The following is a 72,089-nucleotide window of genomic DNA, read 5'->3' as shown; positions in this document are numbered from 1 at the left end:
AGGGTGGTCGAAAGCAATATCAATGATTTATTATCACATCCCATTCCAGGTAGCAATAATATGACCAAAGATGAAAGAGCAGCACTACACAATTTAGAGAATAATAACAATTTAACAATCAAGCCAGGAGATAAGGGCGGCAGTATTGTTCTTATGCAAACTGATGACTACGAGAATAGGATGATGCTTCTTTTAAATAATACCGAACACTACTGTCGCTCCAGCAGACATGAGTGGAATGATCTGATCCTTACAGTAAATAACTTATTAAATCATGCAAGAGAAGACAATATAATTTGTCCAGACGAGTATAAATTTCTAAAAAACGAGTCACCAATAATTCCAGCTCTTTACGGGCTGCCTAAAGTTCACAAGAACTTAGCAGACCCCCCCATGCGCCCAATCGTGTCAAGTATCAATTCTATAACAGAGCCACTTAGTAAATATATAGATAAATTTCTACAACCATTAGTGGTGACCCAAAAAGCATATATTAAAGATACCACGAGCATGAAAGAAAAAATCGAGGGCCTTCCATATGATCAGAACAACCAATGGTTAGTGACCCTCGATATAGAGGCCCTCTACACTAACATCCCGCAGGACGACACTATTAGAATGTTAGAGGGCCTCTTACAAATAGGACATGAGGATCTGACCACCCATGCAACTTTCATTTGTGACTGTGCAAAAATAATTTTAAAAAACAATATTTTTCTTTTTAAAAAAGAATTTTTTAAACAAATAAAAGGGACCAGCATGGGGGCCACCTGTGCCCCAAGCTTGGCCTGCTTATACGTAGCGGCTTTCGAAGATAAGCACGTATTCAATGAGTTAGCGCCATTTAGTGAAAACATATCACACTGGTCGAGGTACATCGACGATATTTTCTTTATTTGGACAGGAAATCTTGAAACCTTAAATGATTTTATTTTATGGCTTAACTGTGGCGATAGAAATCTCAGATTTACAAAAAATTATAATAAGACATCTATCGAATTCCTAGACATCAAAATCCGAGTAGAAAATGCGATCCTTGGTGTAGATCTTTACACCAAGCCTACCGATAGGAATACGCTTCTACATTATAAAAGCAATCACCCGAGGAGCCAAAAAGATAACATACCCTTTGGCCAATACCTAAGAATAAGACGCAATTGCTCCAACATACACGATTTTAATAGACATGCAGATGCCTTATCTAGGAAACTAAGAAACCGGGGTTATCCCAAAAATCTGATCAGAAAGGCATACAAGCGTGCCAAATATTACGACAGACGAGCACTGTTTGATAAAGACAGCCAGAACAAGGATAATACGAAGGATAAATTAATCTTTGTAACCAACTTTAGTACAGACAGTAATCAAATTAAAAATATAATTAATCGTAACTGGCCACTACTGAATGATAGACAGAATGTCAGTATACCAAAACCAATGTTCAGCTTCCGCAGAAACAAGACAATAAGAAACTGTCTTGTCCACACTTTTAAAGAAACTAACCAAATCTCCCAGGGAACCATAGATAGCAATCCTCTACCTACAGGGAATTTTCCGTGCAATATGTGCTGTAATTGTACTTCGCAAATTAAGGGCAATACAATCACCTACAATGGAGTTTAGCATAGGATCAAAAGCTTTATTAATTGCAGAACAAAAAATTTGATTTATATCATTAAATGCCCGTGCAACAAAGCATATATAGGTGAGACAGGACGCGAAATTAAAACTAGGATTACAGAGCACAAATCTGCCATTAGAACAAACAAAATGACAGCTCCCCTAGTAGATCATTGGATCACGCATAATCATAAAATAGAGGATTTGAAATGGGGTGGTGTGGAATGCATCACCCACAGCATTAGAGGAGGTAATGACACTGCAAAAAGAAAGAAGAGGGAGCAGTTCTATATGTCCCTTTTTAATACCTTCAGAACTGGGCTTAACAACAGGGAAGAGTGGGAACGATTATTTCTGTGAAGTCTCCTTTTCACTCCCCATAGATGGAATGCCCTTAGGTTAGTATAGTTATACTGAGAGTTGAGTCTTAGAACTACGCAGCCATAATAGGGTTTATGAGACAAATGTGAAGACAACCATGAGAACGGTAGCATGATCAATAGACCGAGAACCATGTACAAATTATGTCAATTGTTTGTTGGGTAGGTGTCGGTTTAATACTGTTTACTGTATCATAGAAACTGTACTATAATACACAGTGTTTTGTATAATCAAATGTGAAGGTAACCATAAGAACGGTATCCATTATATTGTATTCATTTTGTGATGTGTGCTTTTCATCAAAGAGTTCGCCAATTGTATGTGTGTAGATGTCGATTTAATATTATATAGATAACTAGCAAATTATGACCATGTGGTAAATACCATATTACCCTGATGTATAAAATGTGGTTGATGTAATAGCGGAATAATAATAATAAATATATACCGTATTAAATTGCTAGTTATTAAAATCTAGAGTTAACGATTTTAACCACCAGAAAACCAAATGTGCATAGAGTGAAGCGAGTACGTACGATATGACAGGAATGTTGTTTGTAATAATAATTAATGCTACACTCTCGATTGATTGAGCGAGTACTCGATGTTTATACACAGTTTCCCATTTGATATTTGCACAATAAACACGTACTAAGAAACCACGAATATGCAATAGGTGGTTAGGGTCAACACGACTGTGGACGAGAGCGTCCCAATCCAAGATGGCCGCCACTTAAATAAAGACGCGATTAAATTGCAACAAAGTGTATAAACAGAATTATGCTAGGTTTCGGAACTCCTAATAATTAGAGATCGCCAACTAACTGACCCTCGTTATCCATTATTCCGTGATCAATCAATTGAATAACTGTAAAAACGTATGAAAGGCAGTGTCAATAACTTCCGGGTCCCGGGGGCACTGGGCCACACCAATAACACAAAACCCGGCAATTATGCTGAATAGGCGATACGGATCAGACTAGATGTTCCACGAGAGATAGACGTAATATAAAATAGGAATATTATTTATTATTAATACAGCCTGGGACGACTATCGGAAAATGATCAACTTCCGGGTCACGCTAGTCAGTGTCAGCATAAAAACGCGACCCCGTTCTCCATTCATTCCACTTCGAATGGAAAAGGAGGACGAAGCACGGAGAAACAGGGAGGCCGAACTGAGGAATTAAGGTATGGAAAACGAAGGGCTCGGTCGGGAGGCTTGACAGTGAGAGTAGACACTATGTGATGGGCTCTCTAGTAATTTGCAACCCTGTAAAATCTTTGTAAACCATGTAGTCTATCAGTAATTCTGGTAACATTTGGAGACAAGGGACTTGTACAGGATCTCTCTAAGTATAGATTAAACCAGACTAAAAGAAGAAGGCAATGAGTGACAAAGTAGAATATAATATATATTAGGAGCCACATAATGAGCGTCCTTTATTCCATTCCACAGACCTCTTATATACTGAAAGTTGAGCCTAAACCAGGACAACAGGAGAATTCGGTCCTATCTACATTATATACCGAACAAATTAAGAACACTCACGAATGAGCTGGTGAGTAACTAGTAGCAACTGACGCAGCAAGATGAGATCTGTAGAGTTAGGAGGCTGCAACAGTATTAAGTCCTATTCTAGACTAAAGATGATTCCTTTTTTCATGCATACTTAGATCACCACAGCCTGTTGATACTATTGACAATGATCCCAAAACGGTGGTTTCTCCGTGCAAATTGAATAAGAATAAACTCCATCATTGAAGGTAACTAGCGCCAGATGCTGGGTTTGCACTGATTTATCGTGTTGAATATAGATAAAACATAGGCTAAAGATGTAATTATTTATGTTTTCTTTAGTTGTACGGTGCGTAGTAGAACTCCTGACCCATAGATATTCGAGAGTATCGCCAGAGAAAGTACGCTAAATGGACAGCAATTGAAAAGCTTCCTCAACCGTAATTTTCAGGTATATTAACCAGAATTGCATTAACAATAAGATACTGATTGGGAGATACTCAGTCTATGCATATCAAAGTGGAGAGCATAAACATGTTGTCCTGAGGCAAAATAGTTAAAAAGTCTCTGGGAACCAGGGGAGTGACCATTAGAGTGTGTGTAATTTGGTGGCAGTAATAACACGTCTAAATGATTGTACTCAAAGGTATGATAATCAGTACACTAAAAGATTGTTATTTATCCTTAGATACAAAGTCAAAAGTCTTAAATGTCCTGATGAAGGTGCCGAGATAAAGTGACACCGAAACGCCGCGTCGACCTTTTGTTAAGACCTTTTTTATTGAAATCTTGTTTTAATTGTAGATTTTTCATATGTGGTACTATCCGGAATGGTATTGTAAGAAAGTTTTAAACTTTGTAATAGATTGTAACCCAAATGGGAGGTATATATGAATAAACTTTTTCATATTTTTATAAATTTCTGCATCATCATTTGATTTAGTCACAGTGTACTGCATACCCTTGAGTTTGATACTGATGCTTGTTGAGTTAGTAGTTATAGGTCAAAATTATTCACCCTGAGTTTCAGCCACAGCAATCCTTGCCTGCTACCCCTTACAGGGACTCTCTTTTTCTGTGTGAATTCCCCCTCCCTGTTATACAGTGCATTGGGGAACCTCCACTTATGTTGATGGTTCAATACCTCTTTGAAATTTTGAGCTCTTTTATATGCGAACAAAGGTTTGTCCGTGAACAGTGTACCAAAATAATTCTCAGTTTGAAGAATTTCCCATCTCTTCAGTATGATCCTTTTTATGTCTCTAGAAGATGTTGAAAATTTAGACACGAAAGCCATTCTTTGATTGGTCTTTTTAGATTTCTTCTGCAGGAGATCTTTTCTTGGGATTGACTTAATCTTTCCTAAATGTGCTTCAAGCAATTTTCTGGGATATCCCCTATCCAGGTACCTATGTTTTTGTTCATCAAGACTTTTTTCGCATTGCACCTCGTCCGTTGATATTCGTTTTATCCTCATGAACTGTGAGATTGGGAGATTGTTGATCAGAGAAGCCGGGTGGAAACTACTGTAAAGCAAAGCTGTATTCTTATCCGTAGTTTTTTTGTACAAGCTTGTTTGGATAGAGCCTTCTGTTATTTGTACCATTACATCCAAAAATGGCAATGCTGTTTTACTGATGCTGTGGGTGAATTGAATCCTCGGATTTGCTAAATTTAGGGTTTTGATGTTTTCCTGTAGTTCTGATGTTGACCGATTCCAAATCAAGAAAACGTCATCTATGTAACGTTTATAGTATACCAGCCCGTCTTGCCAGGTCCTGTCTTCAAGAATGTAGTCAAGTTCAAATTTCGCCATAAATACATTGGCGTAGATACATGCCCCTGGAAATCCCATAGCTGTTCCCGACAATTGGATGAAATAGTCATCAAACCATGTGAAATAGCTGTTTATTAAACAGAATTCAAGAAGTTGCATGATCATCAATTTCGTCTCGACAGGCTTATCGATTCTCAATAGTGCCCACTCCATGGCTTCTAGACCTTGCTTATGCGGGATTGAAGTGTATAATGACGTAACGTCAATTGTACACAGTGTCCATTCCATGCAGTTGTCTGTTGAGATTGTTGAAAGGCTTCTGAGGAAGTCAGAAGTGTCTTCCAGATATGTCGGCCACTCACGAATGAAGGGCTGCATCTGAGCATCAATGAATATACCTGGGTTTTCAAAAATTGACGAGCAACCAGACACTATCGGTCGAAAAGGGGGGTTTTCCAGGCTTTTATGTACTTTCGGGAGAAAGTAAATTCTGGGTCTTCTTGGATACATTTGTTTAAGAAAGCGTCTAGTCGTGTTGTTAATCCATTCTTGTTCTTCTGCTTTCTCCAAGATCATATCCAGTGTCTTAACAATTTCCAAAGTCGGGTCTTGTTCAAGTTTCGCATATGTATTCATGTCTAATACATGTTCATTGCCCCGTTGTGTATAATAATCCGAGTCCATTATCACCAGACCTCCTCCTTTGGCTGCCTTTTGGATCTTGATGGTGCTGTTTTTTGCCAATGCATAAAGTGCGCTACGCTCTGCTCTTGTTAAGTTGTTAGATTTCCTTTTGTAGTGTATTTTGCTCAGGTCAGCTTTAACCAAAGTCTCAAATGTGTCCAATGTTTTGTGCGAGACAGGTGCCAGAAAATTACTCTTTGGTTTAAATTGAGTTGCTGAGGTTTCCATGGTTTCAATCGGATTAAGGATTGTGAAGAAATGTTTGAGACGCAAGATTCTCATAAATTTGAAAAGTGCTACTTCAGTTTCAAGTTCATTTGTATGGTACGTACTCACAAATGACATGCCTTTATTTAACAGTTTTTCTTCAAACTCAGAGAGGGCGTACTTCAAAATATTTATTACGAGGCTTTGGTTTGGCTCCTTAATCCTGTCTTTTCTGATGATTCTTTCTCTTTGTCCTTTTCCCTTTCCTCTTCGCGTCTTTTTTCGTTCATTTGCATTGACGGTGGATCCGGTGGCTTGGTTCACAAATATCTACTGCACCTGATCAAGCATCTGGATCTGATGCTTTTTTAGAAGCTGGCCAGTCAACAACCAAGCCACCGGATCCACCGTCAATGCAAATGAACGAAAAAAGACGCGAAGAGGAAAGGGAAAAGGACAAAGAGAAAGAATCATCGAAAAAGACAGGATTAAGGAGCCAAACCAAAGCCTCGTAATAAATATCTCGAAGTACGCCCTCTCTGAGTTTGAAGAAAAACTGTTAAATAAAGGCATGTCATTTGTGAGTACGTACCATACAAATGAACTTGAAACTGAAGTAGCACTTTTCAAATTTATGAGAATCTTGCGTCTCAAACATTTCTTCACAATCCTTAATCCGATTGAAACCATGGAAACCTCAGCAACTCAATTTAAACCAAAGAGTAATTTTCTGGCACCTGTCTCGCACAAAACATTGGACACATTTGAGACTTTGGTTAAAGCTGACCTGAGCAAAATACACTACAAAAGGAAATCTAACAACTTAACAAGAGCAGAGCGTAGCGCACTTTATGCATTGGCAAAAAACAGCATCATCAAGATCCAAAAGGCAGACAAAGGAGGAGGTCTGGTGATAATGGACTCGGATTATTATACACAACGGGGCAATGAACATGTATTAGACATGAATACATATGCGAAACTTGAACAAGACCCGACTTTGGAAATTGTTAAGACACTGGATATGATCTTGGAGAAAGCAGAAGAACAAGAATGGATTAACAACACGACTAGACGCTTTCTTAAACAAATGTATCCAAGAAGACCCAGAATTTACTTTCTCCCGAAAGTACATAAAAGCCTGGAAAACCCCCCTTTTCGACCGATAGTGTCTGGTTGCTCGTCAATTTTTGAAAACCCAGGTATATTCATTGATGCTCAGATGCAGCCCTTCATTCGTGAGTGGCCGACATATCTGGAAGACACTTCTGACTTCCTCAGAAGCCTTTCAACAATCTCAACAGACAACTGCATGGAATGGACACTGTGTACAATTGACGTTACGTCATTATACACTTCAATCCCGCATAAGCAAGGTCTAGAAGCCATGGAGTGGGCACTATTGAGAATCGATAAGCCTGTCGAGACGAAATTGATGATCATGCAACTTCTTGGATTCTGTTTAATAAACAGCTATTTCACATGGTTTGATGACTATTTCATCCAATTGTCGGGAACAGCTATGGGATTTCCAGGGGCATGTATCTACGCCAATGTATTTATGGCGAAATTTGAACTTGACTACATTCTTGAAGACAGGACCTGGCAAGACGGGCTGGTATACTATAAACGTTACATAGATGACGTTTTCTTGATTTGGAATCGGTCAACATCAGAACTACAGGAAAACATCAAAACCCTAAATTTAGCAAATCCGAGGATTCAATTCACCCACAGCATCAGTAAAACAGCATTGCCATTTTTGGATGTAATGGTACAAATAACAGAAGGCTCTATCCAAACAAGCTTGTACAAAAAAACTACGGATAAGAATACAGCTTTGCTTTACAGTAGTTTCCACCCGGCTTCTCTGATCAACAATCTCCCAATCTCACAGTTCATGAGGATAAAACGAATATCAACGGACGAGGTGCAATGCGAAAAAAGTCTTGATGAACAAAAACATAGGTACCTGGATAGGGGATATCCCAGAAAATTGCTTGAAGCACATTTAGGAAAGATTAAGTCAATCCCAAGAAAAGATCTCCTGCAGAAGAAATCTAAAAAGACCAATCAAAGAATGGTTTTCGTGTCTAAATTTTCAACATCTTCTAGAGACATAAAAAGGATCATACTGAAGAGATGGGAAATTCTTCAAACAGAGAATGATTTTGGTACACTGTTCACGGACAAACCTTTGTTCGCATATAAAAGAGCTCAAAATTTCAAAGAGGTATTGAATGAATCATTGAACAATGGGAGACAGCAAAATGAAACATACAAAGGCACGACAAAGTGCTTCAATTGCAAAAACTGCAATAATGCCATACTTGGGAACACCCTATTGCACCCTCAAACTGGTGAGAAAATACCATTGAGACACACGACAAACTGCAACTCGGAACATGTGGTCTATTCGATCAAATGTCCATGTGGTCTTCTGTACGTCGGGAAGACGGACAGAAAACAAAAAATTCGACTATCAGAGCACAAAAGCCGGATACGGAACAAAAACCTCACATCTCCTTTGGCAAAGCACTGGATTGACGCAAGGCACACGCTTGCCCAATTAAGATTTCAAATAATCGAACTGATCCCACAGCGTTTGGGTCATGACAATGCCAGGATCCTCCTCCAGAGGGAGGCCTTTTGGATTCGAAAATTGCGAACAATGTCCCCAGGTGGGCTCAACGACAAAATGGAAATGGTTTGCTTTCTATGAACATCGTAAACCAGGACCCCTCATGATCTCAATTCCACGGTGCTACTAATACTACTAATATTACCCATACACTCATCCCCAATAATACTTATCTACATAATCAATCATGATGATCCATCTAAACTTCATAAGATTGTAAATAGGCAGGACATTTGCACTAAGGATCCTCTAGTAAATGGGCTGCGCAGCATCAGATTGTAAATAGGCAGTTAATGTAAATATTTTGCATTTATTATTTAGTGTCTGTTTCACACTACTTTCCATCTTCTTTCTTTTATCAGCAGGATACACGCTATTTTGTATAGGCCCCCTAAAACAGCATATGTAACTCCAATCCTTTGCATATACTAATTATAGAGTATGACCGAAGGCATTTAACAATGGCGCTTCCCTTCAGGACGTAATAGTCCGTTTTCTATCTCGTCGGCTCTCAAATCTCACGAGCTACAAACAGGGTAAAGGGACTAGTTGTGTCCACGCAAGCACGGGTGTGGAGGTCATTTCTGACTAGCCGGTCGAGTTTTGCGGTGAGTTCCGCCTTCCCATATCAGCTGATCATGTTTACAACTGCCGAGTTCGTTGTTTTGCAAACCCAAACTGCTTCCGTTTTTCTAAGTCCCAAACCGCTTACTGTTTCCACAGAACGCGGTGACTGCTCGTCAAACTGCTTGTTAAACTGCCGCCTTATAACGAACGTCGAACTCTATCAGGTAAACGCAAGTCCCTGCACTGCTGAGGGATATTTCTTCGTGAGCATGCACTGTCATAATGCTTATCAGCCTCCTTTCTTTAAATTTCGCAGATTAAAACGCTTTACTTCTTATCCTGCAGGTGAGCTCAGTATTATTTTTTCAGTTACCTCATACGTTGACTGTTTAATTTTAGATCGGTTTATTCCTATCCTAAAACGTGATACACTCTGCCTGTCCATTTACTTTCAGTTACCTCAACCACCAGCATTCAGGTAACAAGCACTACTGTGCGTTTCTTTTAAACACATTTGTGGTTCACAGAATATTGAGTTCTCTTACAACACTTACTCATTTCTTAGATTACACGCAGCTACGCGCCACGCTATTCATCGAATCCAAGAGTGGGTTCGTCTGTTCATAGTTGCGGTAAGATTAATGATAAACATATTATATGTAAAAATTCGTCCTCCCAAGCACTGGAAGTAACATAGTTTTCCTTCTCTTTTTCTTTCCTTTTCTTTACACAGACCCCTGACGAAGGGGCTAAAGCCCCGAAATGCATTGGGTTTATGCAATTTATGATGTCATTTAATTTGATGTTATTGATATACTTTGCACTGGACTCTATTCATGATATTTACTTGAAATGTAATGCAATTGGTTAAATAATACAATGAATAATGATTAAATATGTGACTATAACATGAAATATATTGTTTGATTGGATAATTTGATATTGTTGGTGCACGCTGGAGTCCTGGTCACCTCTGTTACCAGGCCCCACATTTAGCTATTTAATAGTGTGCAGGCACTAATCCAATGCGCACACATACCGTACAAACAGGTTAAATCTGATTCACGAGTGCAGTCCCCACACACATTCATTGTTGATACATCCCTCAAAATGAGCACAACAGGTATTTTAAAGCCACCATTGTCGATATTTCTGCAGGATTACCTCAGCCAGGTTTGGCGGGAGTATTAACAGTTTTTGATAAAGTCAGTCCAACCTTCCCTCTGATGCAAGTTTGACTTCAAACCCTCCACAGACCATGAACGTCTGTCACAAAGATACATTCCTTTATTGGTTACCTGTAAAGAGTGCCAAACAATGATAGAATGCCACACAACTGGAAGCCTCATCATACCAACATGGATTAAAAACAAAAGATGACGTAAACAATAGTGAAGAAGAGAAGGCGGCACTGTATAGAATATTAAAATTTCTAGAAGTCCTCATTGAACAGGGGGAACTTGTATGTACTGACCCACTGGGTCAGGAACTACAGTGGTACATCCTGCCCTAGGTACCTGACCAAATGAATCCTTTGTGGCTTCTAGATCACTCTTACTCTAAGCATATGTTCCATAAAGCCTTAGATGCCCCTTGAGTCACAGAGAGTAATGTAGGGGGAACAATTCTCAGGTGCAGACCAGGACAATGGAAGATTGGCCCTCAGTCACTGACAGGCCACTGGGATAGGGAGATCCTTTCTCAGACACAGACATTGAGAGCTCAATCCTAAATCACAGATCAGGTATCTGGGACAGGAATATCTGCCTTCAGAAACAGATAGAGTAACTGGCAGGTCAACTCTCAGACACCGACAGCAACACAGGGAGATCAGTCTTCGATCATTGACATTGGGAGATCGACCCTCAGACACGGACTGAGGTACTGGTACAGGCAGATCTGTACTGAGACAGCGATGCTGAGGGTGGTATTCCACCAAAATATAATTTCAAAAATATCAATGGACATAAATATCATGTCAAATCATAATACCAAGAGTTTCGTGGGATAGAATATTGCAGGTAAGAATATCGTGTGTTTAAGCATTGTATAGCGGTTATTTACATAATGCTGTTGTTTCATTATTTTGTTGAGTTTTATTAGTTATGTTATAAGTTGTGTGACAAAGTGGATTATTAGTTGAAGTGGAAAGTAGTCCTCTTCAATTAATAATGGGACTATTCCTTACTAGGTCCAGTTACGTTTCAATATTTTAAACCCGATCCCAACCCTTGGTAGCTGTAGCGAAGAGTAGACAGGCTTAATTTAGGAGAAATTTGTAAAGCATTTATCAGTACCAAATCAAAAGTAGAAAACACAACACAATAAAACCCACTCCGAATTATGAAATAGAGAACATTTTAATGAACAAATAGAGGCCCAAAGGACAAAAATACGATATAGGAAAAAAGAGATATGATTTTTCAAAGTTTTACATGGTTCTATCTCCAAAAAATTCAAAGCGCCAATCATGGATATCTTTTCATGCTAGACCAAGTCAAAATCAAAAGTTAAGGCTGACCGCAATGAAGCATAGGTCAGATACAGGGGCCAGGTAAATCCCGGTGGAAAGTTTACCTACTGATGTCGTTGTTTTTCTGGAAAACGTTTGTGCCGACCAGTTAGTGGGTCAGGTGCTAGCTGGATCCAAAGAGGGTCTCATAAACGGCAGCTATCTGATGCACAGGACCTCAATGGAAGCCTTGGCTCCTGTGCGAAGGTCGAGCTCTTGACATCGAAGGTGGAAAACTAAAAGCAGGTGGAGTCCAAAGTTTGGGCCCAGGAAGGAGTTGTCTTCATTGGGTTGCTGCTCGTCATTGGTCCAGGTGAAGTCCTCTAAGTTTGAACTTAGAAACCTTTCTGGAAGTCTGGATCCTTTCAGTGGGGCAAAGAATCAAGTTCAGTCCAAATGGCAGTTTGACAGCAGCAGCTGCAGCTCAGTGGCGGTCTGGTGGTAGGCTCTAGTTCTTTGTGCAGAAAGTTTGGAGAATGTTTCTAAGTGACCAATCTTGCAGTTTTTGATTGGTAAAGAGTACACCCTAACACCATCCAAGAAACTAGGACATTTTGGGCACCACTTTGGGGATAGGACTCAATCTCCCAGAAGCTGTCATGCCTGCACTCGTAAACGTGGTTGGCAAAACACCATAATAGAGGGAAATGCGCATGCGCAAGACAGCATTGACAATGGTTGGCAAGATCCTGACTTCGGAAACAAAGCGCATGCGCATAAGCCAGCGCATGCGTCGGGAATGGAGAGAGAGATTTAAGCCCTCCTCTCAGTCCCGGAAGCGCTTTGCGTTCGTAGAGGTTCCTGTTCTGCGTGCGGGTCACGGTGTTGGCGGCCGAGGAGGACGGTGGAGTTTGTTCTTGTACTAAGCCTTATTCGTGATTATGGCGGTCGCGTGAGTACCGCGCTTTGTCAGAAGATCTTGCCCTGATTGTTCCTGGTATTTTAGGGACATATATCGCCTTTAGACCCGTTCCGAGGTTTGGAAGGGTTCGTCAGGAACGCGTTAAGCCTTGAATGTTGATACTGAAGATTTTGTGAGCGTTCCTGTTTGTTGCTCTAAGCGCGCTACAAGATTTGGAGAGAATTTTCTTTGTTGTTATCAGAGGTTAGGTTTCTACTTCATATCTTCACCAAAAAAGTGGGGAAACTATTCCCCTTGTTTTAGTGGGATTTAAACATGGATGTATTTGTTTAAGAAAGGCGTTCTTAGTAGAATGATGTTAAGTCCTATAAAGATACGCTATTTGAATTCCTGATTGCCTTTTGGATGTTTTCTTTCCTTTTAAACGGTGTGCATATGATTCGGAGTGGGTTTATGCATTCTAATTTACTATAGGACTAGTTCTAAAGCTTCAGTTCTCTTTTACATAGATTATATTCCCTCACATCAAGTATTCAAGTAGCAAGACTATTTAATAAGGAGGAAGAGAGACACGACTTCTAGAAAGGTATATATATATATATATATATATATATATATAAATAACAAAGAGAACACCCTATAGAATATAGATAGGTAGGGATTCATGCTAATTGTTTATTTTCTCTTCATACAGTGAAAACTACTCCCTTGAAGTACAGCCATCCTAACCTCCTTGAAGAAAGAAAAATACTTGTCTTCCCCTTCTACCTTTGTTTTGTTTTCCCTCTTTCACCAGTAAACGTATCAGTTCCAAATCTGACGTGTGTTGGTGATAGGGTGAAGTTGTGAAACTAACGTCTGACTCCGTGACACTCCTGAGACATCATAGGTGAGAGCACGACAGAAGCCAACAGCAGGGTCCAAGGCAAATCTAGATGGAACTGGTCAGTTGGGCTCAGGAGAGACTCGGGCTTTGTGCACCTTTTCTATTCCTATAGCTGAACAGGAGGCTAGCCAACTAGCCCTTGGAGTCCACTCTTCTGTCTTAGGTACTAGTGGGACCAGGTCCAGTCCTTGGGGTTCCCTCCGCAGGTGCAACAATATATAAAGTCCTTCTTCTGTCTTTCGCAGGTCCAAAGGTGTTCTCAAGAGGGTACTAAGGCTGCTACTTTTGTGCGGAGCAGCAGTCTATGGATGGGGGAACTCCTGACCCTTCCATTCCCTGGGCTGCCCGTAGCCACTTTTGGAGCACTTCCTATGTGTTTTACTGTAAACTATCCCACAGTGTCCCTCTCTACCTAAAACCAATTTGGCACAGCCTTTCTTCCCTTATGCAGAGTCCTGGGCACACCGCTGAGGTATGTCCTAGGTAAACGAGACACTTCCCCTGCAATACAGTTCTGGAACAGTTTCTTCCATCCTGGGAGTGGCGCCCCTTGGGCAGCTTGGTAAATAGCAGAAGCATGCCTATGTGTGAGCTACATAAATTCAACAAAAGGAGGGAGGGAGAGGAAGAAGTGGATTCAATCTCCCCTAACAATTCGTTTAAACAAAATAGAATCCACTCAGAAGGTGGTAGTGATCCCTAAAGTCATGGGGAGCACACAGTGTTGTTTGAATACCCCTCACACACCAACAGGCCCCTTGGTGTCATGCTTCATCATCGGGGCCTTCGCATCCCTCTACGGGATGCGGCGTGCTGCGACTCACGGATACGTAGGAGCACTGATAGTGAACTATGTGTTTGTGTGTGTGAGAGGGAGAGTGAGTAGTGAGGTGAGAAAAGTGGAGGTTAAAAAATACCTGGCTCGTAGGAAAAATATTTATTATGTCCTCGGCTGGTATTGTTAAAAGGGGTGCAAGACGAGGTTGTCAGTTATACGTATTAGGGTATATCAACCTCAAAAAGTGCGTCGACATGTTTCGGAGTACAGCGACTCCTTCTTCAGGACGGGGATATGCACGACTATCCTCACCTTACTCACATGGGATTTTAATGTCAAAGTGTATTCTACAAAAAACACTAGGTGAAATGTACCTATAAGTGTTATGGTATGGACAGGCTCTGTTGCGCCCAATTGGCGTTGAAGATATAGAACTTATGGACCAAGGTTATCTGACCTCATGAGCCTTAGCGTGGTATTGGGGGTTCCTTCCTCACTGCTCAATATAGCAACGGTTACTGCACGACCTAGTAGGCTGCCATCCCCTCAACGCGGCTCCGACGATGTGTGAGCTACATCTGCCTCTGATAAGGGATTCCCATTTGAAGCTTGTGCATTTGGTGAGCACATCCTCCAAGCCATCCTGTCAGGAGTAGGTCACACCTCTTCCTAGCCAAGGCTCTTTTGTTCCATTTCCTGGGAGCCATTCACACCACCCATTCGGCTGTCAGGTGACAGTTGGGGATTAAATCTGAAAAGGCTACTGGTGGCTTTAGGTAGGAAAATGCCACATTTTTTAAAGTGGTGTTTTCAAAATAGTAATGTAAAATCTGACTTGGCCATTAGATTTGATTTGAAATTGCTATTAATTATAGCCTTGACTTATGGTTCTAGCTATTCCCAAACTGAGGTTATGCTTTATAAGGTGTTACAGCGTTACCCAGGGCTTTTCTATGAGAGAGACAGCCTTGCCACAGTGAAAAACGACTTTGGAGATTTTTGACTGCCAGAACATGCAAAACCCAAGTACACATGTCCTATGTTTAAAATGCTATGGACCCTGTCATTTAGGTATTTAGGACCCACCTTAAAAGTGATGTATAATTAATAAAAAGGAAGGTTTAGAGTTGGCAGAAGTTTTATTTTGTAGGGTCGAAATTGCAATTTTAAACCTGCACACTCAGGCTGCAGTGGCAGTCATGAACACATACTTTGCATTTAATAGTAGCACAATAGGTGCTGCAGTGTATTAGTGACATTTAAGTTACAGGCTCTGGCTTCACTGGGTACCATATAGTCAAGACTTATTGGTAAGTTAAATGTGACAATTAGGATTTGTAAGTGATTCAACAAGTTTTTAGGGGACAGAGCACATGCACTGGGTCCCAGTGTACAAGGTCCAAACTTCAACAGTATCATTTAAATGAGCATGCAAAAAAGAGGCATTTTCTCACACATTTTTATTATGTTAAGTATGTGTAATTATGTTTTACTCTATTTTTTGACATGGCAATATATTTAAATTTCTTATTTAATTTAATTTAATTTAATTTCAAGTGTGATTTAATTGGCAGGTTGTTGGGTTTGTAAGGGAATAGGTTGGGATGTTTTTTTTAACTATGTTTTCATTTATTAGCACATTGTATTTATAATTGTGTTGGTTCATTTAATATTTTTCGTTTTTAATTATTTATATAAAGAATGTAATATTTATTAAAACTAATATTTTTGATATGTTTTGTTTCATTATATATGTATGTGTATATCGCCCACCACGGAAAGGGTAAAGAACTGGAATGCTGCTAGCAAACTACGAGGACCAGAGTGCTCCAAACCGTAGTCCATCACGGCCCCCACCTGAGAGCAATTACCGGGAGAAATAACTAAGCAGCAATGAACTGGCCCGAGAATGTCTGCAAAGCCTCCAGAAACGCAGCTCCTCCTCTGAAGAAGGCCACAGGAGTGGCAGAAATGCATTAGGAAACAGAGCCTTGAAAACGAAATAAAGATCGGATTCCAACTCACCGTGATGTGTGCGACTCGTGCTTTCCTCTAGGGGAGAGGCTTTTGAATATATATATCTATATATATACATATATATATATGAAATATATATTCTTTTTTAATATGTGAATGGGAAAAGAAAATATTAGCTTTGCAAAGCCCAGCATTTTCCCTACTGTTGCTCACTTTGGAGTGGGAATAGTACTTCTGGCCTCTCCAAAGTCCAACACTTTCTTTACTGTTGTTTAGGTTAGGACTGGTAAATATAGCCCCTTCTAAGTCCAAAACTTCCCCTACTGTTGTGTAGGTTGGAGTGGTAATAGTAAATCTGAACACTCCAAAATCCAAACTGTTCACACTGTTGCTTTCATTGCAGTGAGAATAGGAACTCTGACACCTACAAATCCCAACACTTTCCCTACTGTTGGCCATGTTGGTGTGGGAGTAGTGAATTTGACCACTCCAAGTCAATTTCTTTACTTGAATTTTTTTTTTAATGTGTTAACATATATTTTTGTGATTTCATTTTAAAGTTTACTTCAATTTAAATGTCTTATTATCTATTGTTGGATTAATGTTCTGTTTATTGAACTATTTTTTATTTTAATAGTGTTATTGTACTTATAAAATGTACATATATAGTATTTATAATTCTCATTAGTATTTTTCTCTTATTGCTTATGTGAAATTAACAATTTTATTTATTTATATTATGTTTATTTTTTGCAATTTAGTCTACGGTATATATTTTTATGGTATGTTTATAAGTTATAATTTTTATGTATTTTTGATATAAATATATTCTTTTAGGAAATATAATTTTTTAAGTTAATATATATTTTAAAGTTAATATAATGTTTAATAATTAACATATACAACCTATTTCATGACAATATTGTGTCCTTATATTTTTGTAGTCAATATCTTTTACTTTATATACAAAGTATGAAAGGTCGATGTTTGCTCCTCTATATTTTATGGCAACATTTCTGGCTCCTGATATTTTTGTAGGTGATATTCCATGATAGAACTGCTGGGGTATCGTCAGCACTCAGTCGCTGAGAGTTATATGGGAGAAGAGGGAGATGTGATCAGCCTTCAGGCACTTAAAGTGACAATGGTGGACTGTGAGCGGAGATCAGCAGCTGGTTACCAAGAGTGACACTTGAGTGCTGGAAGATGTGAATAGCTCACAGTGACTGAGAGTGGCCCTGGTGGAGGGTACCAGGAGACTAGCATTCAGTGCCTGAGAGTGAAAAGAGAGGACAAGGATATGTGACCGTGACGCAGCCGCCGAGAGGGACAATGGAGGATAGGGAAATGAGTTCAGCCATCAGACACTGAGAGTGGCAGTAATGAAGAGTAGCACTCAGTTACTGAGTGTGGTACTGATGGACAGGAAATTGTGATCAGCACCCAATCACTAAGTGTAACACTGATGTAACATAACATGTGTATTTGTAAAGCGCACATTCACTCCCAAAGGGGCATCTTGGTGCTGAATAAGAGATGTTTATTGTTACCCAACTCAATGGTACTCATTTTAGCGCCCTCAGAAAGGACGAGTGGACCCACCAGGATTTGAACCTGTGACCATGAGGTCAAACACAGGCCCCTGCAGTGGATGCTTTAGTCCACTAAGCCACCAGACCCAGCTTGTAGAGTGGGAAAAGATGAGCAGTCAGTGTCTGAGAGTGACAGGAAGATGCGATCAGCACCCATTTACTAAGAGTAACAATGGAGGACAAGTGGATAGGATCAACACTCACTCACTTACAATGACAATGGAAGACAGGGAGATGAGTTCAGCCCGCAGTCGCTCAGAGTGATGCTGGCGGACAAGGAAATGTAATCAGTACTCAATCCCAAAGAGGTCAATGGTGGACAGGGATTTGAGTTTAACCAGGGCTTTAAGTGGGATGAAAAAACTAGAGGTCTCTCAAAGGGGCGTGGCCATATAATTAAGGGCGTGGCTTAAAAACATGTAAGCTAAAAATCTGTGCTTAGCATAGTGCACCTCCCAACTTGTATTTTGCTGTTTTGGTCATTGCATCCAGATATATGATACAACAAGTAACATCATACCTACAACAAGTCAGGACTATTGCCTTTGTCAATAGTTGTTAGTTGCATAAGATAAATAAGCAGCAACTATGGCTTGTATATAATATTGAAGAAGCTTCCACTTAAAGCCCTGGTGACACCATGACAATGTTGCTGCTCCTGAGTTTCAAAAAGAGAAGAGAAATCCAGGGAGAAAATGACTTACTTTAAAGGATTTCCCTTCCCCTACAGCGCTCCCCTGGCATGACGTTATGACGTAACTTCTCCACTAGTGAGAAGTGAGCAGTGTGAGCACGCGCACATCGATGTGCCTGCTGTCACTGCAGTCCAGAGAAAAGAACGGACCGCCTGTGCTAGGGCACAAAACAGAGCCCGATAGAGACCCGTTTCGAGGCCCCCCCAAAAAACTGACGGTGCTCAGCACCGGTGAGACCCAGCTCACTTAAAGCCCTGAGTTTAGCCTTCAGTCACTGAGAGTGGCAGTGATTAGTCTGCAGGTACTGAGTTTGACACAGGGCAACAGGGAAATATGATCAGTCTTCAGTCAGATGGTGATACTGGAGCATGGTTAGATGTTATCAGCACTCAAGTCAATTAGAGTGACAATAGAGGACAGGAAAATGTGATTACACCTATTCACGGAGAGTGATTCTGGAGCACGGAGATGTGATGAGCGCACGTAGAGAGTGAACGCAGATTAGTACTCAGTCACTTGAAGTGATACTGGAGAACAGAGAGATGTGATCATCCTTCAGACGCTCACAGTGACACTGGAGGACACGTGGTGGGATCAGCACTCATTCACTTAGAGTGACACTGGAGCAGTGCTTAGTTTGCAAAACAATAAGTGCCAAGGCCCTCCTCAGGAGGCTGCCACAGCTCGCACTACCCATTGCCCCTGTCATACTGCCAGTGATAGTAACAACACAAGTACTAACCATCACATCCTACAAGTTTGACATTTCAGACTATTCCAGTCACCCAAAGCTATAACAATGGCTTAGGCAGAAGGTGTTACTGTTAACCATTTTTAATGTATTTTAAATGAATAAACAACTGTTGTTGTGCACGTCCCTAAATCAGACAAACAATGCCACCATGTGGCAGACTGCCATAAGTGCTGGTGTTGACAATAAAGTGCCGGTGCTAAGCACCGTGAACAACTGGCACATATTAAGCACTGCCTGGAGACCAGGGCTATTTGAGCAGCACCCCGTCAGTTGAAGTGACCCTGGAAGACAGATGGGTTAGCACTCAGTCACTTAGTGTCACTGGAGGCCAGGGCTATTTGGGCAGCATGCAGTCACTTGAAGTGACCTTGGAAGGCAGGTTGGTTAGCACTCAGTCACTTAGTGTCACTACAGACCAGGGAGTTGTGATCAGCTTTCAGTGGCTCAGAGTGCTACTGGAAGACAGGTGGGTTAGCACTCAGTCAGTTAGTGTCACTGGAGACCAGGGTTATTTGGGCAGCACTCAGTCACTTGAAGTGACCCTGGAAGGCAGGTGGATGTGATCAGCCCCCAGTCACTAAGGCCGACAGTGGTGGAATGGACTTGGAGATGAGTTTAGCCTTCAGTCACTGAGCGTGACGCTGCAGCTGCGTGAGCGCGCGCAGCCCTCACTGGCAGGAAGTGTCAGTGAGAGCGCGGTGTCACGAGGTCACCCTTTAGCTGCGTTTTTCCTGGGTTTGAGCTAATATTTTCCATAAACTCCCCTGCTGCCGTTTCCTGCCAAGTTTCCATCTTTACAATTGGGGCGGGGCGCTCCCGGGCCCTGCAGCCGGGAGTAGATCCTACGCCGAGTGTGGGAGAGGGGTGTTTACATCTGGGTGCACGCAGGCGACGGAAGAGGTCATGGAAGGAAAGCCAATTTGTCACTTTTCATAAACCGGCTCGTGCTTTGTTTGTGATGAGCTGAGGCGCAGGGGCGACGGGGGCCGAACTTGTGCTTTCAGCAGCACAATAACGTACTACTTTTCAAATCCATTGACCCAATTACACCCACCCACGTATCCATCCACCCACGCCTCCATCCTTTTACTAGCCCCTCAGAATTTTGAGCTAGGTTTTGCCGGGTGGCACAGAATCTAGAAAGCGACTGAAAGGGTGAAATATTATTGCTCTGTTGTGAGACCCCAGATAACTTGCTTTTCCCAGGATCACTAGCATGACAACTGATGGCTTCCTTCCACCCGATGCGGGTCAGAGTTGCATTTTAGGATGTAGTCTTTTTTCCTTTAACTACTTTTCAGTAAAACAAGTCTCTGCACCTTTTAATGTTTTGTTTAATATAAAGGTGCCTCTGACAAAAAGGGAAAGCTGATAGTTACCTTTCAAGTCTGTCAACTAGAACAACTTAATACATGCAAGGGCATCAACAATAAATTGCGAAGGGAAGGAATTTCTCATCATTTGCAACCAAAATAATTCTTGCGCCGGTCAACTGTTTTTCATTAGACCCACCCTTAGTCCCTCCTCTAGCCACGCCTCCTTGCCACGCCCCCAGCTCGATCTGATGAGTACATGCACTTTTTCCCCCATTTAAAGCACTGCACCCACGCACCCACTCATCCATCCATGCTTCTGCCTCAATCACATCTAACTCTAGCTCCATCTGTCTTTGTTCTATCTCTCTGTTGTCGTCTCTATCTCTCTCTCTCTCTCTCTCTGTCTGTCAGTGTCTTTCTCCCTGTGTCTGCCTCTGCACCTGTGTGTCTATGCTTCTGTACCTCTGTCCTTCTCTCGCTCTTCTTGTTGACCGTCTGTGTCTTCCTTTCTCTGTCTGCCACCCTCCAGTAACCGTTACGTTACATTGGTGTATTCTTGTCAATTTTCGTAATTTCACGCACTCTTGTTTCACGAAATTACGCTATTACGCCCCGTCGCGTAGTTATGTGCTTTCCCAGCAAAGTTTTACCACAAGCACCCAGAAGATGCAGAAAGGGCGTGGCTGTTGTTCATATCACTTCTGTTGTTTGTGCTTTCATTTTAGTGCAAAATCCTGGATTTACTTTTGGTGTAATTACGCATAATTTCATACAATTTCCCCAAAACTTTGCATAATGTTGCAAAAAGCAAATTACATATATTTTGCACACCCGTAAATATAAGGCAGATCCATGTTAGTCCAGGATAAAATAAAAGAATAAGCATGCTGGCGAATGCATGAGAGTCTAGCTGGCTTTACAAAAAAAAACGATGCAAAAATAACAATTGATGGACAGAATGCAGAACAATGTCATACATTCACTCCAGTACAGAGATCTGGGCCTAAATCCATCGTTTGTTTGCTCACTATGACATTCCAGTTTGGACCCAGCCATATGTAAATCAGACTTGGACCCTGCGCACAATGGGAACAGTCCAGCCAGAACTGCCAGACCAAGTCCACTCTGAATAGAAAACAAGCATCCTAGGACCAGTTTCGGGCTTTCAGCCCTCACCAGCCAGTATAGCTTGACTCCAGTGGCATGGAGTGCATGGGACCCATTACAGGATACTTGTTTTCGGTCCAGGGACCTGGCTTGGCAGTTCGGTCCGGACTGTTCCTAGGTGGCACAGGGTCAAGGCTGATTTGCATATGGCTGGGTCTAAACTGGGGTGGCATGGCGAGCAAAAGAACAATGGATTTAACCCAGATCTCTTGACTGGGGGTGAATGTATGATTTATTCAGCATTCCGTCCGTCATTTGTTTGCGTACCACTTTTCAAAAAAAGTACAGCACGGAACAAGTCCTAGGTGTGCTGTCTGTAACAGAGGCATCATACCAACTTGAAAAGAGGATATCTTTGGCCCAGTGTCAGCAGAGAATGAGTTTACAGTCAGTAGAAGAAACTAGTAATGCACAACAGTACTTCAGCACACCCCCAGCTCAGGAACAAGGGTCATCGCTGACCTGTTGTATGGACTCTGGTCCAGAGCCCCAGAATCAACTCACACCATGCCTTTTTCCATTGTTTATCTTTACCGTACTACCAACCACAGCCCCCTGTCAGCAGTGCTTAATTTGTAAATAAAAACATGCTGGTGCCCCAAGCCCTCCTCTGAAACATGCGGCTTCTGCAATTAAGTGCGTGAGCCAAAATACTGAGGTAGCGTAATCCTATAGCCATATCGGGCCTCTTTAATCCATTTACAGCCACTCCCTGCCCCTTTAGCTCACTCTTGCAGCTTTCTCCCTTTGTGATGCTTTTCCGTCTTTCTCTTCCTCCGTCTTTCCCATATGTGTCTTTTGCTCGCAGTAAATTTCTGATGCAGAAAAATAGGTGCTGGTGTCCTCCATCGGCAACCACCCTCTCAAATTAAGCAGTGCCGTGTGAGCCAAGGAGGAGGCGGTGAACAGTTGAAGAAGATAGAAAACACCATTTAATCTCCAGCTCGGTCCACTTCCAGGTGCCTTTCGGGAGACTGTCTATAGGTGTTAAAAAGAGCGATTGGTGTAGCCAAAGGCCGCTGGGGGCAGGGAGGTTGTTACATATCTGTAACACCAGACATTTTTCACTTTTATGAGTTCATTAGCACAAAAAGCATTATCACTTGAACCATAGGGCCTTAGATTACCCATCAAAAGCATCCCTTTTTACATGCACCTGTGTGGCGGTATCTCTCTGCGAGCACATGTACTCTGGGGACACACTAACCACACAAGGGGAGAGGCAGAAACCAGACTCTTGGAATGTCTGAAACTGCAACACACCTCCAAATCGAGTTGCAGTGTCTTGTCATTGCATTTATTTAGTGTTTATTACCCCTGACAAGGCATTGAACCGCTTTGTGGTGGGTAGCATGCTACTCCTGAACTCAAGGTTAGTGGTCAATCCAATGGTTATTGGTTATTGTTGGTTAACAATTATTTTTCTCTATTGGGATTAGCTTTCTACTTTCAAGGAAAGCATTCCATGCATTTACTCAAGTTTATTTGTGGTACAAACAACTCAACATTCTTGCAAAGTTATGTCATGGGGTTTGTGCCATAACTTTGTGTATGGATGTAAAATGGGAGAGATGTGCACACTCCAGGGATTCCAGAGACGGATGCTTTAAAGTTAGGGTGATTGGGTCCTACGGATTCTGACCACAGTCCAACGATCCCCTGGGTTGAAGTCCATGATGGCCACCACCCTCCAAAACCATTTAATTTTTTTATTTATTTTGAAGGTTTTATATAGCAATGGCTAGACCCGGAGGTATCAGAGCGCTTTACATGAGCATCAGATCGTAGTTACAGGTTACATCGGTGTTCGGGAGTCAGGGGTGAGTTCTCACACAAGACATTTGGCTCATTGATCTGTTGCAATAGGCAGAAAACTGACCTTACAGATTGAGATGTTACTTCCAAAGGTCTGTAGGTCTGAGGCAGTGTCCTTGCATAGCATACTCAGTTTTAATACTTCTCAGTCCCTTGCAGACATCCTTGGTTTGGGTAAATAATGAAAGCATCACTATTGGGGTTTGAAACCCTGTGTAAAGGATGACAAAGTCAGTAGTTTACAAAAAGAGGACATATTTAATCAAAACAACTTTACATGATTCTCCGGCACCTCTGTTCAGTAGTTGATCATGAAGTTCTGCCAATCTGGACATACACATCTCTTGGAGCATGAAGAAGGTGCTGCAGATTCAGCTCTTGGCCGGCTCATTATACAGGAAACTCAGGACCACACTGTTGAGGAGTTTCCCACCTCAGGCCCCTCCTGTCTAGGAGCAGTGACTCAGGACCAGCCTGTCCAGGGGCATTGTCTCTGGATGCTCCTGTTTAGGAATACTCATCTCAAGCCTCCACTATCTAGACGCCATTGTTTGAAACCCACCCAGTCTGTTAGATCCACACTTCAGGATCAGCCTGTTCAATGGACTCCAACCTCAAGTGCACCCTATCCAAGAGCCTCCCACCTGAGGCCTATGCTGTCCATGAGTCCCATGCCCCAAGACCATTTGAGCTGGAGCACTGGCCTCAGGGCCAGCTTGTCAGTGGCTTGTGTCTCAGGACCCTCCTGTCTAGGAGCCCCTACCTCAGGACCTTCTGTCTCAAAGTGTCCAACCCTAGTACCATCCTGTCGCTAGGCACCTGCATCAGACCTTCCTGCAGAGGAGCCACTGTTTCAGGCCCCTATTATCTGGAAGCATCAATCTCAGGCTTCTCTTATCTACATGCATTTAACCCCAGGCCCATCCTGTTGAAGAGCCTCCAGCCTCAAGCCACCCTGACCAAGAGCCTTCTGCTTCAGGCATATACCTCCTGGAAGCAACCTACCAGGTGCTATGCCTCAGGTTTACTTTTTTGAGGAGCTCTTGTCTCTGCACCTCATGTCTAGGAACCTCTTGCTCAAGCTCTTCTTGACTGTTAGCCTCCCTCCTCAGGACCAGCCTGTCCCATGGCCTCCACAGTCAGGTCCATCCTTTCAAAGAGCGTCCAACCTTAGGACCATCTGCAAGAGGAGCCTACTGCGCCAGCTCTATTCTGTCCTAAGCGTTCCACCGCCAGACCATCCTGATTCGTAGCGTTCAGCATCTGGATCATCCTTTGCTGAAGAATCTGAGCTCAACAGCTTTGTGTCACAGGTACTGTCTTGCCACGGAGCTGTTTGCCGCAGGGCCATCTTGCCTCAGAACTGTTGGCCTCAAGGACACCATGCCTTGAAGTTGCAGGCCTCTGAGCCATCCTCTCTTGGAGATGCCCAGCCTCAGAGCCGTCCACCTTGCAGCCATTGTGCATTGGTACAGCAGGCCTCAGGTCTACTCAGCTTTAAGGCCGCCAGCCTCAGGACTATCCTACCTCAAAGCCATCGGCCAATCCTGCCTCAGATCTGTCAGCTTCAGAACCATCCTGCCATGAAGCTTCAGCCTCAATATAATGCTACTTTAGAGGGTCCTACTGGAGAATACTCTGGGTCCCTCACTTAACTGGGTAACTATTTTTCAATAATTCCTTAAATTACAACATTCTCAGAGGTACAAATTATTTGTCTTGAGGCAAACATGGTTGCATTTGTGTAACCGACACGAAGTATTCTCATTAATAACCGCAAGCTCTGACTTGTAGCATTCCCAGTAATAGACCACTGCTGCCAATCTTCTCTCGTCACTGTGTCTGAAGACTGACAGCAATGAATAGCACATGGCACTTTATTAGGCCTGGGCAGTGAACTCCGCTCTGTTCGTGGAGTTTGCAGCACTTTCTGCACTCCGCAGAGCATGCGGAGGTCCGAAAACCTTCGCTTCGTGTAGATCAGTTTTTTCCTCGCTTGCCAAGGTCAAATTGACGAGCGAGGAAAACCCACCTCCTGGCAAGATTTCCCAACGCGGGTGGTTGGATTTCTGAACTAGTTGGAAAACCTTCTATTCACGTTCAGAAAAGCTGCCCCTCGATTAGAAAATCTACTTGAGCGGCAGAAAAGAAATAGCGCCCTCCTGCGCTGTGCATGGTGCAGTACGCGCTGATTTTACAGTGAATGACAAACACCCGGCACTAAAAACCAATGCGTACGGCATGACCAAACACACTCTGCCACTTGCGGAACTCCGCATAGTGCGGCAGAGTTTTTTTACGCAGGTCTCCGCAGACTCCAGGCCTACACTTTACCTGTACCATTTCACCAATCAATGTAAGAGATCACTTTACCTATAGACTGACACTAATCACTGTAACAAATCACTGCTGCTTCTAGCTGGCAACCTTCACTACAGCTCATCACTATTCCTGTACACTGCCGGCAATGAATGTCACGGATCACTTTACCTGTAACATGTCAGCAATCAATGCAACCAATCGATGTACCTGTATACTGACAACAATCGCTGTAACAAATCACTGCTGCTTCTAGCGGTCAACCTTCTTTGTAACTTCTTTGTTTCTTTGTTCTTCTCTGTTCCTGTGGACTGACAGCAATGACAGTTACAGATCCCTATTCATGTAGACTGACAGCAATGATCTAAGAGATCACCTTACCATTAGACTGTCAGCAACCACTACAACATATCACTTTCCCAGTAGACTTGCAACTACCCCTTTAGAATGTACTGCTCTTATTGACAGCATTTCTTGCAACAGATTACTGACCCTGCTGTGAGCATTGCATCTACTCTGACCACCCCCTGCAATCAGCATTGTACACATAAGTGTACTTTTACTGCTAACAGCCTTGCATATACACTGATACAAAGCTACAGGGGCAGTCCAACAACCCTGAACCAGGGACAAACAATTGATATACCCAACAAGAGGTTCAGGTAGAAGCGTGGACGGAATAATACTGTCCTTTTAAATATCTTTCCCAATATGTAATAAATTCTAACATTTTTTTGAAATCTGTATAAATTTATTCTCAATATATGATTGTATAGGCTTCTCTTCTTCCCTTCCCTCCTTTCCCCCTCGCCCTTTCTTTTCCCTGATTCTTGTAACCTTATACAATAAGTTGCAACATTTCTGTGACTTCTCTACCTGAACCTCTTGTTGCATATACACTGGGCACTGCCTGTGCTGTCAGCACTGCGTGTACACAAATAACCCCCTTGCTGTCAGCATTGCATATGCACTAAGCACTGCCCCTTCTCTCATCATTGCAAGTACACAGAACACTGCCCCCTCCATCAGCACTGCAAGTACACAGAGCACTGCCCCTGCTATCAGCACTGCATGTACACAAAGCACTGTCACTACTGCCAGCACTGCATGTACACAGAGCACTTCCCATGCTGTTGGCACTGGCATGCACACAGAGAACTGGCCCCGCTGCCCTCATTCCTTGTAACAGTTTACCGCCCTCGTAAAATTGTATCATCCACTGTATACAGAACCTTGCCTTTGATTTTAGCATTTCCTGTAAAGCTGCCAGCCTATCCTGTAGCGTGTTACTGTCCAGGTACTGACAGCACTTTCTGTAACGTGTCACTGTCTCTGTAGAGAGCCAAAAGTGCCTGTAATATGTCAATGTGTCTGCAGACGGCCAACAGTCCCTGTGACATATCAATGTGTCTGCAGACGGCCAGCAGTCCCTGTGACATATCAATGTGTCTGCAGACGGCCAGCAGTCCCTGTGACATATCAATGTGTCTGCAGACGACCAGCAGTCCCTGTGACATATCAATGTGTCTGTAGATGACCAGCAGACCCTGTGACATATCAATGTGTCTGTTGACAACCAGCAGTCCCTGTGACATATCAATGTGTCTGTTGACAACCAGCAGTCCCTGTGACATATCAATGTGTCTGCAGACGGCCAGCAGTCCCTGTGACATATCAATGTGTCTGCAGACGGCCAGCAGTTCCTGTGACATATCAATGTGTGTCAGTAGACGGCCAGCAGGCCCTGTGACATATCAACGTGTCTGTAGACGGCTAGCAGTCCCTGTGACATATCAACGTGTCTGCAGACGGCTAGCAGTCCCTGTGATATATCAACGTGTCTACAGACGGCCAGCAGTCCCTGTGATATATCAACGTGTCTGCAGACGGCCAGCAGTCCCTGTAACAGATCAATGTGTGTGTAGACGGCCAGCAGTCCCTGTGACATATCAATGTGTCTATAGACGGCCAGCAGTCCCGGTGACATGTCACTGTGTCTGTAGTTGGCCAGCAGTCCCTGTGACGTATCAATGTGTCTGTAGACGGCTAGCAGTCCCCGTGAAATATCAATGTGTCTGTAGATGGCCAGCAGTCCCTGTAACAGATCAATGTGTCTGTAGATGGCCAGCAGTACCTGTGACATATCAATGTGTCTGTAGACGGCCAGCAGTCCCTGTGACATATCAATGTGTGTCTGTAGACGGCCAGCAGTCCCTGTGACATATCAATGTGTGTCTGTAGACAGCCAGCAGTCCCTGTGACATATCAATGTGTGTCTGTAGACGGCCAGCAGTCCCTGTGACATATCAATGTGTGTGTGTAGACGGCCAGCAATCTCTGTGACATATCAATGTGTCTGTAGATGGCCAGCAGTCCCTGTGACATATCAATGTGTGTGTGTAGACGGCCAGCAGTCCCAGTGACATATCAATGTGTCTGTGTAGTCCCTGTCACAGGTAACTGTGTCTGTGGATGGCCAGAAGTCCCTGTAACAGGTCAATGTTTCTGTAGATGGCCAGCAGTCCCTGTAACTGGTTCCCATCCTATAGAATGTTACAGTTCCCTGTTAATGAGAACACTGTCCTATTGTCAGCATTTCCTGTATGAGGTCTCTGCTGATGCTGTTCACTATCTGCACCCTACATGATGGGCCATATCCCATCTCCTGCAGGTTCATGTTGCCTTTGAAACCTGGGAGCACCTTGACCACAGAGTGTTGCTATGTTACTAAGGCATAGTTACAAGTATGGTATCTTTCAGTCTCTGCACAGGCACATAGATCCTCCTTCTGTGTCTGTTTGCATAGGCACAGCTCTCAACCTTTCCATTGAGGACACCTTGGTATGGAACTGTCTTAAGCTCTAATCCCTCCACCCCCCATTCCATAAATTCAGAGCACACGCTCCAACAGTGCTCCTCAGAATCCCCCAGTATAAAGGTATAAAGGTTCTCCAAAGAGGCAACAGCCGATGAGGGCTGAATAAAATGAAAGCGTAATTCAGAAAAAAAATCCACTTGTGCCCCAGTAGATGGTGAGAAGGACATGGTGGCACCAGAGGGGGCGCTAGACCACTTTAGCAATGTCCGAGGGTCCATTTGAACACATCTCCTGAATAGAGGGAGCCTCCCAAGGAATTAGGGTCTAGGTTGAGCAGCAGAGGCCTAGCTCAAGGCAGGGGTCTTTCAAGGTTCTAGACTTGCTTCTGATGGCCCTGGCAGCTTTGCCTCATGTGTTTCACCAGTTCATAGTTCGCTCCGGCTGGCATACTTTTGAAGAAGACAGTTTGGAAGATATCTGCATCCGCAGCATCTTTTGCATAGATAGTCACTCAGTCAAAAGGCGAAGAACAAAGCGGGGATCCTGAATTTGTACCTCAGAGAAGTTTCTGGAAGGACCCTCCCAGGATATTATTTGAACATGGACATAGTGGCTGCTTAGAGGACCGAGAGGTCATGGCAGGACTTGGAGCGTACCTTCATGGCCACTTTCCTGTTGTTTCGGGCCACCAGTTTGTCCAGGAAGCGGCGCGCCTTCTTGGTGAGGCTCTCTTTGCGCCTGTAGATGGACCGGCGCTTGTCGTTGGCTTCCTTGCTGTCCTGGCGCAGACGGATCTGGCGGACAATACCCTCGAAGAGTTCGGCCACGTTGTGGTGTAGAGACGCTGAGGTCTCGATGAACTTGCAGTCAAAGACCATGGCACAGGCTCGGCCCTCTGCGGGGAAAGAGGGGAGATAAGCAGTATAAATTAATTGGATAAGAAAAAAACTTGATAAAAGGCTATGCACAAGGGAGAAACACAAGAGAGGATGGCTGGGGAGAACTTAAGGGTTTTACAGAGAAAGGTATTGAAGTCAAAGGTATGGTGGCCCGAGGCACTCAAAGACCATGAGCAGTAGGTGTAACAACTCATACCTCTGGCTTGTTTTGTGCAGCCACTTCCCATGACCACCACCCTGGATGTGCAATTGCTTGGACACGGTTTTGACTCCATTATGAGTTGCCTGTTATCACCAATACTACCATTATCAACCCATTAGTGGATGATGAAAAACCTGGAATGGGGAATAAAATGCTGCACCCAGAATTACCAGAACAGTTACTGGGATTTTTTTCTCAAATCCAGGTGCTTATCCGGTCACATATTTCATCTGCTTTATAGTTATATAGGTGGACTTTGTGACCAGATGCAGATGGTATACCAATTGTGAAATCTCCTGATAATACTGGCATGGATTCGGTACAACTTGTAAACCTGACTAGAGGCATTGCCGCCAAAACGGGGCAGAAATACAACTTTGCGCAACTTGTAATAAGATTCCTGGAAGGGGCAAAGGCCCAATGCTTGCTAGAACTTCCATAATGAAGGCTCTCACTTGGAGGGCTGAGCCATCTACTCTTTTGTATGTGTCAGGACCTGTGTCTACTGGAGGGCCGTCTAACATTGCTTTATCCGATTCCAGACCTTCCTCTCTGCCTCCAACCTGCCAGTCAACCTCTGTCAATTGTGCCCTTTTCCTACCATTTCCAGCTTTTGCTCTCACCACCTCTGTTCCTCTGCACCCAGCAGCTTTCCAACGCAACTTCTACCCCTGACTCCTTTCATCTCTGCTCTTTTCTCTGATCATCAGATTTATAACGCAGTCAATATCCTTTGTTGACTTTTCTTTTGCGATATCTTCGGTCCTGTTCTTCTAGGTCTGTTCTCTCATCTAAATTGCCCTTTGCTTTTGAATATGTGTTCCTGTAGTCTGTGTTGTTCTTTGTCTTTTTTTCTAGCTCTGCGGTTCTAGCCTTTTGAGTTTTGACTTTTATGGACCCCCACTCAGTCTCGGTCGGCAGTAGGAGTTCCTGCAGGGCGGTGACTTGGGGAGGGGGAGGGGCAGGGTGGGGGGGTAGTAATGTATGGATCACGGAGTTTAACAGGTAAGTAAACATTTAAATAAATAAAACGAATTTCGTTGCGTGCACTGCATCGCATTTGGTGATGCAGTGCGCTCAACAAAATTTGTTTTATTTATTTATATGTTTACTTACCTGACCGCGGCTGCCCCCACTTAATCATTACTGGAATCTATGGAACCCCACATTGGCGTTACTGGAAGCTGGGGACCCCGGCCTAAGCAATTTCAATGATTTGATCAACAAAACAATACACAAATGATGACATATTTTACCTAATTCACAAACAAATATAAAAAAAATCATGTTTTTTAATTTTAATGGGAAAGTAGAAGCTTTTATATGATGGTGCACAGCCATTAGTGGTTGGGCGCAGAATTGAATCACCTACACAAAGAGAAGGCATTGGCCATCAATTGATGTGTGGGGATCTTGCAAAGGTGTCTGCAGGGCTGGGTGACATTTATCAAAGACTGGAGAATCTCAATTATAGCTGAATATGGCAAACTCACATTGAAGGAACATTTGATGAAATAAGAGAAAGGGCTGTGAAGTGAAAGGATAGATAACTTTATAAAAGTGTAATCAGACATATGGACCATTGATTAACTAAAGTGGTCAAAGGCCCTTTATGCTCAACAAGCTTGGTCAGCATACATTTCAGCATCTAGGTGCATTGGCGTGCCACAGGGTGGGGTTAGAGGAAGGCTGAAATGCCCATTTTGCCAGGTGGCTAGGATTACCCATTGCGTGGCTGCAAGAATTCTCATTCTTGCTTCCCCAAGCCTGGCAGCTTCCAAACAGGCTATGAGAAGGGTGCTTCATGGCTCAAATGAATGCCCCTCATGAACTTTCTGCCATGCTCGTCTTGCACATCCGTCATACTGCAGGACATTCCAGCACAGGCAAATGTGCTCCATTAGCCTGCGCTGAAACTCAACATAGGAAAGATAGGGAGCAGCAGCACCTCCTGAAACTGCACTGTAGAGGGCTGGGACACACAGACAGGCAAGGATGGATCCAATGTTGCAAGACCCTATATGAACTGTCAAAAAGGTGGGCGCCTGCTTGATGGTGGTGAAGAAGGAGAGAGTACAGGGGGTGAGAGTGGATTTGGTATTTTTATGTTATTAGGACCCTAGATTGTGAATTGGTTTTAGTATCTATCCTGCACAGGTACATAAATGGAAAAGCTTGGGCTTGGCCTGAAGAAGGTGCATTGAAGATTTAGCGAGACCCTGGAAATGGCCGAAACATGGCAAAGCAGACCTAAGAGTTTGGTACACATGGCCGGGGCGAGTCCATTCGACCCCAGGGGCAGACCACACTCACCTTCCACAGAGACCTCCCGGCTTCGAACCAGGTCAGTCTTGTTCCCCACCAGGATGATGGGAATGTCCTCTGATTGGCGTATCCGCCTCAGCTGGATACGGAGCTCTGAGGCGCTCTCGAAGCTGGCCCGGTCTGTGACCGAGTACACCAGGAGGTACGCATTCCCAGCCTGCATACTCCAAGACACTTCGTCCATCTCGGCAGACTGGAGAGAGGGAAGAGACCAAAGAGAGGGTCACCATTAAAAATAGGTAACACATATCTAAATTGGCATTTATTCACTGTTCCCAGTCAACAAACATGTGAAATTTGAAACACTAAGCTAGCGGCACTTTTGTGCCGCCAGAGCATCACTTTTTTTACTCTCCGCTGTCGCAATGTGCCGCAGCATACTTGCAGGACCCCATGGCTTGTCATTGCCATGTAAATATGTGCCTCTTACGCAGAACACTGTGTGAAAGGGGCATTCCAAGGGTGTTGATGTGGGTGTTCTCACGCAACACCCATGGAATGTGAAGCAATCCCAGATTTATGAGGCATCGTAAACCTGGAAACGCGTCTGTTTTCCATGCCTCCCCAGGCAAGGGTTTAGGAGTGGTGCAAAGAGGAGAAATACTTTTATTTCCCCTTGTTTTTTCCTTTTTCTATGCATGCTGCATTCTGCAGCTTGCATAGAAAGAGGAAAATGCCATCAATGATTGTTTTTGTGCAGGAAGGTGTCACTTCCTGCACAAATACAATCATCCCCACAACGCAGGCATCCTTGCAACATGATTCAAGGGGGCCTGCATTGGCACTCGGCTGCTGTTTGTGCACCAGGGGAGAAGGACAGGAATGAGCTGTATCGTGTGGATACGGCACATTCCTGCCCTTTTCTTTAGAAGCTCGGCAGTGCAGCAGGAAGGCCTGCTGCGTTGCTGTGTGTCAAAGGCTTGTAAATGAGGCCCTAAAAGTGCAGTAAGCAAACGTCACATGTTGACTGGGTTTTTGTGGTGTCTTTTAATGTTGTCTTTGTTCCATCCAAGTTATATAGACTGCTGAGCAGTTTGCCAGGGCCGGTTTCTGTTCCCAGTCCGGCCCTGATGGACAGATGGCTTTTTTTTTTTTTACTGTCCATTTAGGGACATTAAAAAAGCGAAAAAGTCCCCCACGCCGTGAGGAAAAAACTGGGGAGTCATTGTTTTATTTTTCAAAAACTAACTCTCACTTTGGAGCTTGTTTTGGAAAAAAATTTAAAAACTGGAAAAGTTTGACGGCCAGCCGTCATGTTGGATGTTCCTGATCCCCAAAAAATGAACAAGTTAAAACCCCATAGTGAAATCAGGATGTCAAGAAAAACCGATGCACACATAGCAGACCCGACTAAGGGCCCACAGACCCATCAAGCCAAGATTGCATTTGTTTGGGGGGGTATCACAAGCTGTGCCCCTGCACAGAAAACAGAGAGACAAAGCAGAAACATCAAAGGCAGCAGCAGTGCAAACTTACGTCTGAGAGAGACACCCAGAAAACAGAGAGCAAAAGCAGCAATGCAAGCTTCATGTAGAGAGAGACAAACTGAAATCAGATAGAGAGGAAAAGGTACAGCACAGACAGCAGTAATGCATGCTTTCCTAAGTTAGATACAAAAAGATACAGGCAGCCTCAGTTTCCAGCAGGCACACACAGAACAGGTGTATACGCGCAGAAGAAGTGCAAACCTCCCTCATACACAGAGCCAATACCTCACATGCATCAGCAGTGCAAGCTTCCCTCACACACTGCAACTGGTAAATCACAGGCAACAGCAATGCAAGATTTGTTCACACGTAAATGAAGCACAGCATTGCCAGCAGTAGCAGCAGCAGTGCAGGCTACGCTCAACAGCAGAGTAAACTTCCCTCACAGAGTAGGCGCAGCAGCAGTACACACATCCCTCACATACACAGACCAGGTAGATCACAGGCGGCAGCAGTTCAATCCTTCCTCACACAGAACAGGTACACTACCGGACGAGCAGTGCAGTGATACAGAGTTATTATCAGAGGCAGCTCCTCCATTTGAGCGGAGGAGCACTGCCCCTCAAGTCCCAGACCTGAAAAATAAAATGGTAATAAGTTTATTTATTACCATTTTATTTTTCAGCAATCCATTCTGGACTAAGTGTCGAGATGGGATGGGGCCATTGCTGCCGAGTGGCAGCAGCAGGGAGCTGTACGCTTTAAAATGCGCATGTCTCTTTGGCCGGCCATTTTGTCACGGCCAGCCAGACATGCGCATTTTAAAGTTCTCTAACCTAGCTGTCCTAGACAGTTGGGTTACAGAAAGCGCAGGCCTCCAGTGCTCTTAGGAATGTTAAGAGAGCCCTCTGTATCCAATCCTGGTGCTGCTCTCATGCTGTGAGAGCAGCACCAAGATTGGGTAGTTCAGTTTCTTGCTACCGGAGGTACCAGAGGACACCCGAGGGTGTAGGACCTAGCGCTACAAGTTAGGTAAGTCTATTTTGTTAATTAATTTTGTGCCCCTGCCCTACCGCCCTCGGTCCAAGCCAGCCACCACTGGTTATTTTGTAGGAGACGGAATTGTTTGTTCTCAAAATCATGCAACCTCAGCCCTGTGGATTTCAAGTGGGATCCAAGACTCATCCATTGTAAGCCACAGTCACCACTTCTGTTATTGTTATCCAGACTGGCTTCTAAACCTACCCACAGATCATTTCCGTTTGGCGTTGCTTGGTGCGCAGAACAATACCACCGCTTGTGCCCTATAGAGACAAACACCCCCTAGGCGCGGTGTCTGTCCCTCTGGGAACAACCACCCGGTGCTGGGTCAATCAATAGTTTCCAGAATGGGAGTCTCTGCCCTGGGGCTGTGTTTGATTGGTCGGATGGTCAATCTATTGTCATCTTGTCCAATCACGGGCTACGGCTCAGTGCATTGATTCGAGCACGGCCACAGGGAGGGACATGAAAACTAGAAGTATGCTTATTAGGGCATGGTTGGGAGATATAGGCAAAGGAATACAACAAAAACAAATGCAGATAGAAGCCTGATACAGTAAGAGAGGAGTTTCCCAGGCCTCACACCCTCACATATTCTACCACAGAGTGACTCTCCAGGTTATGATGTTTCTACACACCTGGGCTATAGGAGCACATGCTCTGAGGAGCATCTTTGCTGAGGTCTCTCAATTCAATGACTAAGGAACATGGGGCAAAGAAAGTGGCTGACTTGCGTTTTGAAGTTCTTGGCTTTTTAAGGAAAAAATCGGCTCACATTTGTTTCTGATAGAGGAAAATGCCCTCTTTGAATGCTTAGATTCTTCTCGTGCAAACAGTGTGGTGTGAAATGACTGTGAGACCCAGGCCTGACTTTCAAAGAGTTGTACATCAGAATATTGAGTACAAAAATATCTACCTACCAAAATTAACAGGTAGATTCATCAACGAAAAATCGGCTCGCAAAGGGCCAGATTCTCAGAATCTGGCCCTTTGACGCGCAATTTTTGCATTTGGGATTCATCATCCCAAATGCAAAAATCGCTAATAGCGAAATCGCATATTTGCCATTAATTGCATTTAAGGAATCTCTATTTGAGATTCCTTAAATGCAATTCATTAACCATTTATTTGTTGCGAATTCGCTATTACTGGCCGCTATTTACCACGAATTGTAACTTCGTGGTAAATAGCGAAATACTTAGAAAAATGCACTTCAGTGCATTTTTCTAAGTTGCATGTTACACACACACATGTCCTTTGGCCATGTGTGTGCGCAACACATGTGTACATTTTCTTTTCAGGGGTGCTACAGGGTGTCCTTTGGACACCCCTGGCACCCTCGAAATCGCATCCTTATTTGCGATTAGCAATTTGCTAATCGCAAATAAGGAAGGTGTAGGAATCGCAATTTTATTTGCAATTCCTACATGAATCCCGTTTTGCATGCCCTTAATAGCGATTCCTTATGAATCGCTATTACAGACTCGCAAAACGGGACTTTGATGAATCAGGCTGTATGTGGCCGAAATATCGACTGCCCCAATATAATGAAGGTTGTCAAACGTAGGTTAGTGCAGATTTACTATTCTTAAAAACAAATCTATGAACCTTGAACATTTTTATGTAACCAAGGCAGTTAGGAATAGTAGAACTATACTTACCTATTTGTAATATTTTGCCCATAATATTTTGGCAGGTCAATATTAATATTGCACTTGTCTGGGAGAAAACCCTCGGTCCATGTATTAGAAAGCGAGGGCAAGATGAATGGGCCAGGGGATACTGTTCCCACCAAGCACTTTTTTTCCTTTTCCGGGAGCCTTTGTTTAAAGTATTCCTCGCAAAAACTGCATTCAAACCCAAAAACAAAATAGGAGCTGAACGACTAATGTGGGGTTCCATGCAGCATATTTCTAGCTCTCTCAAGGAGGTGCACTGTGGTAGGATCACAAATTCTTATAACTCCAGGATGAAGGAAAAGCAGCAACTCAAAAATCTTGGACAGTGGTTCTCAACCTGTGGTCCAGGGGCCACTGGGAGTCCATGAAGCCTACTCAGGGTGTCTGTGACGGCTTAGAAAATTAAATAATATTAAGTATATATAAATAAAAGAAGCAAAATGTAAAGCTGAACACCTTTAAACATTGTGTAGAGGTAAAGGAATTTGAATGATATGCTAAACTTTAAGTAGTAACATATTATTTTGTGGGATCAATGCAAGTGCATCAAGAAGAATATAGCATGGGCAATGAGTGGCCTTAATTCAATTTAGAATATATCCAACCTTCTCTTAAAATTAAAAAAAAATATATATATATATATATATTTGTTTGTGAAATAAATAAAATATCTCACCATTTGTGTATTTGTTTGATGAATGCCTGTTTCTGTATTTTTAGGGCGTTGTTTTGAGGTTCAAATCACCAAAATGCTTAGTCCAGGGTCCCCGGCTTCCAGTAATGACTTAGGGGCCGATTAGGATGGCGAACGGACTTGCGTCCGTCCGCCACCCCTGAGTTGGAGGGACCGTCCGCATGGGCAGCGGCGGTCCCTCCATAGCAATTAGGATGTGACCGCCACCCTGGCGGTCACATCCTGTATGTTTTACATTGCGGCGGATGCTGCTTGAAGCAGCATCTGCCGCAATGCAAAAAACGAAAGGTGTGCATTTGCATGCACAAAGCGGCAGGCACCGCGCGGTGCCTGCCGCTTCGTGCACGCAAGGGCAGGGGGGTACCATAGGTACCCCCCATGTGCACCCCCCACGCAACCTTCACCCAGGGGGCCCGCAACGGGCCCCCAAAGTGACTGTCCGTATGCTTTTCCACGGCGGAAAAGCCGCCGCGGAAAAGCATGACTCACCCTGCATCCTAATATGGCTGGCGGTGTCTGATAGACACCGCCAGCCATGTTATTGCTTTTCCGCCGTGGTCGCCTTCCGACCGCGGCGGAAAAGCGGCGGACGGATTGTGAGACCCACCAGCCATCCTGATTTGGCGGTGGGTCTTTCAGGCCTCCTCGGCGGATTTCCCGCATACTCCGGGCCGGCGGTGGCTTCCGCCGGCCCGGAGTATGCGGGAAATCCGCCATCCTAATGACCCCCTAAGTGCGGGTCCCTGGATTCCGATAATGATTCAGGGGGGTCCCCAGGTTCCTGTTATGATTAAATGGGGGTCCACAGGATTCAAATGGTTAAGAACCACTGATCCAGGAAATGAACCCTGCACAGCACTAATTTGATTCACACCTAATTTGCGGATTTCAGGGGATTTAGGCAATTTTTCCCACTTTTCCCGCTAAATGTCCGATATAAGTTAGAGCTTTTTGAAATCAAAGATAAAGCCCTAGTTCCTCGTCATGGGGCAGTAATTATCACACGGAATAGTGAGTATGTCAGGGGTGCTTGTACTGTCAGGTTCTGGCAATCTGTAAAATCACAAGTTAATCCACTATATATCCTTATATAATAGGGAATAACATGGGAATTGGTGTTTCTGTAAACCACTAAGTTTTAATAAGCCCTTCAGGTGTGATCCGATGGATTTGTCCCTTGAAAAAAAGTTATGCACTACCACGCCTGGCAATACCATGTGTGGTAACGCCACACCACTTGTAATCCTGATTTGGCTGTTTTGGACCAAAATGGGATTACAGGGCAATTCTGAATGGTGGCCTTACTAACTATACTAAAGAATGGCAGGTTTTGTTCCACTACAACTCATCAAAAGCCAAGTTTAGAAGTCCACACTTCTTTTAATATGAGATGTGCTTCTTTTCTTATGGCACCTTCAATTTCAGATTTACTCTGTGTTCAACCCCTTTATGGCTCTGGATGAATCACCTTCCATCAAGAAATGGCCAGCAGAACAGTACTGTACATACCATATTTACTACGTTTGTGCCTCTACAGAAGGCACACAATTTAATACATCAGAACTTAAAAAGAGATGCAACATATTTAGAATTTGTAAGATATTGGGTTACTGTTAGAGGGGGGTGAAAGCCCCACTTAGGCAACAACCATAATTCTTGTCAAGGTGAGTTAGTAAATGTGAATGTTTTCAGTTATCTAAACCATAACAATTTAACAAGCATATATAGAAACAAGATACAAACTTAAATGTGATAATAAAACCACACTGCATATGACACATCTGTGCCAAATGAGTCCCGAACCTACTTTCTATAAGGAACGTTTTAGTAATCCTCTGCTACTCAGGGATAGTTATAGTAACTGTACCATTATTCACACAAAAAAGTGCATAAGGATAAAAAAAAGACAGCATCATATAGAGGCAACTTAATAAAGTGCAATGTGCGATGGTAAGAATAACAATGACAATGACTTTATTCATTAAAAATACAAAAAAAATGGTTAAAGATTTTAGCCACAAGATAGAAATACGGCATTATCTAACGGAAGCGCTCTTATCTTGTAAGCAGCATTGATAAACTTCAAAAACGTAACAGTAACTGTGCATTGTCCTCACTCAAACACATTTGTATCGCTGTTTAACACTGCCTTAATCCTAAATAAATATAGGTTTTTAGCTGAAAGACTCTTCAAGCCACTACAGCGGCACAATATGTGCGACAACGATTCTTGCTTGTAGTCACACAGTCTGCAATTTACGGCAACAGACCTTTTCAAACGCCGATACTTATAGGCATTTAATGGTATTATTCCACCCATTAGGTCTTTTTTCTGAGCAAGGCTCAGAGGGCTGGATAAGTACAGTACCTTCCCGGTAGATGGATAAAAGTTTGCAGACATATCTGAATGGGCCTTCAGTTCCAAGTCATGTTGATCATCCACAAAAGATATTGCATTTGCGTTCTTTACAAATATTATAGCAACAAGGATTTGGAGGCAAATTTAAGGCCCAGATTTCTTGCAAATCTAAAAATTCAATTGAGTCTCTCGTGTAGGTCTTTTATTGGAACTTTTTATCCTGCATGCTCAACCATATCAGTTCCCTACGCATTCCACTCAGGACTGCCTTTAAGTTTGCATAATGGCCTAGAAACACAGCTTTTGCCATAATCAATTGCTTGTATAGGCTGAACTCAAGTTGATTTTGAGATGATGGAGTGGCCAGGCATGGCCGGCACAGTTAAGAGTGGTGAGGAGGGGTGGGGTGGGGGAGGGAGTCGACAGGATAGGTAAAGTGAAATTACAAAAATAATCAAACCACTTACATTGTGCTTGTGGCATCGCGGAGTCGGTGATGCGGCAAGCACAAGATAAGTGTTTTTTTGTTTTTTTAATTTTACCTAATCCATCGTCTATCAACTCCCCCCTACCCCGCTTACCCCCGCCCGCTCCACTGCTCTTACCTGTGCCGGCCGTGCATTGGAGTGGGGTCTGGCAGCTGGAATAATCTTCTGCAGAACCGGCATTGAGTGTTGTCCAGCCAAGCGGTTAGACGGTCCTTAAATACCAGCATGCCATATGTCAATGTTGGCAAAAGCTTGGCATCAATGACACAGCACATTGCTTTTAACTCCAGTCCTCCCAGATTTTTTAACATTTTTTTAAACTGATGTTAAAGAACATAGACACACCTTCCAATGCCAAGAGCTGTGCTTGGTTATGCTGCACTAGTTAAAATGAATTCCCAGGGACTTCATGCTTGACACTTGCTCTAATTTCACCTGGTCTAAGTAAAATCTGGCCTTGTTGATGATTTTATTTTTGCAAACCATCATTTTAGATTTTGAGGAATTAATTGAGGTATTATTTAAATTTTAATAAATGGCCAGTGCATCCAGGGATCGTTGCATACCGAAAGCGGTATGGTCGAATACTGTACTGTCGAATACTGTAAACATTAGAGATGGTCTCCTCCTAACTAGGACAGACATGCTCATAATTTGCCTAGGGCACTATTTATCTCCCAAATATAGGTTGGACAGCAGGGGTGCCAAAATGCACCCCAGCTTTAGCCCTTGATTTGTCAAAAACTTTTTTGATGTTACTCTATTGAACGTAACTTTAACTTTAACCCAGGTCTTTACATATAGGCTCATAAAAGCTCTTTCTTAGAAGGATGGCAGGGATATCCCAATTATGAAGCTTCTGCCAGACCCTAGCTCTGTCCACACTATTGAATGCAGTGGTGAAATCGATAAATGCTGCATAGAGTGGTGGAGCATTATTCTTTGTTGAGGCTTCGATCAAGGAGGAAAGAATAACCACATTTTCCTCAGTGCCATTCTCATGTCTAAACCCTGATTGTGTGATGGGAATTAATGCTCTCGATGTGGCCCATTTTTCTAGTTCCAAGTTTAGAACTTTGGGAAAACACTTGCCGTCCACATCAAGAAGTGCAATCAGTCTAAAGTTGGCCAGCGGATTTATTGGGCCTTTTTCATGTACAGAGTTTAATATTGAAGATCTCTAGCTGTCTGGGACATCATTTGTCAAAATACGATGCTTAGACAGTGGACTTAATAGAGTTGCCCGTTCTCCTTTTTCTGTTTTAAACATACTGGCTGACACACGTTTGGCCTGGGGGCACCAGCAAAGCAAAATGAAGCAATTATTGAACTTGTTCGTTTACATTGTAGTTGTTATCATTACATTGCTTCAGAATTTCCATACATTGTTTGACACCTATTGCACCCTTGGGCTCCACAAGCTCTCCTTCATCCCTTAGGACATACAGGTTTGTTACATAGTTGGCCCATTTTGCTACAGAGATCCTGTGTGTCAAGAGCTGTTATTTACATTTTACTGTTTCTGCCCCAACCATCAAAACTTATTTGAATTCCTAAGTTTTGTGGCTTCAAAGTTCCGTCCACAGTTTTTCCTCAATTTGCCTGTGAATTTCCCAGATCTTGGATCTATAGGCCTTTCTCGCATTCCGGATGTCATAGATTAGTGATCAATAGCCTCTTCTCAGAAGGCCATTCAAGTCTTGCTTGAGAGTTCTTAGTTCAGATGAAGATTTCAAAAGTTGCCCCCTCTCGAGTTCAGTGGGACACAGTTTTCTTGAAAATTGGTTTAATATGGTTTGACCATTGCTGCAGGGTTGGTGCCCAGTTATTTGTCCATGATTGAAGAAATTTCTTGAGTTCCACTGTCTTTTGTGCAGGCATCTCATTAGACCATTTCATTCTACGTAGACCACTTACTTCCTCCTGTTCGTCAATTGTTTTTATTTGGGTTAACCTGAGCGTGATCATGGAGAGGGTGCAGATCAACATTGCATGGTCGCTAATCAGACTGGGGTGCTCTCGAAACTTGCACACATAGTTGTAGTATTGAGTAGCAACTCAAATATAATCAAGCACTGATGAATTTGTCAGGGTGAACCACAAAAGTCACTAAATTCGCCTGTGCCTAATCCTCTGGTATCCTGGCACAAAAGCAATTAGGCTTAACTTAGAGGTTATGTGTAAAGTAATTATGCAGCACACAAACAATAATAAAGTGAAAACACAGCAGAAGAAAAATCACAACCCAATCTAGAAAAATTGAGTAAATGTTAATAAATAAAATGATACCAGAGTGGCACAAAAACAATCAGTAGAACTGGAGGCACGCAATTTAAAAGATTTTAGTGAAATAGTGCCTAAAAGCACCATGCACCACTCACTGTCATCTGGTCACGGTAGGCTTGGGGAAAGTTACATGTTTAGGCTAAACGTGATGAAAAGTAGGTCTGATACAGGGACCAGGTTAGTCCCACTGAAAAGTTACTTTCTCAGTCTGGCGTGAAGTGTTCTGTTTGCATTGGAGGAGGTCACGAGGAGGAGGCTGAGCGTAATGGGTGGTCATCACTGTAGCACAAAGAGCAGGTCAGGCATCGCATATGGTCATCGATGTAGCTCGAAAAGCCTGCCAAGCCACGGGCGGCCATTGCTATAGGTTTACATTGGCGGTCATCATTGGCTGTGATTGCTGTAGCAGTTGCTGGACACTGCAGACTGTCATTGTCAGCACGAAGAGCAGGTTTCACCGAGCTATGCATTGGCAGTCGTTACCGATGGCAGAGATTTGGTGTGATTGGGCCATTTGCGGTCCCAAGGAACCCAAACTTCAGGATTTCCACTTGATGCCAGCCAAGGATGCAGGACCTGTGGAGGCACCTCCTGGGCATCAGGGACACACTCCAGCAGAGTCCAGCAGGGATAAGGCAGGCCCAGTTGCAGCAGATCAGCTAGGCAGTTTCAGGGAGACCTCTGATGCGTGTTGTGTTCCTGTCGCCCACACAGGAAGTCAGCCAACTGACTTTCATAGTCACTCTGGTTAACCTGAGAGGAAGGCAAGCAGGTCTAATCTTCTTTCTCGGACAGCAAGGCAGTAATAAAAAAAAAATGAAAATGTCATGGTACTTATAGAGCGCACTGTCACCGGACGGTCACCTTGCGGTGTCGCCTATTCGGCTTCCTGGCGCTGATACTCATACCGCTGTAGAACCCCTCCTGGCTTTCCCTGTGAAGTGTCCACTCCTGGGCACCCCCAGGGTGAAGCCAGGCATCCTTAGCGCTGTTGGGGCCGGTGTGGAGGCTAAGCAAGCTATTGCCCAGAGTTGCAGCGTGGGGCCCGTGATTAGAATAGGCACCGAGGCGAGAATTAACAGGTCCGAGGAAATTTGAGCCCGAGGCCCAGCTGAGGCGGGAATTGAATCCTGGTCCCTGGCCAGAACTCTGCATCAGGGTCTGCCGCTCTAACCATTGAGCCACACTCCTCCACTCCAAGCACCTGGGCAGTCCTTTTTCTGCAACTTTCACAGGTCCAGGAGTGGTTCTGGGAGTTCACTATTTACATCTGGTGCCAGCCTTTGTGTGTGTGGGGGGGGCTCACTCTTCTATCCCCAAATCTGGTTCTGAAACATTCTTCCCCTTCCCCTGTCAAGGCTTCAAACTGTCGGGAGGGGACAAAGGATGGGCAGGCATGGTGTCAGATTAATTTCTGTGGGCAGGTGGCAACGCTCTGAAGTGCAAAAGGGGCTGGTTATAGTCTCTCCCCAATCATCCTTCCATGATGGCCCATCCTATTTAAATCCAAGTCCCTTTGTGTTACTGTCTGGAAGCAATGCACAGACCCTAACATGAGAGCCATTCTCAGGCTTGTGACCCATGACACAAATGGTTGGGACAAGATAATGCTAACTTTCTAAAAGTGGCATATTCAGAATTGTAACTTTAAACCTGACTTCACCATTAAAGAGGATTTAAAATTAAAATTAATTCGAGTGTAGACAGCATATCTCTATCTTCTCCCAATCCAAAATTAGCAGTTATTAAATGTAATAAGGTAACTCAATGTTAGTCAATGGGCGAGATAGGCGTTACAACAGTGAAAAACAACTTTAGGAGTTTTTCACTGCAAGGACCTATAAAACGTAAGTACACATGTCCTACTTATTAAATACAATGCACCCTGCCCTATGAACCTTTAGAGCCCACCTTAGGGGTGACTTATAAGTATTAAAAGGAAAGTTTAGGCCTGGCAAAAAGTTAATTTTGCCAGCTCGAAACAGCAGTTTATAGCTGCACTACAGGCTGTAGTGGCAGGCCTGAGACATATTTTAAAAGGCTACTTTAGTGGGGGCACAGTGAGTGCTGAAGGCTCTCTAGTAGCATTTAATTTAGAACCCCTGTGTACATTTAGTACCATGTTCTAGGGACTCACATGTAATTTAAATGTACCAAGCAGGACAATGCCAATTTTACCATGATTTATGGAGAGAGCACACACACTTTACAACTGTGAACAAGGAAAAAGTGCACAGAGTCCTAATGCCAACAAACACAGGATCAGTTACAGAAGTTAAAAATGTGAAGGTGACCATGCAAAAAGGGCCACGTGCAACAGAATTCTTCAACATTCTGAGCTCCCTCATGAAAAACTGATGCTTTGAGAACAGTATCTGTCATGTAAGCATGAATTTGCAAGAATAGAGAAAGAGAACATTTCAGTGACAAAGAAGCAACCATTTGTTTCACCCAGATTCAAAGTACAAGTACCATCACTGTTGCCAGCTCTGTAAAATAAATCCTTTGTTTTATATCTTTGCACCCTGTGGAGTGTAGTGTCTGTTAGGAATAAATATAACTTTGTTTGGATTGTTCCCTGGTTCTTGCGCTGTTTGTATATTCTATGTTATACACAAAGTTTGCAGATACATAACATTGTGTAAATTGGCCTTCATTTTTATGTAGCTCAAAGACAGGAATATAAACCAAAGTTCAGCACTACAGGCTAGCTCTGTATTCTTGCAATGAGAATGCACTGGCTGCAAGGGGCAAGAAAGACAGTTTGGGCTCCAGGGATCCTACAGCTTGTAAACTTGAGATCGCTTAACTTGACCAATGTATGAGGATTCCTTCGGCTATGAGAGTGACCCCTCCTACACACGCTTATTGGAAGTGATGTTTGATGGGACAAAAGTCTGCAGCGATGAGTTGCTGCTCTCCCAACCAGCATGTGTATAGATCCCATGTTGATTTTTACCTCAGTTTTTGCTCTCCCTTACATTGCTATGGGCTGACTATCTATGTGTTTGGTGTAAATCTTTTTACTGTGCCTCTAGGCACAAACTCTCCCCACTAGATAAACACATGCAGCCCTATAAAAGGGCTATTTATTTCCTCTGAGTGGTGAGATGTGTCTGATGAAGTAGCCCCTTATTGAAGTAGGGGGCTGCTTAAGTTTTATACCCCCAAGCCAGAATGCATATGAGAACCCTCCTCACATATCATCTGATATGTTTTTGAGCTGGGGATGGAATGCAAGTCTTGCTAAAGCAGAGGTCAGCACTTCTTGAGAGAATATCTGAAAATGAGCCCAATTTACTAATTGGCTGTTCACCAAGAGTCCTAATGGTGGCTGGGACCTTACACAGTTCCCCAGAAGACTGAATAAATAAAGTCAGCTTTAAATAAGGGCCTGTGTCACTCGTTACTACCTTTTCCTGGATGACTGAGGTGCGTGCTGCCCGTCGCCTCAAGGCTGGGGCCAGGTTTAAAGGTATCAACTGAGTGCCCTGCTCCTGTGCCCATTTGCCAGCCTAACTTTAATTTTAATTTAATTTTTAATTTTACTGAATTTTATATAGCACGAACAAGGTATCAGAGTGCTTTACATAGCACCAGTTGCATTACATGAGGACACATTCATTTTTGTTGGGCACGGGGAGATTAAGTGATTTGCCCAGAATCACAGGATGTTCAGCGTCATTGCCGAGACTCGATCCCAGTTCCCCAGCTTCGAGGTCGACCGCCCTAGCCGTTAGACCAACTCCTCTCCCCGACGTTGTTTCTCTGACAACAGGAGTGTCCTGACCAGTGAATGTCCTGGCGATGGCCCCACAGATGGTCCTGAAAACCCTGGTTTTGCCCCTAAGAGACACCCTTGAAAACCACAGGACCTTGATGGCCAGTAGATGCACACTTGAACCCCAACCCACAATGATGAGACTATAGCTTGGGGAAACTCACTTCTTAGTGCATCAAGGCAATTATGTTTCTTCAAGAGAACATCCCACATGCATGTTCCTCCAAGCCTCTGCAACACAGATCAATGTGCATGGGCTAACTTAATTCTTGGCTTGCGTTCTTGGGTACCTATTAATTGTTCTACGTGAAACTTTGTGACCCCTTTATAGCACATTGCCAGCTGTGTCGTATCCATCAAACATCTGGCCCTTCCCCCGGATGTAGAGGTCAAAAACCTTGGCAGTGGCTTATAATGCAAGAACTGTGTGGCGCAGAGTGCTTGTCCCCTCTTGGGATCAAGCGCCTTAACTGGAACCATATGAAATCTTAAATCAATTCCCTTGGGACCCCAAGTATAAGGTAGGGCTGTATGTCCCAATGTAAGTCCTGAAATCATGACCTTGCACAGTCAAACTGTCAGGATCCTTCGATCCTGCCAGTGGATGTCGCGACTTGAGAACATTCTGTGAGCCTGCTACTATCGTATACACTAGTTTGGAACCGGTGCTGCACTTCAGAGTTCAATCAAAGACTCTCTAAACTCCCTTGGAAATCAGATCTACTCCTGATTCCTTTTCAGGGATTACTTATTAATCACTAATGCATTGTGGTATTCGTATGCTTTACCTGAGCCCGAGCATGAGCGCTGGAGAGGAGACTTTTGGTGAATCTTATTATACTTGGAACTCTGTCTTACCACTTCCAGCAGGCCCTTCTGCTCCCCTGCATGGATTCCTGTTGTATTATGAAGAAGGATCCGATTCATGTTCCACTCTGGATTTTAGATCTGCCTTTTGGTTGTTTCCTGGCACTCTTTTAGTCATGGAGAGCTGGAGGAGGGACTTTGACTGCTTTCACCTGAACCGTGCTGCAGCCAGCTCACACCTGTTCTGAATTCCAGTCACCCTGTATGACTGTGAGCTGGGAGGAGGTATTTAAGCCTGGCTTCTGTATTCAGATGTTTTGCTTCAACAGCCATTGCTGGAGGCTCCTGCATGCTTCTCCAGTTGCCTGCACTGCTGAATCCTTGAAACCTTGAGAAGAGTTCCTGATTCTGGTTACTGCATTTACCAGTGTCCTGCATTCCTCTGGCTGCCCTTAGCCATTGTTCTTTATGTGGGCTCCTTTATTCTTAGTCTCACCTTTTTTCAGCCTGTTAGAAGGGGACCCAGAGGGTCGGCCGAGTACTGGGGGAGAGGCCTCCGATGAGGGCCGTCTCCGGCGATCGTACAGACAGGTCACTTCCCTCCCCACAGATAGACACCACACAAGGATAAGATCAACACTTTATATAGGGTTCTTGCGGCAAGGTTATCAGCGATACAGGAGATACCGGACTCGAGGGACCTCTCAATTCTAGTCTCTGTAGGAAAAGGGGGGTAGCGGGACAGTCTTGGTACCGGGTCGGTACAGGAGGTGGCCGGAAGGGAGCTCACAATCCTCGAGCTGAAGAGTCTGCAAGGTCGGGCCGCAGCAGCGCCCGCTGGCTAGGATGAAGTCTACAACGCAGAGGGCCACGGCAGTGCCAGCAGGCCAAGATGAGGGTTTCACGAGGCAGAGGGCCGCGGCAGCGCCAGCAGGCCAAGATGATGGTTTCACGAGGCAGAGGGCCGCGGCAGCGCCAGCAGGCCAAGATGATGGTTCACAGGGCAGGGCTACGGCAGCGCCAGCCGTCCGTCAAGGATGAGTTCTTCTCGGTGTCTCTCGACTCCAGGATACAACTGCCTTCCTGGCCTGGCGCTGCCCCAGTTATAGGTCTGGTTCCCTTTGATGTCCGGACCCTCGCGCCTGGGGGTCGGGAGGTCCGGGATGAGGGAGTCCAGACACCCAGCAGGGGGGTGGAGCCAGCGCCCAGGGCGGCCGGGGGTGATCGACACCTGGCGGAGGAGAGCCGTTGACGACCCCTTCTTCCATTGACCTGCCAAGTGGTCTCTCTACCTCCTGGGTGGAGGTTGGTGCCTCGATGTCGGGGCCTGGCCAGGCACCGGGTTAGGGTCGAGTTGAGGCCACGCGGCCTCGTGCTGTAGTATCCAAAGATGGCGGCTGGGCCGGGGCCATGGTGCGGAGGGGGACCAGGGCCAGCCGGTACAGGAGGGTTCAGGAGCTGGAGTCTCGTTGTGGACGGATTGTGGATTACTTCGGGGGTCGCCGGGGAGGCTCTTGCTGGGGATTCAGGGAGAGCTAGGGTCCGGGCCCCGTTGTGTGGAGGGGGGACAGCCCGATCATGCGGCCTGTCCAACATGCGTCCCCCCCAGCTGAAGGCAGGGAGAGTCGGCCATCCTCCTGGGGACTCTCCTCGCCGAGGCGGAAAAAGCGTGACAGGCCGTCTGCGTTGGCGTGGTCCTGGCCTGGACGATGCTCCACCGTGAAGTCCATCCCCTGCAGGGAGATGGACCAGCGCAACAGTTTCGGGTTCTCCCCCCGCATTTGCATCAGCCATTGCAGGGGTCGGTGGTCTGTTTGTACCCGGAAGTGGGTGCCGAAGAGGTAGGGCCGGAGCTTCTTGAGGGCCCAGACTACGGCGAAGGCCTCCCTCTCGATGGTGCTCCATCGCTGTTCTCTGGCCAGCAGCCGCCGGCTGATGAAGGCCACTGGTTGATCGACCCCCTCGGTGTTGAGTTGGGAGAGGACGGCCCCCACGCCATGATCGGAGGCGTCCGTCTGTACAATGAATTCCCGGCCGTAGTCGGGAGCCTGGAGCACGGGGGCAGTGCACATGGCGGTCTTCAACTTTTCGAAGGCCGATTGGCAGTCCGGGGTCCAGTTGACTGCTTTGGGGCTCTTCTTGGATGTGAGCTCCGTGAGGGGCCCCACGATGCTGCCATAGTCCTTCACAAACCGCCGGTAGTACCCGGTGAGTCCCAGGAAGGCCCGGACCTCGGTTTGGGTCGTAGGGGGTTGCCAGGCCTGGATGGCAGCAATCTTGAGCTGGAGGGGGGCCACCAGCCCGCTTCCCACTTGGTGTCCCAGGTATGTCACGGACCCTTGGCCAACCTGGCATTTGCTGGCCTTGATGGTGAGCCCGGCCTGCTGGAGGGCGTGTAGAACTTCCCGCAGGTGGCGGAGGTGGTCGGTCCAGTGGTGGCTGTACACAGCGATGTCGTCCAGGTAGGCGGCGCTGAATTCTTCGAGGCCCGCCAGCACCTGGTTCACAAGCCGTTGAAATGTTGCCGGAGCGTTCTTCATGCCGAATGGCATCACCTTAAAGTGGTAGTGACCGTCCGGGGTAGAGAAGGCGGATCGTTCTTGGGCCCTAGGGGTGAGGCCGATTTGCCAGTAGCCCGCTGTTAGATCGAAGATGCTCAGGTAGCGGGCGGCCCCCATACGGTCAATTAGCTCATCTGCCCGGGGGATAGGGTGAGCGTCGGTCCTGGTAACGGCATTCAGCCCCCGGTAGTCCACACAAAACCGGAGCTCAGGGGCAACGCCCGGGGCGGCAGCCTTGGGGACCAGGACGACTGGGCTGGCCCAGGGGCTGTCAGAGTGTTCGATCACTCCAAGGGCCAGCATCTTGGATACCTCGGTCTGGATGCAGGCGCGCACCCGATCTGGTACGCGGTACGCCCGGTGTCGAATAGGGGGGCTGTCCCCGGTGTCCACATCGTGAAGGCACCAGGGGGTGACCCCGGGGGTGAGGGAGAATAGGGATGCGAACCGTTTCAGGAGGGCTTGACAGTCGTGGCGTTGCTCCGGGGACAAGGCCTCAGAGAGTCGGACCCCTTCCACTGAGCCATCCTGCTCGAGGGTCCTCAGCAGGTCAGGAAGGGGCTCGGAGTCTTCTTCCGTCCCATTATCGGTAGCCATCAGGAGGCTGAGTTCTGAGCGTACAAAATGGGGCTTGAGTCTGTTGGCGTGGAGGACCCGTAGGGGGTTCCGTGCGGTTTCCATGTCGATTAAATAGGTGACGGGCCCTTTGCGTTCGATCACCTTGAAGGGCCCGGACCATTTGTCCTGTAGCGCACAGGGTTCAACCGGGGACATCACCCAGACCTGTTGTCCCGGTTCGAACTCAATGGAGGAAGCGTGCTGATCGTACCATTTCTTCATGTCCTCCTGACTGGCTTCAAGGTTGGCTTTTGCGATCTCCCTGAATCGCCGGGTCTGGTTGCGAAGGGCCAGGAGGTACTTGTATATGTCAGGGGGAGTTTTTTGGGGGGGCTTTTCCCAACCTTCCTTGACTAGGCTGAGGGGACCCCGGACGGGGTGTCCGTACAGGAGTTCAAATGGGCTGAAGCCGAGGGATTTCTGAGGGACTTCCCGATAGGCAAACAGGAGGCACGGGAGTAGCACGTCCCACTGGCGACGGAGGGGTTCTTCTAGGCCCATGATCATTCCTTTGAGGGTGCGGTTGAACCGCTCGACCAATCCATTTCCTTGCGGGTGATAGGGGGTCGTGAATTTGTAGGTGACCCCGCACTGTTGCCAGAGAGACTTCATATATTTTGAGATAAAGTTCGTGCCCCTGTCGCTGACGACCTCCCGGGGAAAACCCACCCGGGAGAAGATACCCTTCAGGGCTCGGCCTACCACGGGGGCCATCACGGTTCGAAGAGGGATGGCCTCGGGATAGCGGGTGGCGTGGTCCACCAGGACCAGGATGAACCGGTGTCCTTGGGCGGTTCGGGGGTCCAGGGGCCCCACAATGTCTATTCCCACCCGTTCGAACGGGGTGGTGACGACGGGAAAGGGTTGTAAGGGTGCTCTGGTTTTTCGGCCACTTTTCCGCTGGCCTGGCAGGTGGGGCAGGCCCTGCAGTGGTTGGCGACATCCTTTCGCATTTGGGGCCAGAAAAAGTGGGTCACCAGGCGGTCGTACGTTTTGTCCTGTCCCAGGTGTCCGGCAAGGGGGACATCGTGGGCTAAGTTCAAGAGAAAATCTCTGAAGCGAAGGGGCACCACCAGCACCCGACTGGCCCCTAGTTCTGCAATTCTTTGCTCGCTGTAGAGCAGGTCCTGGTCCCAGTAGATCCAGTGGGCCCCCGATGTATCCCCTGCGCTCTGGGCAAGGGCTTGCTGCCGGAGTCCCTCGAGGGAGGGACAGGTTCTTTGTTCGTGTCGGAATTGTTCCTGGGTGGGACCCCCCTCCTGACGCCACTGTGCCAGGTCAGGGATGTTCTGAAGCCGGTCGGATCCTTCTTCGGTTTGGGTCGGGAGACTTGCTTCTGGGGCGGCCTCCTCTGGGATGATCGCGGGAGGAGGCTCCGGCCACTCGGGCTCTTCTGGACTGGGGACCGCACGGGCGGTCATGGACCGGGTCGTGACACAGACCCATTCGGGGAGGCCCAGCATCCCCAGGTGTTCTCTCCGTTTGACTGCTGCCCAGGGAGAGCTTTCGAGGTCGTTCCCTAGGAGGCAATCCACGGGGGCATCATCGCGGACAGTCACTTTTAGCATCCCGGATACTCCCCCCCATTCGAAGGGGACGCAGGCCATGCGACATAGACTTTCTGAGTTGTCGGCTGATCGGACAGGGCAAAGAATGTTCGGCAAGATTTGGTCTGGGGTCACCAGGTGACAGCGGACCGCGGTCACACTGGCTCCGGTGTTGCGGAGGGCTTCCGCCCGGCGGCCATTAATGTTGACCCACTGGCTGTACTTCTGCGTGTTGGCGGGAAGGGGGGCCCGCGGAATCATGTCTTTTTCCCCTAAGCAGACCAGGGACATGGCGGCCGGTTCCCACTCAGGCTGGTCGGTCTCGTACTCTTCGTGGTCTTCCGGGACTGGTTCTTCCCCTAGGGCGGCAGCCGCGACCTGGCGGGGTATAGTGTTCTGGTTCTTTGGGCAGTTGGGATCATTGGCGTAGTGGCCGGGTCGTTGGCATCGGTGGCAAATAATGTTGGCCCGGAAGCCGGGCCGCATCGGAGGGCTCCCCCTGCCGGCCGGGGGCGAGGGGTTGCTCGCGGGAGTCATCGGGCCGGTGTCTCTACCCCGACCCTGGCCTCCTCCCCCACGGGGGTGATGGGGCCCTTGGTAAGTTCTGTGCGATTCGCTGGGCCCGTTTCGTCCAACTCGTGTGCTTTCCCATCGGTCAGCTTCGGCGGCGAGTTGTCGAGGTTCCGTCAGTTTACTGTCCAGGAGGTGTTGCCGGAGTTCGATGAAGCAGTTGTTAGAAAGGTGTTCCCATACGATGAGGTCAAAAAGTTGTTCGTAGGTGGTCACTTTGCTGCCCTTGATCCACCCCTCGAAGGCTCGGCTAAAGAAGTTCACGTATTCCACCCAAGTTGTACCCGGGATCCGTTTGCAGTCGCGGAACCGCTGGCGGTACATCTCGGGTGTGAGTCCGTATCGGGTGAGGAGGGTGGCCTTCATGTGGTCGTAGGATGTCATCAGATGGTCCGGGAGTTGCAGCAGGGCGTCTCGTCCTTCGTTGACGAACCTCCCCCATAACCCGGCGCCCCAGTCGCTCCTGGGAATCCGGTGGGAGGTCATGGCTACCTCGTAGGCTTTAAACCACTGCTGGATGTCATCGTTCTTGTAGTACTCCCTGATGACATCTTTGGGAATGTGAACCTTGGGATCGGAAGTGGCAGGCAGGATCGGGCGTTCGGGGACCCCGAGCTCTTTATTCTGTTTCTGAATTTCTAGTTCCTTGAGGTTGCGCTCATGTTCGTAGGCTAGCTTCTTTTCCTCTAGCTCTCTCTGTCTTTGCTTCTCTTCTCGCTCCTCTCGGAGCCGTAAGTGTTCCAGCGTTATTTTTTGTTCCGCCAGTTTGAGTTCTCCGTCTAGGCGAAGTCGCGCCAGTTCCAATTCATGGAGTCTACTTTTTTCTCGTTCTCGAATCTCCTCTGGGGAGAGACCCGATCTTCTTTCATCTATCGGCGTGGGGCTCGTTTCGGGGTTTCGTGTTTGGGGTACGGCCGCACCCGTCTCTGCCCAAGATTCCAGGGCTCGTTTGAAGTCCTCTTTCGTGCTCAGTCCTGTGGTTGGAAGGCCAAGTTCTATGCAAAATTGTTTCAGTTCTCGGTGGTTGTATTCTTCCAATTTTTCCATCTGGAATTTTTCCGTTGTTCCGCTCTCTTTTGTTGTCATGGTGGTTGTGTGTCGTGGGGCGAGTGACCCTCTGTACGATTATGCGTCGGTTCGGATCCCGCCGCTGGCCACCAATGTTAGAAGGGGACCCAGAGGGTCGGCCGAGTACTGGGGGAGAGGCCTCCGATGAGGGCCGTCTCCGGCGATCGTACAGACAGGTCACTTCCCTCCCCACAGATAGACACCACACAAGGATAAGATCAACACTTTATATAGGGTTCTTGCGGCAAGGTTATCAGCGATACAGGAGATACCGGACTCGAGGGACCTCTCAATTCTAGTCTCTGTAGGAAAAGGGGGGTAGCGGGACAGTCTTGGTACCGGGTCGGTACAGGAGGTGGCCGGAAGGGAGCTCACAATCCTCGAGCTGAAGAGTCTGCAAGGTCGGGCCGCAGCAGCGCCCGCTGGCTAGGATGAAGTCTACAACGCAGAGGGCCGCGGCAGCGCCAGCAGGCCAAGATGAGGGTTTCACGAGGCAGAGGGCCGCGGCAGCGCCAGCAGGCCAAGATGATGGTTTCACGAGGCAGAGGGCCGCGGCAGCGCCAGCAGGCCAAGATGATGGTTCACAGGGCAGGGCTACGGCAGCGCCAGCCGTCCGTCAAGGATGAGTTCTTCTCGGTGTCTCTCGACTCCAGGATACAACTGCCTTCCTGGCCTGGCGCTGCCCCAGTTATAGGTCTGGTTCCCTTTGATGTCCGGACCCTCGCGCCTGGGGGTCGGGAGGTCCGGGATGAGGGAGTCCAGACACCCAGCAGGGGGGTGGAGCCAGCGCCCAGGGCGGCCGGGGGTGATCGACACCTGGCGGAGGAGAGCCGTTGACGACCCCTTCTTCCATTGACCTGCCAAGTGGTCTCTCTACCTCCTGGGTGGAGGTTGGTGCCTCGATGTCGGGGCCTGGCCAGGCACCGGGTTAGGGTCGAGTTGAGGCCACGCGGCCTCGTGCTGTAGTATCCAAAGATGGCGGCTGGGCCGGGGCCATGGTGCGGAGGGGGACCAGGGCCAGCCGGTACAGGAGGGTTCAGGAGCTGGAGTCTCGTTGTGGACGGATTGTGGATTACTTCGGGGGTCGCCGGGGAGGCTCTTGCTGGGGATTCAGGGAGAGCTAGGGTCCGGGCCCCGTTGTGTGGAGGGGGGACAGCCCGATCATGCGGCCTGTCCAACACAGCCTATCCTTTCTAGCCTGATATTTTGAATTCTGTGTTTTCTCTATCAGTCTACTGATCTCGTATTCGTGGAATTGGAAGCAGTTCCCTTTGTTTTGTTTTTCTGATATACTGGCCTGTCTGTGTTCTGTTTTCCTGTCCTTATTGCATGTATCAACAAGACATTACTTGTTCCTGTGACTCTTGGATGTATTCTTGAACTCCTTCTTCTGAATCCAAGTTCCAGGGAATTGCTTGTACCAGTGCCTGTTGGGTACAGCCTGCTCTTGATCCCTGTATTCCTGTTCTTGAATTCTGAAGCCTGGTTCATTATTCCTTATCTTGTTTTTTCTCCTTGCTTTCTTGTCTATCCCATACTGTCTTGCCTGTCCTGTATCCTGGTTATTCTTTCCACTCTGTCTCATTCCAAAGATGGTCCACCGTCTGTTGCAGTGCATGTCTGTTTGCAGTGTTACCTTTGGCTTGATCTCTGTTCTGATCAGGTAGGGCAAAGACTTCAGTTGCTGTGTCCAGGGCCTTTGGAGACTTTCCAGTGTTGTTGTCAGTCTTTGTTCACCTTGCACAGAGTACAACAGTCTGTATAACAACAGGCCCAACTATGACTTGGCTGTAGAAATATGGTTCAGAGCAATCTGCTGGTGTCAGTCCAAAGGGCTTTCCTCAAGCTACTAAGAGACCTCTTGTTCATATACGAGTACATCTCTTACTTTGATCAAGCCTTATTCTTGTCTGTCGTCTGTCCTGTGTAGTTCTGTGACCACAGTTATACTTTGAGTAGCCTGGTATTACCTTGCCCTGTTTCTTTGCTAAGTGTTACCCCTGAAATAACTTGTCCCTGCCTTTTCTCCCTGACACAAACAAGCTAGACCCCTAGCTCTTTTGAAAGGTACATGGGTGGCATAGTATTTCAAAGGTAAATAAATTTTTTGGCAACTACTAGATTGGACCTTAAAGTAACTAGGAACCTCCTAATCCAATCCACAAGTTACCCCTAAGGATCCCGTACCATGGGTGAAGGATGTTCATCAATGTGATGGCCTAATTCAAGGATAGTGAACTTTTAAGTTCATGATAGGCATCTGAGCCTAGCTGAGTGGTACAAGTTGTGCCTAGATCAACCCAAAAGCGTCTCTCAAAACCATCAAATGTTAAGATAAAGGACTGTTTTCATTCCTGGTTGTGCAAAACATTATTTGTCACTTGGCCAGATGAAAGCACCCATGGTTCACTGAAATAAATGAACTATGAGCAGCAGAAACCGGAAAAAAAACTGATCTAAACTTTATTTTTTGGACTTGTATTTCACAAGCATGAAACCATTGGGGGACTGTAGAAGCAGTCTTAACACTGGCCCTTCAAGCATGGAACCATACTTTTGAAATCCTGCCACCCCTATCACTGTGTGACTGCCCTATGCTAGAGGGTCTCAGCACCTATAGCAGTGCTGGAGGTATCCACATTCAGTACTATGGAAGTACATTTTAAAAAAAATTATTTGAACAGACTCCCGAATCAGAGTCAAATGTCCTAATCCTCAAGCTACTATTGGGAAAATCTCTGGAGTGTTTAAACCTAGATACTTTAAGTTTTCTCAGCTCTTCTCAATTTGTTCTGTTCATTTATGCTATACATTTTAAATAATATATCTGACTGTCCATTAATCTTTTTAGTACATGTGATAAATCATTTTGTCGTGCCATACATAGGGCCTGATTTAAACCCTTGAGCACAGGGTACCTTCTATCAGGGTGGTGGAAGGTGTCAGTGCAATTTCGAGATGACTACTCCTCTTTCGAGATGATCCTCCTCCTTCTGAGGCCTACTCCCACACAACGTGCTGTGCTGCGCACCGTGCTCGTGCCCGCAAGCTGGAATCGCGAGCACCGAATACTGACCTGCCTTGAACTACCGGGACCTGCTGGAATTGTTGCCAAAGCACTGCTGAAAACACTGCTGAGAGCTGCCTCATAGGGACTTGGAGGCTATGGTGAGGTATCAGAGGAAACTGGTGGCCTCCCAATTGGGTAACACATTACACATTGCTGGCGGCATCAAACTTGTTCCCTTCGAACCATCGCTAGAGACAGAGCTGGCAGGAGTTGATAGGAGCCCACACCATAGGGGCAGGGTACCTCCTTACTATCCTATCAGCCGGGGTGCAGACAAGGGCTGGTTTCAATGGCTCTGAATTGGCAATAATTTGGAAAGGAGCTCCAGGTGCATTCCTGGCAATGGGGGCACTTGCTGTATAGTTGCCAGCTTTGGATAGGGACCTTATAAGGAGCATATCTGAAGTAAGCAGCTAGAAATAGACTGCAAAGGGTAGTGGCAGTGGTGCGGCAGCATGGCTCCAGTTTTCGGGGGCAGAAGGAGTTAATACTCCTGAAACTAGGGACTCTCAAGGCTCGACTCCACTGTGTCTTTACACCATGATGAGGCAACCTAGATGAATGTGGAACCCTTGGAAATGTGCAATCTTCTGCCAAGGTTTTGGCTGAGTCAGTCAAGGATTTTGTGGGAAAGCACTTTAAGTCCATTGCAATGCAGGATTCTGCAAATTCGGGGCATGCAGCCTCCTCGGTAGGAGGGCCCTTGGAGACATTTGATGCCCAGGAAAAGGAGGCGTGGAATTTGATCGGAAATATTAAAGCAATACACCCACGTCTTTCTTCTTCTCCCTGTTTGTTTCACCCCTTTGGGCTGAGCTTTGCGAGCTCTGAAGAGGGGTCTGGGGCAGTGGGGTGTTCAGGCGAGAGTAAAAGTAATAGGGAAGGAAGGACCTATTAACCCCTTCGACGCTCATGACGAGCTGGGCTCGTCATGAGGTAGCCTCCCAGCACGCTCATGACGAGCCCAGCTCGTCATGAATAATGGGTTTTTTAAAAAACAAGCACAGGGGCAGAATTTCGCTAGCGCTCATGTGGTTAAGGGTCAGAATCAAAGCGTGTTGGTGGCTATGCCTGTTATGGCTGGTGTGTTACTTCATGGTGAAGCTCAAGGGACATTGTTCTCTTCAGCGGCGAATATTGACTTCTGATTGATTGTTAATTCACTGATGTTGGATGTGCTCCTTCTAATGCAGAAAACACTGCAAGGTCTTTTAGAATCCTCCCTAGATATAAATGAGTCTCTGGAATTGGAGGCTGGTATTCTTAAAGAGATTCTGAGTGAGCTAAAATCTATTAATTCCTAGACTAGTGGTAGACCAAGATATCCAGTATCAATCTGCAAAGAATCAACAAGGAGAGCATGCTTAGGGAAAAGGGGTATGATATAAAGTGCTGAGGGTAATGCAAAAGGAGGTCACTGCTAAATTTCACTGACGCCCTAGGTCCCTAAGCAAAGGATGTAGTATTCGAGGCATTAATACGGGTAATAAGGGCCCCAAAGGAACTGGGAATCTGTATCTTATAGCCGTGATAAATCCCTCCCTGTACATAGATAGGAGCCGTAAGACAACAAAGTACCAAGACTTCCCATCAACTAGATAAATAGACTTAGAAATTGCCCATAGTCAGACCCAAACCCCTCGGTGGGACCCAAGAGTAAAGTTTTAGTATGTGGTTGTGACCCGGAAGGGGAAAAAAGCAGGCAAATGGAAGCCATTAATTTGGTCAAATGCGTTAAGAGCTTTCTCAGCATGTTAGGCATTAGAGGAGTTAACAACAAGTGATATAGAGCCAGTAGCCTTTAGAGAGACCAAAGTAGGAAGAGAGATTATAAAAGTTAGTTTTAGCTCCTCAGTTTTTGTGGGCTTGATATTGTAAGCTGGTGAGGAGCTCAATAAACTCGGTCTAAGAATTGTGCCCGCAACAGAGGTTGAAACCCCTCGACTAGAGTTGTCCCTATTGGCTAATCATGCTGGCCTCAACTCAGTGCAACTAAATATAGTAAAAGGAGCGGGAATAATCCTGCCTCCTCCAGCTTGGTGGGCTAGAACAGGGATTCCCTTGCGGTAACTGTCCCGTCCCACTCAAGACAAGTAATGTTAGAACCAATCTCACTTCGCAATAGATTTTCGAGTCTAAGCATTGATAGGGAGAGTGTCAAATCATGGGGTGGTGGACTAGGTAGATGCCTCACCAGTGCTTCAATTGTAAAATATTAAGTGCCAGGGCTCTGACGAGGAGGCCACTGCGACTTGCACCACCCATAACCCTAGTCATTGCTGCCAAAACAACTACTAACCATCTCTCTCGCATGTAAATACGACAGTTCAGATTATTCCAGGTCCCCAAAGCTAAAGTAATGGCTGGGGTTGCAGGTATTAGCAATTTTTTAATGTATATTGTTTTCCTAAACAACTGTTATACTGCTCATCTCTAAACTGCCGCAAGTGTGGTTGACAATTAGGTGCCGGTGCCGAGCACCGGAAACCAATTAAGTGCCGGTGCTCAGCACCGGAAAGCACTGGCTCAAATTAAGCACTGTGCCTCACCCTCCACCTGGAAGCACCTTCCCAAAGTGCTTAGCTACATGAATCGATGAAAGATATATGTACCAACTGATGCAATTCTAAGTGTCTAATGACCTGGACTTTGGGGAGGTCCCAGGCACGAAAATCTTGGAATGATACCCAAAATTCATAGCAGAGGTCGTAAAGCAGTTGACCCCCATAGTTAGGATGTGTAACTATGAAGCTAAGAAGGTTAATCCTAGTCTGACCCTAAATCAGCCTTGGTGTGATACAGCGTGCTTAAACGCTAGAAAGAAGGCGAGGAAAGCAGGGAGGATGAGGTGCTTGAAGGAGACTTCTAGTGAAAGAGAGGGTTATACTTCCAAGAAAAATGAGTATGAGGCCCTAAAAAAGCAGGTCTTTTATCAATTTAACTGGTACCTCATGAATAGTGTCCTCCAGGATAAATATATGATTACATTCTGGAAGTTAGTCCAGAGGGGATGTAGTAACTTGAACCCTCCCTAAAATGTACAGTCCCAGAAACCGCTTAGGTTTCCTATTTAAGTAATATCTGTAAGACGAGAAAGACAACCGCAAGAGATAACTGGCCCCCGATTGGAAGAGGGGTCATTGGACTCCTTGGACTCCTTCTCCCTAAAACTAACTAAGGTGGCTGGGCCGGACAACCTGCCTGCAATTGTTATAAATTCGAACCCTGTGTGGTGAGCAACCTACTTCGCCAAAAGGTTTTGTAGCAATAACAAAGTCTGGTGTATTCCCGCCAGGCTAAAAGGGTGCAATAATTAAACTGATACACAAGAAAGGGCGACTGATGTCCCATGTAATTTCTGCTTGATAACCCTCCTTGACGTTGGTGCTAAATTGTATTCAAAGGTAATGTTCATTTCCCTTAAGAATTGGATTGCCTAGAATGATATGGTCCTAATGGACGAAGGCAGCTTCAAGCAAGGGCATTCTATGGTCGTTCATTGTTTCAGCTTGTGGGCCTTGGTGCAAAAGATGATGGAAACATCAGGGAATTTGTTTTGCTGTTTCGGCCTTCAACCTTGAGGATCAAGTATCAAGTGGGACAAACTACGGCACCTGAAAATATCCTCCAGTTTACTTGCAGCCCTACAGGAATTGCACTCACAGATTTTGGCCCAGGTAGGGCTTGACTTAAATAGGGCCCTATCGAAAAGTATACCTTTAGAAAACAGGCTAAGGCAGGATTGTATCCTGGCACGTAGGCGGTTTTCCATGTTCCTTGCCAACCTCCCTGGAGCAATTGCTTCAACCAACTTCTCTTTTCTGAAAAATGGCGGTAGCCATATATCATGCCTCCTTTATGTAGACGATCTGGCTATTTTGGATTTGACCCCAGTTGGCTTACAGATGAAATTGACTAGTTTTAGTAGTTATTGTGAAGATATTAAACTCAATGTAAATATGGAAAAAAACAAAATAATAGCCGTTCAAATGGCATCTTGGGTACAGGACGGTGGAGGTGGTAACCTCGTACAGATACTTAGGTATGATGTTTTCTTAAAAGCTGAAATTGGCTCTACGCAAAGATTTAGTGGAGACGCGGGATGTCTTAATGATAAGAGGACTATTATTCAAGAACAGCTATGGAGGCCCTACTTGCAGTTCCCTATTAACAGTTTACAATGCTCTGTTACCTGCTCAATGTCTCTATGGGGCCAAATTACCGACCCTAAGAATTGAGGCACACCGGAGGAAGTGCAAGGCCACATGCTTGACAAAATTATTAGGTCTCCCAAAAAGTGCGATTTGCCCGGCAATAAGACTGGAAGGGGATTTGCAGGCCTGTAATTATGTGGCCAACAAATCAACCCTGCAGTTTTGGAACAAACTTTGGTCTTCAGAGATTCTGAAGATATCAGCACTCTGCTAATAAAATTGCTAGGAGTGAACTCAAATGGGCAGGACAGGTCAGAAATAGACTATGGAAAATCTCTGCAGCCCTAAAAATTGAGAAATTTGAGCTGATTGAGGCCTCTCACCTATCGAAAGGTGAATTAAAAGAGGCCTGCAGGAGAGTGTCTAGGCTCTGGGTTGTGGAGTATGTAAGGGATAAGCCCTCAGCCAACTATATGTTAGAATCCTGTGAAAATCAGAGGGTGTTCCCATACATATCTACATTCCCAGAAGCTCGGCTTCGGCTATTATGATTAAAATTTCTGGTTGATCTGAATGTTCAGTACCAAAGGCCTGAAAGTTTGATGCACTTTTGGATGCTGAGAATAACTGCAGGTGTGGGTAAAGGTTTCACAATTTTAATGTTAATGTTTTACTAGATTGTTTTTACTTCTATAAGACTCATTGTCTGATTTTAATACCCTTTTTGTATAAAATAAAATATATAACATTGGAATGAAGCACTTACACTTTTGGTAAATATGACACTTTAGATGTAGTATGCCCCTAAGCAAAATGTTTTAAAATAAGATTGGGCTGATATTGCAATAATTGCAGTTTAAAGACATTTTAAGGCTAGCAATGTCACCTGTAAGGGCTGAGTGCAAAAATTGATATATAGTGTTTCAAGTTCTTTTAAGACCAATTTTTTGCGTGGATCTCATGGGGAATAATAATAGGTCATTTGGGGGTGGATTGATTGGAGGAAGGTTTCAGATAATTTTTAAGGAACCTTTTTAATGTGTTTTATTGTATTATTGTTTCAAAAGATAAGTGTCTAAATATTAATAACATTTTGATTTAAAATGTTTCTTTAAGATGAGCACTGGCCAAGCAGTCAATCTCTGTACATTGAAAGAAACCGCCATCATTGTGGTTTCCTTCAAGATACTGTCCATGTTGATGGCCATACATCAAACATTTAATATTTTTAGTTTTTCAAAAACAAACTCCAAAAGTGGAAGTTTTTGTATTGAGAAACAAACAATAATAATGACCACCACACCCTGGGATTTTTCTCCAAGGGTGTGGGTGGTAATTAGGCTGCATTATTTTATTTTCTGTCCATCCCTCCAGGTTTTTCCTGGTGGTGACAGACAGGAAAAAAAACATCTGCCAGTTCACTCGAAATAGAGTGACTGGATGATGGCTTTACTCCGATGGTAATACTCTGCAAGGCTATCGGAGATATCTTTCCTACGATGGAAATGTGTCAACCGAAAGCTGACGGTTCTCTTAAGACTAAAAAGGGTGTGCAGACAGTCAGTTTGAGGGACAGGGTTCTTTGTTGCAGTTGCAACAGGGTACAATGTCTGCCAAACTCTAAATAACTCCTTTAGTATCTATCCTTTAGATCAACTCCCCTTAGTTAGGTCTTCACCATACAACCAAGCACATTGAAGGGTCAAGTAGGGTTTGGGAGTCAAGGCTGAAATTAGCATCTACCATCCAAGTCGGTAGGAATGACAGGCAGCCTCACCTTTGGTGCTGCTGTGTGGTACATAATACCTTTGAGATCTAGAAAAAAACTTCATATTGTTGCAGGCCAAGCCCCCCTTAAACCAACACACACCCTCATACTGTTGGCATACCTGCTTCTCTGCTTCGAAGTTATCCAACACTAGCAACGTCGTCTCCTCTCCATCCACTGACAAGGTGCATTCACGGATCTCTAGATAGAGAAAGGACAAAAGTTAAAAGATTACAACATAAACACCATAGAAGATGCTTAGCAAAAGATGAAAAGGTAAAGTGATTGGGGAAATGAGAAATTGAGATATGAACTCATCTTGGTGGAGCACGGCAGACATAATCATGAAGGTCTATGGATCGGAGAGTATTGGAAACCATCTCAGGGTGAGTAGATCAAAAAGACTAAGGAGGAGATGGATTTAGATGGTCCAGGACCAAACATAAAACCTGATTTAGAGTTTTGCAAATGGATTACTCCGACACATGAGTGGTGGATATCCAATTCACCTTATTGCAAGTGCTTTATAGCCTACAGCACTTGTAACGAGGCTGATGGGGTAACCCATCCACCAAATCTCATAGTCATCAGGAGGACTAAAATTGAGAACAGGAGGATAGGAGTTTATTCAGGATCGACTGGTACAGAGTGAAGAGGAGCACATGAGAGTAAAGACGTGCATGAAGAAATGACTACTGTAGGAGCCATGAGTTATTAAGGCCGACAAAGGGTTCACATACGCATCCAGGATCCCCCTGGCCAATGAAGGTTCCATGCAAGGACGTAGATCATAATGGTAAATAATGGTTCACCTGGGGTTCATGGATCATTGTAGCCAATGAAGGGCTCACACAGAGATCAGGGAAGGTAATTTGTTTCAGAACTATGGAATGCTCCCAAAGCACATGCATACAACCCAGGATAAGGGGTTCAGGAGAGATAACTTGGCGATTTCCAAAAACCATAACCAAAGCATAGAGAAACAAATCTCTGACAACTAGACACATTCAGACCCCAAACAGTACATTCTATGCTTCCAAACGGACAATAAACAACAATTATAGAACCACTGGTACAGGACCTAACACCAACTATTGGCACAGAACCCAACATAAAAAGAAACCTCTTACCAACCATCGGTACAGAACTCAGCACAGAGAAGAACCTCTCGCCAACCATCGGTACAGAACCCAAAACAAAAAGCAACCTCTTGCAGTAGCCATTAAGAGATGCCTAACTCCAAACAAACATCATACAGACTCTATAGCAAAACTCCATTGACTTATGAATGGTTACACAGCAGAGCAACATAATCGAGCAAATGATCACGGCTAAGGTCTTCTTTCTTCTTTTTTTATGATTATTATACCAACCACTTTCTATCCGCACACGGGTTTATAACAGCTAAACTTTATTTCAGCTTTAAGACCAAGGTAACCTTGAAACACGCTTTAAGTATAAGACCAATTCTCTTTCATGAGAAATGGAAGTAATCATCTACCTGCCGTTTATGATGAAATGTGATGCAAGAAATGATAAAATACTAAAATGTCCCATACCTGTTGAACTGTGCCAGACAGCAACTTTCTATACACAGACATAGCTACATCACAGAGCACTTCATATAGAGCCCTTGTCGCTCAGCCCTTAACCGGGGGTACATCTGCACATCCTTAAACATCACTAATTACTCTACCTTACCTGACCTAACATCTCCAGTCAACAGGTAGGAGACAAGACCACCTCTAGAGATTGACATACATCTCTCCAAAGACACTCTATGTCCTCCCTTCACCAAAGATTTTTTTACAATATGTGTTTAATCTCCCTCCCCTCAACCCTCAAACCACTACCTTTACCCACCAACCTCCTGTAACAACCCACTAAGGGCCAGATGTAGGTGGCTAAATACCGGTCGGTAATGCCAAAATTCAGTAAATTTCAACGTTACCGACCACCATTCCTAATGTAGGTAAGGAATCTGTAAATACCGATTCCTTAATACCGATTCCTTATTGCTCTTGCATTTAAGGAATCGGTAATACCGATTCCTTAAATGCAATGTAGGAAGCACATTAAAGAGTGCTTTTGAGCCTTCAGAAGTCAGTAAATACTACCTACTTCAAGTTGGTGGTAATTACCGATTTCCTTTAAAAAGCACTTTTTTGCTTTTTTAAAAGTGCCATGTAGCACACATCCATGCCCTTTGGGCATGTATGTGCCCCACACATGCACATTTCAGGGGTGCAACAGGGTGTCCTTTGGACACCCTGGCACCCTTGAAATACCTCCCGGTATTACCGATTCGGTAATACCGAATCACTAATACTGAATGTCTTCAAATTCATTCCTATGGGCCTCCAAGCCCATAGAAATGAATGGGTAGGTATTCCTTATTACGAATCCCAATTACCAATTCGGTAATAAGGAATATTAAGGATTCGGTATTTTTTACCGAATCTTTACCTACATAGGAAATACCGATTCCTTAATAGCGAATCGGTAAAATTCACTATTAAGAAATCGTTATTTCACATTTACCTACATCTAGGTCTGTAATACTCAAACAAATGTTCCCAGAGATGCCCTTCAGGAATTTCAAAGGAAGCTGGGAAATGGGGGAGAAAGAATGCATCCAACGAGAGTACAGAACACCTACCCTAAGCTAAAATGGTTATCAGGGCTCCGAGCACCTCCCAACACCTTCAGGGAATTCACACACAAGCTATCCCACCAGGCAATGCCGAACGCCAGCTCACCCAGTTAGCACATAGGCTAACTGGGTTGGATCTCTGGTCACACCCAATCATTTTAAATTTCACAATATATCTAATTATCAGTAATGAATACTCAAATATTCTCCTACAGCGTACACTTAATACATCTCATGAGTAACACCAGAATACCTGAGTGAGAAGGTATCAAACCCAAATGGTGCTACATAGCCATATCTATGACAGAAAGTCTGCCATACAAATACACACAACAGAACATTTAGAAAAATTGAGGGCTGGTAAAGGCCTCGCTCAGAGTTAATGAGCCCCAGAGGGCAATATATATTTTTTATTTTTATTTTTTATTTTGAGAGTTTTATATAGCGATGGCTAGACCCAGGAGGTATCAGAGCGCTTTACATGAGAAGCTAATATGAGGCAAACAATGGCATACATGAAGATAAAAAGAAAATGAAACAACAAGTAACGTATACAAATCAAGAATAAATAAATGTGGAGAAAGCTAAACACAGCCAGTGGTTAGGAAGATGATGTTGGAAGAAGGACACATAGTTACCAAAAAATAAATAAAATAACATGATGATTTGGAGAGACAGGTGCATGTCACAGGTTATTGCCCTCAATATTAAATTGGCCAAACATGTCATACAAATAGATAAAAGAATAGTGAAAACAATATGTACCACAGAACTACGAGTCATTAGTGGCCCATCAAGGTTTCACAAGTGGATCATTGGTCACCTGGGATCAATGAACGTTTTAGGCAAAGGCAAAGGGTTAATTGTGATCAATAAAGGATTATCACGTATGCCAGTGGTCGTTGGTGGTCAATGAAGAATTCAGATGGAGATGGATGCCACTGGTGCCCCATAGTGTGTTCTAAATGAGATCCCTGGATCACCGTGGGCCAAAAATTATTTGTATTTTTTATTTAACAGAGTTTTATATAGCGCAAACTTGACCCAAAGGTATCGGGTATCAGAGTGCTTTACACCAGTACCAGTTGTGTTACATAAGGACACATTCATTATTTTTGTTAGGCACGGGGAGATTAAGTGATTTGCCGAGAATCACAGGATGTTGCACCTTCTTGCCGAGATTCAAACCCGGCTTCCCAGATTTGAGGTTGATCGCCCTAGCCGTTGGGCCACATCCTCTCCCTTATACCTGGCTTATACCTGTATATGTAATTTATGCTCACTGCCTCTTGACTTAGTCACTATAAAGTGAGGTGAGATGGTGCCCCCTAACAGGGACTCCTTAACTGAGGTCAAATCAGAAGCACTCTCACATCGGTGTGTACCTACCCCCGGGCTGCTCCAGTGGCCCTTGGTCTGACATTCCGGCAACGATGCTGGCTAGACTGGTCTTCCCGACACCAGGGTCACCTAACAGGACCACTCTGAAGATGGCTTCAAACGGACCTTCGGAGTCAGTGGAGTCAGAGGAGCAGCTGCAGGTGGGCCGCACTGGTTGTTTGATGGTGGGTCCAAGAGAAGCAGATTGTCCCAAAGGGCGGTGTCCTGTGGTGGTTCCTGCCTCTAAAAACCTGTGGTGAGAATGGTGGGACGACGGCAACGGTGTGCTGGCTCTTCTCCGGAGCGGGGGTAGGTGCCATTGCTCAGTGTTCAGCGTCATCCTCTGCAAGCATACAGATTGAGGTTTGTGTTAGTGTACCTAAGGAAAGTCATTCCATGAACCTTTTTAAAATAGCATTTCAACAATGTTGTACCTAGAACAAGGAACACAGTACATAAGATCAACATATAGCTTGGGTGGGAAACATAAGTAAGGGTGGAAATGATTAATGCATATGTTTGATGGACATTACAAACATAAGGACTAAAAACATACACAAGCTATAATATTCACATTATAAAGAAAAGAGCTGGGACAGAGGTTTGAAAGAGTTGAGATGGAAAATAATGTTATGTTTTTTGTCTCAAAAATGTGCAAATGTGACGTGAGTGTATATTAAAGAGCGGAAGCATGCACACCACATGAACCTTCAGTAGTAACATCAAGACTTAGTTTGTGGATCAGAGTTGTGTGGTATAAGCCTACATTTTGGCCACATGTGATCTTGGGATCTTATTTAGAACACACCATGGGGAACCGATGTTGTGTGTGAGTCAGGATATAGTAAACATTTGAGATAATTTAGTTCTAATCCATGTATGGCTTTGAAGACAAGGGGGAGCAGTCCGATTTTTGCTGACGACCACGAATCTGAGTGGTTAGGCAGTGTCTTACCATAATTTGTAGGGTTCTTATACCAAGGTTTAGTATCTTCTCTGGGGGTGGAAATAAGTAAAGGGAGAGACCACCTACTGGCTATTTCAGTAATCTAGCTTTCTTAGGACAACGAAAGAGAGTAGGGTTGCAGAAGTGTGGAAGAGGAAATTAGGAAATATTCTGTGTATTTTGCGCACTTGATATCTATAGGCCATAGCGGTGGTACTTATGAAGGAGTCCAGGCCCATTGTGGTGTCCAGTGGTGGTGGCTGATGATGATGTGTTGTGAATGTCTGAGGGAAACAGTAGAAGGATAGACAGATGTGAAATATCCGAGTTGTTGGTACGGTAGATAATGCTACTCTTCGATCAGTTGACCATGAGATCTTCCTGGATGTAGCCAAAGCATTTGACCGAGTATGACACAAAGGACTAATCCACAAGTTTATTTAGCTAGAGTTTCCACGATACCTGGTAAACCTGCTGAATAGCTACCCTGCAGAACGCACCTTTTATGTGGCGGTACAAGAGGAATGTTCAAAAGTACGCCCGATTCTTGCTGGAGTGCCTCCAGGATCAATTCTTGAACCATTTCCCTTTAATCTATTTACAAAGAATATCCCCACGGAAATAAAGAAAACAGATCGTGGTCTTTACGCAGATGATGTTGCTGTCATCTTCCAATCTTTCAGCAAAGAGGGCGTGGCTAAGAACCTTGAAACATCGCTCAGTAGACTCTCTGGATGGTACAGCGACTGGCAGTTAACCCTCACCACAAGCAAAAGCACAGCAACATTATTCACCAGAAAGCAGGTCAAAAAGCATCCACAAATCCGCCTATACCTAGGGGTGACACTTGACTTCTCAGCTGCAGACACCACATTGAGAAGAAATGCCAGAAAGCATCAACCAAACTGGCTGCATTGTACCCACTTCTCAGACCTAAGTCGATGCCTATGCGAAGCACCAATCAACGCAATCATTCAACCAACAATTACATATGCTTCACCAGTGTGACGCGATTGCCAGCCGAAGTATCAGGAGGCCCTGCAGACACTACAGAGCAAGGCCTTATGGATAGCAGCAGATGCTCCTTGCTTCACAAGTACAGCAGACTTCCACCGAGATCTAGATGTCGAGATGTTGGACAACCATCTCCACAAACTCAACAAGAAATTCTACAAAGGATTAGATCAAAAGGAAAACCCACTGATAAAGAAACTTGCTGACATTTCTGCAAATTCTTTTGACCGCTATCCACAGCACATCGCAGTGTTGAGCGTGTGAACTAACTTCACCTGTGAAAAAGTGTCACAGATCAATAAGAAACAAAATGGCGACTTAAAATTCAAAATGAATGTGGAGTAATGAGTCTACCGCCTCGGTATCCAAAACACACCACTGTCAGAAGGCTGAGAAGATGACAGTTGGCCACTTATCAGGTTGGTGGCTCTGAAAAGCCGGTAGGGCTGGGAAGGGGCCAGTCACACATCAGCTGGACTCTTCTTAAGGCCCATCGGCCTGGATCACTGTCTATACCATGTCAAGCTGAAACCACTTAAAAGCAAGTAGGGCTGGGCCAGAGTTAATTACGACAGGCTGACGGAGATATAGCACAACCAGTGGTGTGTCTGGTCGATGCCCTGAATAGCTGTTAGTGCTGGTGCTGGCATGTTGGTGTCTCTAAAAAGTCCAGTAGTGCTGGGGCAGACACAGTTGCACACCTAGCCGATGCCCAGGAGAAACACCCAGAGGCCTTGGTGCAGGATGAATTAATATTTCGGACTTGGTAAAAATGATCACCCCTGAGAAGGGAAACAAACCTAGCATTACTGTGCCACCTGCAGGACAGGGTTGAAATAGAAACAGGACCACCCTGCTGGAGTGGCAGGGGTGACTGGATGTGCAGAGCAATCTCTGATGCCAGAGGCTAGGACTGGTGGTAACAGCATAGCGCACCCTGTTGGCAGAGGCAGGGATTGGTGGGTATGGCACCACAAATGGCGCCACGAATCCTGCTGCAGTCCTCCTTAGGGATTGGAGGGCACGGCACCACAGGTACTTCTGCAGCCCTCCGCAGGGATTGGTGGGCATGGCACCACAAATCCTGCAACAGGGACCGGTGGGGTTGGCACCACATGTCCTGCTGCAGTCCTCCGCGGGGATTGGTGGGCATGGCACCACAAGTCTTGCCATGAGAGGCAGCAATAGGTAGGGCAGAGAGTCCTCTGTAGATGTGGCTCTTGGCCCCCTACTGGCAGAGGTATTGACTGATGCACACTGCACAGTGACCCCAACGGTGAGTATGCCCACTGTGCTCCCCTGTTAGGAAGTGATGGGATTGGTGGGAAGGTGCAGCTTATTTATTTAGTTATGCATTTTTATATAGCGCAAACTCCACCCAGAGGTTTCAGAGCGCTTTACAATAGAGCGAAGTAAATTACATGAGGAATGAGAGTAGCGTGGAAGTAGGTAAAACTACTTATAGGTACTCGCAGTGAAAGTTACAGATTAACAAGTTACAGATACATTCAAGATTACATAATGCGAAAAGCAAAAGTCACCCCTCTGCCCTTCCTGCTGTGACCCCTCAGAGCGACCCCTGCTGGGCGTGGAAGAGATGTGGCCGACACAATGCCCTCTGCGGGAGTGGCAAGGGTTACTTCTGACAGAACACTCCCTTCAGGGACACTGGTCCCTGCCCCTTGGCCTGGTTGTACCCCCTCCCCTGTGTTCCCGGAGGGTGGGTCGCGGTGACTTACCACGTGGCCCGGTAGGTGAGATGCGTTCTTTCCACCTTGCCAGCCCAGTATCCCATTTCATTATCTCACCTGTAACCCTACCCGCGCCGCTGCCATGGCAACGGGGAAGCTTCCAAAACACTAAAAAATTCAAAAGTTCGCAAATGACGCGGACATTCTCCTTAGAGCAGGAGACAGGCGCACCAAAGGTCCAATAACACAGTTAATTTTGAAAATAGCGTTTACTATCTGTGCGCCCTGAAGCAGCTATCAGAGGCATGTAGCACTTTGAAAACGGTATAGGAGAGGTAAATGGAAACAATAAACCAATGACAACTGCAACATTAAAACTAACAGATCATTGTGTTTCTATTTTTACAGAATATAAAATGGTGTTAAATTCTAAATCTCACTCAAGTTTTGGGTTTGCAGTTACAATGTTTCACATTCCTCTGAGGGAAATTTCCGTCGTCCATTTACAAATGGTTTTTAATGGTCCAGCTTGGGGGTGAGCAAAAAAAATCGATTGGGTAATTAAAAATGCAGGCGATATAATCAATAAACACTATCAGACACCAACAGCCAGCCACGAGGCGAATGAAATCAGTAACCATCAGTTCGTGATTAACCGCCTACAAACAGCAGCTGAAACCAAACTAACCCCCGTGTCAATTCAACAGATGTCCAAAGCCTTGTCTGCCACTAAACTGCCCAGTGGCGACCAGTTGTAACTGGTAATTTTCGTGAAAGGTAAGAGCTTGCCTGATTATTTTATTTAAAATGTGTAAACCCTTGATTTGGGTCGAGTTGATATTTGGCACTTTGCTGCTATTTCTAATTTCGATGTCGTCGGCCCAAGGTGTGTCCTGTAGCCAGAGTTTTACATCACTTTTTGGAAGAGGAAAAGGACAGATTCCCTGGATGAAGTCAGGGGCACAGCTATCATTGGTGCAGCAGGTGCAGCGGCACCGGGGCCCATTGAAACTGGATAATATCTGTATCTGCTACCCCAAGCGCAGTCTGAAGGGACTTTTCCTTGCTTGCACCAGGCCCTGCGGCCTCCTTGCTACGCTAGGGTAGGAAGTCACCCCCTTGCACACTCACTCACCTCGGGTGCTGCCAGAGTGTCTCCAAGACGTCACCCCTTCCGACGCCTCTCTGCTGCTGCTGTCTCACTGCAGAGTCCGCCTGGAAAGCTTGTCTGCTGTAGCAGTCTGCAGTCTGCACGCAAGGCCCCTCGGTTTTCAGTCTGTCCTGGAGGCAGTATCGCTCGGTAGCTTCAGCGCCTCGTAGGAGGTATGCAGCGCTATAAAATGCAATATCCCCGAGGCCTCGCTATGTCGCAGTCTCTGCTTGCGTTTCACTTTCGGGGTGCAGTCTAGGCTGCAGTCTCTCTAGGTTAGATTGGGTGCATATTGTGAACGCTTCTTGTGGGGCAGGGGTCGTGCCTACGTCATCAGAGCATTTACGATGGACCGGACGTCTCTTCGCGCTTGTGTAATCTCGCTAAAATGGTGTTTCTGCAGCTTCGTTGGTGCAGTCTCGGTAAAAAAGAAAAGTCTCGTTCGTGGCTGGTAGCGTCCTGCCGGGTTCAGGCGGCCTCCGGCCCCCGCAGCAGTCTCACGGACACTCTCTTTGGCGTCGCCATATTTTTGAGTTCTTTCCTCCCTCTCCGAGTGTCTGTTCTCCTAGAGACTGCAAATCTTTGCCCCAAGAGGCTGTTCCATGATATCTCATGAGGTCACTTTCTCAGGGCTCACTCTCATCTCTCGGGCTCTAGATAAGTTCTGTCACCATGGCTATCTCCTGACGGAGCTGTTTAGTGGTTCGTGCTCACGGTGAAGTCTCTTTTCTGTTGTAGCGTCTTGAATGGAATATGCCGTCTTCATAGACGTCTCATGGGGGGGCTTTTCTCAGGGTCTGTTCTCTGAGATGTATGCTGTCTCTTCTTCCATGTTCTAGTCACTCTCTGATGCACTTTGTCTTCGGATGGGATGTCCCTTTTCTCGAAGTCCCTTCTTCCAGGCCCAGCCTGGGAGCAGCTCTTCGGTTCCTGAAGCACCCTGCGGTGCACTTTATTTTTTGGGAGATGTCTTTTTTCTCAGGGTCTGTTTCCCCAGGTTCTGGGTGTCTCGTCTCCAAGGCTA

At 45.4% G+C, this 72,089-nt stretch overlaps 1 protein-coding gene across 1 annotated transcript; it reads right to left on the bottom strand.

The window, feature by feature from the left end:
* Positions 1-23,806: 23,806 nt before the first annotated feature.
* Positions 23,807-71,456, bottom strand: REM1 (RRAD and GEM like GTPase 1). Its single transcript, XM_078651737.1, has 5 exons — positions 71,051-71,456; positions 66,274-66,607; positions 62,353-62,432; positions 32,302-32,506; positions 23,807-29,782 (listed from the first exon to the last, which is right to left on the bottom strand). Exons 2-5 carry the CDS (start codon positions 66,602-66,604, stop codon positions 29,505-29,507), a joined length of 894 nt encoding a protein of 297 aa, XP_078507863.1. The 5' UTR covers positions 66,605-66,607; positions 71,051-71,456; the 3' UTR covers positions 23,807-29,504.
* Positions 71,457-72,089: the final 633 nt, after the last annotated feature.

This window comes from Lissotriton helveticus, chromosome 7, assembly GCF_964261635.1.
Source record: "Lissotriton helveticus chromosome 7, aLisHel1.1, whole genome shotgun sequence".
In the NCBI taxonomy this organism is placed as follows: domain Eukaryota; kingdom Metazoa; phylum Chordata; class Amphibia; order Caudata; family Salamandridae; genus Lissotriton; species Lissotriton helveticus.
Note: the sequence above shows the minus strand (reverse complement) of the source record. Positions and strands in the feature narration are given on the sequence as shown.

What these genes read in the sequence shown, in the direction of transcription:
- REM1 (XM_078651737.1), bottom strand. Translation starts at nt 66,604, where the DNA reads ATGACGCTGAACACTGAGCAATGGCACCTACCCCCGCTCCGGAGAAGA. An exon ending in GCCACTGGAGCAGCCCGGGG is followed by an intron (nt 62,433 to 66,273) that starts GTAGGTACACAC and finishes TTCTCTATCTAG; the next exon opens with AGATCCGTGAATGCACCTTG. An exon ending in ACTTCGAAGCAGAGAAGCAG is followed by an intron (nt 32,507 to 62,352) that starts GTATGCCAACAG and finishes CCCTCTCTCCAG; the next exon opens with TCTGCCGAGATGGACGAAGT.